The following is a 72,089-nucleotide window of genomic DNA, read 5'->3' on the forward strand; positions in this document are numbered from 1 at the left end:
CAATTAGGATTTGTCACAACCCGGTGCAACATTCTAAGACCAAGCATATAGCACTAAGGTATCACTTCATTAAGGATCATGTGGAGGATGGTAATGTCGAAATTCATGTTGTTCGCACCACCGATCAACTGGCAGATATCTTCACCAAAGCTCTACCTGAAGCCAGTTTCAATAAAATCCTTCATGGTCTAGGAATGATGGAATCTGAATCAGTACCAAAGACTTCATCCCAAAGTTAAAAAGTAAGGAGAGAAATGAACCGAAATGAACCGAACGTTCGGTCCATTTCGGGTTCGGTTCACATGGGAACAGAAATGAACCGAACGTTCGGTCTATTTTAGGTTCGGTCCCATAACACATATTTTCGCTCAAATCTCAAAAAGGTGTTGTCTATGGTCGTACACTTTTTGTAAAGCTGTTTTTTTTTCTAAAAATCAAAAAAAAAAATTAGGAACCGAAATGAACCGAGCGTTCGGTCTATTTCGGGTTCGGTTAAATTTTTTTTTATTATTTATTATGCATCATTCTTTCTTATTCTGTATTAGTTTTTCTCTTTTGTAAAACTGTTTTCCAAAAATCCAAAAAAAAAAAAATTTCTTTCGAACCGAAATGAACCGAACGTTCGGTCCATTTCGGGTTCGGTTTAATTTTTTTTATTCTGTTTGGTTTTTCTCTTTTCACAATCTTAAAATCTCCAAAAATATTTTTTTTGTCTAAATTTTTGTCTCTTTCTTTATTTTACCTAGTTAAGCGTCCCTAGAAGCATGTTGTTGCATGTTGTCCAAAAGCCTCAACTGATTTTGAATAAAAGCCTTAATGACTAGGTATATACAAACCTTGTCTTCCCAATAAGGCTGCTTCATTTATTCTAATCCTGAGCTACCTTACTCTTTTCTCATATGAGTTGAGAGTTTTCTGCTTGGTCACTATTTTCAGCAGAGGTACTATCGCTTTTCTTCACCACCTTCTCTTCTCCATCATATTTCGGTCCCATATCGTAACCCTTGAGACTCTCAGAATTAACCACTGAGGTTTATGGTTGCAAAATATTTGTGTTTATGATCTAAGCCACGTGTCACTACGTGCTTAGTGAAACCCAACATTCAATACCTATCATGAATTGACGGTTAACATGAAATCTCTCTTTGTTTGTGCGATTCTTATGAATTTGTTATTTACCATAACATTTCTTCCCCTAGAATCCAGTTTAATTTTTTTTTTTGAGATTTCACCATCATATATTTTTACAAGTCACTATATTTGTTATCCAGCCTACTTGTTCAACAGACCACATCGGTCTCACAAGTACTTCATTTAGTCTCGGTCTTATGTCAAGGTTTGGGTTTCTAAATTGAAGCGAAAGCCACCCTATTATGCCAAACAAAAAGATGCCTTTCAACACCTCTTAGAAAGTGCTTGATCGTAATTCAACGGGAATCCATACAAACACTTTAAGGTCTCTCTTAACCTTGAAGAGTGTGATTCGTGCTCGGGATCATTAGTTTTGTGTCTAATTTGACATCACTCTTCCCCTATATATCTCGCTTTATTTCCTTATCTTTTACACTCTATGCACGAAAATCTTTGATTTTCCAAAATTCTCGTTCAGTCACTATATAATCTTATGTTTGGATGACAGCTATTAAACAGATAAGATGCTGACTCAGCCGACAGAGTAACGGCCTCAATAGTGAGGTGACGGGCACGCGTGCAAAACGGAACAGTTCTTCTCTCTCCTGCGTAATCATCGGGGGTGCCAACCATCGCGCTTCCGTCAAATCCGAAACCGTTTTATTGTATCAAGAAGATTTGGGGATGATCTTTCTCTCTCCTCTCGCCACGGTATAAAAGGAATTCATCTGCTTCATTCCCAATCTACAACATTCAAAACTCAAAAGAGCAAAATCGGACGATTTCTCATCTACTTTTCATCATCTTCTTCCTTCAACCATGGCGGATTCTTCATCAGTACAGGAAACCTCTTCCCGCACAAACAGTCTTCCAATCTGTGCCTAACAAAGTCTGGTGATTGATCTCAACCCTAAGGCGTACGAAAATTACATGTATCCCATGGTGGAGTGCCTTAAATACTCTCTGTTGGTGCTCGCTCTTTCCAAAGTCGAGCTTGTACCAATGGAATGCCTCTCCCAGGTCTTCTCAACAGCCCATTATGACAGATCAGTGGATCGCATCTACTTTGATCTTCTTTCTCACAAGACCTCCATCTCTAAGCAACGATTCTATTGGCTCCTAGGCTTTGAAGCCGATGAATCTAGGGTTAATCCCGACACCATTACCGTCGGCCAATTATTTTCGATGTTCTACAATATGCGGTACACGGAGATTCTTACAACAGTTACAAAATTCAAGAAATCGTGTCTCCCTCCCCCATGGAATGGTTTCTTCACCATTCTCTTCAAAGGGCTCTCCGAGCGTAGTTCTGGTTTTGATGGGGCCAGGAAACTGTTTATGACCATTCTCTATGGTCTTTATCATGGCCTTAACCTAGACTATGGATCGGTTCTATGGCAGCAACTTATTCAGAGCCTTGCCTCCTCCTCTCGCCACACTGAGGTATCCTACGCCAGGTTTTGGACGCTCATCACCAAGTGGGCCATGGATAAACTCCATGTTCCTACTGTTGCAGGTTCCCTTCTCTCCAACATCAGTGTCTTCCACACCACCAAAATTATTGTCACCGATCCGACAAAATTTTCCTTCGTCGGATCCATTCCGGACTCTATGTCCGCCGGGGTGTCAAAGGAGAGCATCATCATGAAAGCCTACAAGGACTTTCGTCCTTCGGGCCCAAGGGAGCTTTCTGCTGAAATGGTTCAGTCCATTAATGATGCAGATAAACCTGCTGCTCGCGGAAAGAAACCCGAGCAAGGGAAGATAAAGAAAGCAGCAAAGGGGGCAAAGGGTCCTTCTCCTAAGAAGCGAAAACCCTCAAAACCAGATCTTTCCCCACCAGCAAAGAAGAAGAGAGTCCAACCTAAGAGAAAACTCATTCTCTCCTCTTCTTCCAGCGACTCGGAAGAGAACCACTCTGACTCCGATGAGTCAGCTAGAGGCGAAACCCCACCTCACTCCCCTGAACATGAGGTACATCTTTCATCCAAACCTCCTTCCCCTTCTCCTATACCCACCTCTTCCATTCCCATCATAACCTCCTCCATTTCCATTCCCTCCATATCTGGCCCTATTTCCATTCCCCCCATAACTACTCCTCTTCAAACCACATCAACCACCCTTCCCCCACCACTTTTTAGAGAAGCCACCACCACTACCACCCGTGAGGTTCTAACCAACGTATCTGATACGGGGGTTTCTACTTCACAACCCGAACCTACATCTGTACCTGAACCCACTCTAACTACCGAACCCCCCACTGCACCCTTATCTCCCACTCCATCTGCTGAAACCGAAACCTTTTTGGGAGGGGAGGATACCGTTTTTGACTCCATCTACTACAACCCTTATCAACGTCAGAGTGATGATGATGATGATGCTCCGGTCACCAAAAAGCACATCAAGGAGCTCCACGAGAAGATTGACAATCTTGTGGCTTCTTCCTCCTCCTCAACATCTCACTTTTCAGAGGCTACTATTCAGAGTATGGTGGAGTCACTTACAAAAGCTCATGAAGCCTCTATCAGCACAGCTGCTGCTGCCATTGATAAATCCACGCAGGCCAGTGCGGTAGCGACCGAAAAAGTCGAAAAACTATTTCAGGACGCCCAGATCTGGCTGGAGTCTTTACAGGAGACTTCAGAGTTAAACACTAAGAAGATCTGCACCGTTGTGGAGAAGCTGGTCCACTCCTTCGAGACGGAAAAAGATCAATTTGCCAACTTCCGCCAAACACTCAAAGAAGACAACCAATCATTTTTGTGTTCGGTTGCGGATCGTCTTCTCTCATTCCAAGCCACTCTAGCCGCCGAATCTACCACAAAGGAAGAGCTTGCCCGAAAGTCTTCCGAGCTTACCTTGGTAACTCATCAGCTCTCCCAGGCCGAGAAGGAAATCGATTCTCTTCGATCCGAGAAAGCTGTGGTCAGGAGTTGTGTTTCAGATGTCCACGGAGCTTTGTCCAATATCCTTCAAGCCCATGATCCGATTCTCAACTATTCGGTGAGGCGAAGTCTTGCAGAGAAGCTCGCTCCTGCTCTTTCCCTTCTTAGCCGTATTGAAGGAATTCCTGAGCAGGAGGACCATCCGAAACAAGGGGGAGAAAAGAAGAAGTCCACAGCTCATCAGAAACCCCCTCCAAGTTCTCTACCTCAATCAATTCCACTTTCATCACTTGTCCCTCCAAAAGCACCCAAACCAACATCTGGTCCTTCATCAGGTTTGAGTGCTCAAGCCAAAGCCAAACAAATAGCTGACGACAGTGATGAGAGTGATGATCAGGAGCCAATTGTCAGCTTGGTCAGGAAGCAGACCAGAGAGAGAGAGAGCTGGATGAAAATGCTCGAATAATCAGGGAAGCCGAGGCCAAGGAGAGGAAGATGAAGGAGGCACATGATCTCCTTGAAAGCAAGAAAACTTTGTTTCCTCCTTGGACCCTCAAGGTGCTCATCAAAGAAGCCATTGAGTCTCCTTGCACTCTTTGTCTAGAACCGGTCATCTCACTAGACCGTGTCAACTCAATCGATTCCCAGTTCGACATGCCCCTGACCCGAAAGGCCTTCATCTTCCATGCGTTCGCTCATATAGCTGAAGTTCCCCATCCTCACCCGAAGGTGGATAGGGAGCTTATAAACTATTACCTGAGGACTGCTCAACCTCAGTACCAAACTTGGAGCGCACAGAAGATAACCAATGTTCGGGTACTCAAGCCTGTTCGTGAAGGTAACTTTGTTAATATCAGATTCAAGGTCTTGAGGGGATCTGAAAAATCTGAGCACTCTATCTCTCTGGCTGATCTTCCCAACCTCAACCCTCACGATTGGATCGTTCTGCACAACATTCTGCTTGTCAATGAAGCTGAATATGGTCTGGTCATAGACCATTTCAAGAGAATGTTAGTTTGCTATATTTTGGAGGTGGCTAAGCTTGATCAAGAGATTGCTAATATCCTGAGGAAGAAGCCCATCATCACTCCAGTGGGTTCTGCTAGCGACATAAACCGAATGAATATGGGAAAGATTGACCCGAAATAGAACTCAGTCATGTTCACTAGAGCAGAAGGCCAGAAATGCCTGTTTGCTTTGGCTGACAAACATCTTTACTCGACTACTTGTCTAGAGCATGTTATGGGTATAATCAATCGTTGCAAGCAGAACATGGATAGTGACAAAAAGTACTTCAATGATATGATAAACTGGTACATTCACTTCCGTCAAACACTTCTTTCCATCATCCCCTGCCTGTTCAAGACAGTCAAGAAAGCCAGTGCTGCGGGGGCAAGCAAGCTGGAGTGAAATCTCGCCTCAATTGACGCAAAGGGGGAGATTGTTGGGTTATTGGTGTTGCGTCTTGGGCTCGCTTCCTAGTCCATTCTTTGTGCGGTATGGGCTTGTCCATCCGTATCTCATTTTCTAGGGTTTGTGTATTTATAGATGCTTGCATGCATCTTTTACGTAACCGATTAATTAGGGTTTTACGGTGTAATTATAGAAGTTATCTTTTTGTAACCCCAGAATCCTCCACAGTGGAAGTTCTTCATCGAGCTCTACTGAGGATTGAAAGTTTAATCATTCGACATATTCAAATCCATTCTTGAGTATTGCTTTATATTCTTTATATACCTGTTTCAAAGATCTATTCGATCTTAAAGGTTTTTATCTCTTCACAGAGGATACATGGTACCTTCGGATCTTGACTTGATCAAATAGGTGCTCCTATCAGTTGTGATTACATAACAAAATTTATCATCAAATTCAAATCGATGGCCTGCCTTACATATTTGGCCAACACTGATGAGGTTGTGTTTAAGGCTTTCTACATAAGCGACCTTTGGATTGTGAAGTTCCCCATATTGAGTACACCGTAACCTCGGATAATTCCATTCGCATTGTTGCCGAATGTACCATTTCCACCATTGCAAATTGGCTTGAAATCCCAAAGGTATTCGAACCTTCCGCTCATGTGCAAGGAGCAGGCTCTATTAATTAACCATTCATCTTCTTGTTCCTCCTTTCACAAAGCCTGAGAATTACATTGTCAGTTTAGGCATCCAAACTAGTTTGGAGCCTGGAACAACAGATGAGTTTCTGAGTGATGCATGGACCGAGATTGCAGGGATTGGTTTCATGTCAACTTTTAAACCTAGTCTTGGATGTTTGTGTAGTTTCGGAGTGTTGTGTGTTTTCGCAAGGTTACAAGGTTTCTAATTTTGGCAACTACACTTACATTCACAGGTTGAGATTTTTTTCTTTTTTTCAGACACCACGTTTGGTCAGCGGTCTAAAGGATGAGTTGTTTGTTTTTTGACTAGTCCGAGGTTGAAAAGATCTGACATGAGTGTTGTACTTTTTCTGAAAAGTTAGTTTTGAAAAAGGTTTAGTACGTGTAGATCTTTGTGTCCTTTTTGTTGTATTTGGTAGAATACCCTTCCTTTTGCTACAATTTTGATGTGACTTGAAATGTGTTGGAGTGGGTAAAATACCTTTCCACTTCGGATCATCTAAGGAATAGATTTGAAAAACATTGTTTCGAAAATACTTTCACCTTTTTGAGTTGTGTAAGATGAATTAGGAATGACAATTGAAACTGTACATTCCTTTTTGGGTGTTTTCTTGATGGTAGAGTTTTTTGCAAAATAGTGAGAGAACATAAACTTTTCTGTACTTTTGGATTTTTAGATCTGACATGCTTTTTGTTTTTTGAAAATTTTTTTGTTTGTGCCTTGGGAGCGAATTTCCTCTTTGAAATCCTTTTTAGCTAAGGTTTTCGGGGAACCGCAATCTCTGTTATTCAACTGCGGTTTCCTAGAACTCTTTGAAATTTTTTGAAAACATGAGCTTGAGTCATCAGAACTTGAAAATTCAGGTATTTGAGAACATTGACCCACTTCAAAGTTTTCTATGGGTAATTCAGGATGAATTGTTTGAAGAGTGACAGAACCTTTGTTCGAAGACTACGGTAGGGATGACTTGACTACCGTAAAGTAAGTGTAACATGCCGGAATAGCAAGAGTGGAGTTGAAGGGCTAAAAGTGTAAGTTTTGGAGGGCAACTCGGCGAGTCCATGGATGGACTCGGCGACTCAGGTCGCGACAGTGGTTGCGTGTCAAGTGGCCGACTCGGCGAGTCAATGAGGTGGACTCGGTGAGTAGGCGCTGAGTGGAGAAAACCCTAATTCTCGGGGTTGAGCCCTATATAAAGAACATTATATTTCCTTCTCAGCCCCTTTATCATCCCTTGAGTTCCAGAGGCTGTGATTTCGTGAGGAAACACCATTGTTGAGTGGATTGGGGCTTGGAGAAGTATTTGTTGAAGAAAGTTTGGAAGTTTGAAGGTGTGGAGCAAGAGGCTTTGCTTGGATTCGAGTTGCTTGTAGATTGGGGCGTTCTTTTGAGGTAATATCTCGTTCTTAGGCTGTTGTTATCATGTTTATTCATTTTGGGGTTTGAGGGAAGCTTATTTTGGGTGATATTGGAATCTAGAGGTTAGATCTGAGGTTGCTACCTCAGATCTGGAATGGAGGAGAGTTGGAATGCAGGAAAGTCCATGTGTTGAGTGTTGGATGAAGCTATCTTGTCCCAAACCTTAGCCCTAATGTGAAAAATGCATAGATCTCTTTGGATTCACGTAAAGTTTGCCACTTTACGTAATGGATGAGTTGTAGAAGGCTAGATCTATGTTTTGGATAAATTGCATAGCCTGGGATGCTTCTGTATGGATTCAGATCGGTGGTACTCGGCGAGTCACAAGGGTGGACTCGACGAGTTGCTTGAAGATAAGCTGGAACTCGACGAGTTGGATGAACAACTCGGCGAGTAGGTTGAAGATAGCCTTAGACTCGGCGAGTCTGTTTTTGGACTCGACGAGTCTTGTCGAAGAGTCCAAATATTGTCTGGTTGAGTCGAGAACCGGTGAGTTAAGGGATGACTCGGTGAGTTGTGTGCGAGTGGACTTAGAGGTTTTGGACTCGGCGAGTTAGGTCGCGGATCGAGTGAAGTTTTGAGTATGGGAACTCGGCGAGTCATAGGGTTGACTCGGCGAGTAAGGTCAGTCAGGGGTTGACTTTCACCTAGTCTTTGACTAAGGATTGACCAGTGGTTTCCAGGGGTATTTTGGTAATTGTTGATTATGGTTTTGAGTTCAGTGCATTGGTGGCTGTCCAGTGGTGGAGATCGTATCAGGGATCGGAGCAGCTTGGGTTATCTGTTCAATCGGCAGTTTTGAGGTGAATTATCCTCACTATATCTATAGGGTTTAAGGCACCAAGGCCGACCCTTTTATCGGATGGAAATCTGGGTAATTGCCTGTTGTATGATATTGCGGGAAATGGGCCGGAAGGCATTACATGTTGCGGGCCGGAAGGCGATGCGATGTGGACCGGAAGGTCATGGCCTGGAAAGGCGTATGTGCATAATTATTATGTTGGCTGAGTCGTAGGGTGATGTTATGCTAGTGATCGGCTACGATGGTATCTTGGTTACGGTAATGATATGTTATGTGATCTGTTGATCGATTTGCTAACTGTGAACTGTTATATGATTACATGTTATGTGCATGGTTGTCTGGTCTGGAGTGTAACCCAGTATGCATGGTTGTTCAATGTTCTGTCATGATATGTATGCTTTCTATGTTGCGGGCCGGAAGGTGATATGTTATGGGCCGGAAGGCAATGTGTTACGGGTCGGAAGGCAATACGCTATGGGCCGGAAGGTGATATGTTTTGGACCGGAAGGTTGTGGCCTGGAAGGGCATATATCTGGTTGGTATTTTGGGGGTATCTCACTAAGCTTTCGGGCTTACAGTTGTGGTTTTTATGTTTTCAGGTTCTCAGGAGTCTGTGGCAAGGTAAAGTCGTGATCGTATCGTTCCTCGCGTTGGTTTTTACGAAATGGACCTGGGAAATACTCTGTTAAATAATGTATTGAAAACCTTTTTGTAACAACGTTATTAAAATGGGTTGTTTTTGAAAAGTTTTAATTATTTCGAAATTTCGGTCGTTACAAGTTGGTATCAGAGCCTTGGTTTGAGTGAATTGGAGGAACACTCGTGTGACTCCAGTCTCAAATCGAGGAAGGTTTTAAAAGAGAAATTAAAATGGTTTTAAAATTAAGTAAAAGGAGGACGCGGAGGTACGATCAGCCGGAGCCAGTAAGTAACCCCAAATTACCATTCATGACATTTGTTTTATTGAGCTTTGATAGAACAGCATGCTAGAGTTAGGCTAGGGATCTTCAGGAATTCATGTTAATGTTGCCTGATTGTGATGCCTGTAGCCTAGGGTTCCTTATGAGAGATTCTCAGTGTTCCTCTAGTGGTGAGGGTTGAGCGTTGTTATGCATGTTTCTCTAGGGTGTTGTGGTAGTACTTCATACAAATAAGGGTAGGTGTGGAAGGTAGTATGGGCCCGTACTACTAAAAGCACAGGACCCATACGCGTATCAAGGAAACCATGACCTCTAGGGTTGGGTTGAGAGTTGGTTCCCGGGATAGTGGGAAGAGTCTGAGGCTTTCTAGTATATTTTCAGTATGGAGATTTCGAGGCATGCTGGAAGCGGATCCGGGTCAGGATCGGGTGCAGGAGGAGGAGTTGCGGACGGGTCAGTATCGCCCGAGATTATTGGTCAGATGAGCTCGTGCGAGTTGGATGTGAGGATTCGCGAGATCCTGCATGATGAGGTTGTTGCATTGTTCTGGGCTGAGTTGCCAGAGTTGTTTGGGTCGATCAAAACCGCCATGGTTGAGTATTTTGATGAGCGCTATGCGGCTCTCGCGGAGACGGCTGCTGCGGCGGCTACGGTGGCTGTAGCAGCGGCAGGCGGAGGAGCAGTATCGAGATTTCGATAATACGGAGCCTCCCACCTTCGATGGAGTTCAGAACCCGATTGTTGCTATGAGATGGTTATCGGACGTGGAGGGGTGTTTCTTCATGTGTTCATGCCCTGCTGATCAGAGAGTGAAGTGTGCTCTGAACCTGTTGAGGCTCGGGGCGAAGAATTGGTGGAGATTGACCGCGGGGTCATATTTGGATGAGAAAAGGGCTGCGATTTCATGGGATCAGTTCAGAGAGATGTTCAGTACTCGTTATGTTCCGCAGGTAGAGAGGGAGAGGTTGGCTCGAGAGTTCCTCGAGCTGAAGCAGGATTCTGAGTCGGTGACGGAAATCACCAGGATGTTCACTGAGAGGGCGATGTTTTGCCCTGAGTTCGCTTCGGAGCAGGATCAGATGTCCCGATATCTGAGTATGCTAAAGAGAGACATCAGACAGTTTGTGTCCGCACACAGGTGCGAGACATTGTTGGTGTTGCAGGAGGCCGCCAGGTGGCGTGTGTTAGAGATTGAGTTGCAGTTGCGTGAGCTGAGGCAAGCTCCGGTTCAGTCGGAGCCGGCAACGAAACGGTCTAAGACCGTTGATTCCAGGATGGGAGATCAGGGAAGCCACTGTTGTGGAAAGTCTGGGAGGGGTCATGCCGGAGTTTGTCGGTCCGGTGGAACATGCCGCAAATGCGGAAAGGAGGGACACTATGCGAGAGATTGTCGACGGTCAGCGTCGGTTCGGGATTGGAGGATTTGCTATCATTGTCGTCAGGTTGGACATATGAGGGTCAACTATCCACAGTTTTCTGCAGGACCGGTGCAGGCTCCAGCACCGGCCACTTTGAGAATTTCAGGAGAAGGTCAGGGTGGAGCGGAGCCCCCAAGGGCTCAGGATCGTGCTTATCAGCTTGCGGCAGAGGAGGTCAGAGCAGTGTTGGATGCAGCTGCGGGTATGCTTCTTTCTTGAGGTCATGTTATCTTGCGATTATTATGGTGTATTGTTTGTACTGGTATCTTTGTGTGGTTTTCGATGCGGTATTCGTCGTTTCGCGGGTTGAGGTTTTGGTTATGGATTTGTGTTTCGGGTTTTCGTCTTGGTATCCGTTGTTCCTTGAGGGTTTGGCATGGTTATGGATTCGTGTTTTGGGTTTTCGTCTTGGTATCCGTTGTTCCCCGAGGGTTTGGTAAGGTTATAGTTTGGCGTTTTGTGCTTTCGTTGGTTATCATTTGTGAGGGTTATTAGTGGAGATGCGACATTGGGTTGAAGGTCAGGTAGCATCGGTTTTCCGAGGAGTGGTTAGATGCAGTTTGAGTTTCTTTCGAGCGGGTTAATCAGTGTTGATATGAGATCTCGTTAAGGTTGTTTATGCTTGTGGGAAGCAGTCCGCGTGTAAGTGTTTTCTTTGTGCAGGGTTGTTCTGGAAGGTCGGTGATGGCGACCGGTGGTTGTTAATCAGTGCTATAAGTAGGGGAGAATTGGAGAATTCTCCGGGTGGTTGATGAGTACTTGAGGGTGCTTAGCTGTTAGGATTCAGCAGTGTTCTGTCAACCCAGAGTATAGGCTGATAGGAGCGAGTGTCGGGCATACGGGGCGGGATTCAGACCTAGGGCATTTGGTTGTGGAGGCCTGGGAGCAGGCCGGGATCGAGTATGTTTGATGGAGCTAGAGTTCGGAACCCCTAGAGGGCTAGAACGGTATGCATGGGAGGATTTCCGGGGGTGATAACTCGGAATGTCAAATGCTGGTGAGGCGGTCCAGTCATGCTGAAGACTCTGCAGGTATTGTTGGATCAGTTTAAGGATATGGATTGGGTATGTCGTAGTGTGTTTGCATTAGAAGGTCTGGCCCCGGGTAGTGATCTTGATGAGTTGAGATAGTGCATGGGCTTGAGAGTCCCTACGATGAGAGTCAGCGTATGTGTGCTGGATGGATAGCGGATACGCTATGAAAGGGTGGTGTAGCGTTGGGCGAGCACCGTGGCACTTGTCGGAGTGACAATGTGGTCGAATGGATTCCTTGGTGAAGGAAGAGAGAGTGAGGTGTAACTCCGAGAGGGAGTGCAAGTTCACGGAAGTGAAAGCGGCAGAGCAGAGTTATGATTAGAGTGATTCGAGTATGGTTGTTGAGCAGCATGTTTGCGGTGGTGGAATAGAAGCTCATCCGGTTTGGGATGTCTGCTGAGGCTGCGGAGGGAATTCCGCAAGTGTTGAGTCAAGAGGCTCGGAAGGGATGCAAGGAGAGAGTCTTGGACTCTCAATGTGATTCTGATCAGGGTATGGGGTATGTATTAGTGGTTTATCCTGGGGGATGTTTGAGGATATTATCAACGTGTCAAGTTTACCCAACCTGAGGGTGTTAGAGCTAGTTCAGCATGTGTATGCGGTTGCAAGGGGAGAACTCTTGAGAGTTGCTCTGAGATTGAGAATGGGTCCCTCAGTCGTCCCGGAATGTAGAGAGTGGGATTCGGATCGGGGATCCTATGGTTCATGGTTTTCTAGCTCATATGGGTCGAGTAATGGTTGCGATTTGGAGCAGTAATTGATTAGGGGTAATTCTCGGTTGTTGAGTGCGGTTATCGGAGGGTACAGATGGTGCCCGGTTTAAGATGGTGGTCAGGACACCGTATGGAAAGAGAAAGTGAGTTTGAGATTCGTTGGGTATGCCTTGAGGGACCTGTTTCGGTTAAGGTCAGGTGGCGCGTCGTGGGAAGTATTTTGAAGTTGAGTTGACGTAGGCTTCGAGGACAAAGCCTAATTTAAGTGGGGAGAATTGTAACATCCCGGAATAGCAAGAGTGGAGTTGAAGGGCTAAAAGTGTAAGTTTTGGAGGGCAACTCGGCGAGTCCATGGATGGACTCGGCGAGTCAGGTCGCGACTTTGGTCGCGTGTCAAGTGGCCGACTCGGCAAGTCAATGAGGTGGACTCGGCGAGTAGGCACTGAGTGGAGAAAACCTTAATTCTCAGGGTTGAACCCTATATAAAGAACATTATGTTTCCTTCTCAGGCCCTTTATCATCCCTTGAGTTCCAGAGGCCGTGATTTCGTGAGGAAACACCATTGTTGAGTGGATTGGGGCTTGGAGAAGTATTTGTTGAAGAAAGTTTGGAAATTTGAAGGTGTGGAGCAAGGGGCTTTGCTTGGATTCGAGTTCCTTGCAGATTGGGGTGTTCTTTTGAGGTAATATCTCGTTCTTAGGCTGTTGTTATCTTGTTTATTCATTTTGGGGTTTGAGGAAGGCTTATTTTGGGTGATATTGGAATCTAGAGGTTAGATCTGAGGTTGCTACCTCAGATCTAGAATGGAGGAGAGTTGGAATGTAGGAAAGTCCCTGTGTTGAGTGTTGGATGAAGCTATCTTGTCCCAAACCTTAGCCCTAATGTGCAAAATGCATAGATCTCTTTGGATTCACGTAAAGTTTGCCACTTTACATAATGGATGAGTTGTAGAAGGCTATATCTATGTTTTGGATAAATTGCATGGCCTGGGATGCTTCTGTATGGATTCAGACCGGTGGTACTCGGCGAGTCACAAGGGTGGACTCGACAAGTTTCTTGAAGATGAGCTGGAACTCGACGAGTAGGTTGAAGATAGCCTTAGACTCAGCGAGTCTTGTCGAAGAGTCCAAATATTTTATGGTTGAGTCGAGAACCGGCGAGTCAAGGGATGACTCGGTGAGTTGTGTGCGAGTGGACTCAGAGTTGTTGGACTCGGCGAGTCTCGGGGTGACTCGGCGAGTTAGGTCGCGGATCGAGTGAAGTTTTGAGTATGGGAACTCGGCGAGTCATAGGGTTGACTCTGCGAGTAGGGTCAGTCAGGGGTTGACTTTGACCTAGTCTTTGACAAAGGATTGACCAGTGGTTTCCAGGGGTATTTTGGTAATTGTTGATTATGGTTTTGAGTTCAGTGCATTGATGGCTGTCCAGTGGTGGAGATCGTATCAGGGATCGGAGCAGCTTGGGTTATCTATTCAGTTGGCAGTTTCGAGGTGAGTTATCCTCACTATATCTATAGGGTTTAAGGCACCAAGTCCGACCCTTTTATCGGATGGAAATCTGGGTAATTGCCTGTTGTATGATATTGCGGGAAATGGGCCAGAAGACGTTACGTTATGGGCCGGAAGGCATTACATGTTGCGGGCCAGAAGGCGATGCGATGTGGACCGGAAGGTCATGGCCTGGAAAGGCATATGTGCATAATTATTATGTTGGCTGAGTCGTAGGGTGATGTTATGCTAGTGATCGGCTAGGATGGTATCTTGGTTAGGGTAATGATATGTTATGTGATCTGTTGATCGATTTGTTAACTATGAACTGTTATATGATTACATGTTATGTGCATGGTTGTCTGGTCTAGAGTGTAACCCGGTATGCATGGTTGTTCTATGTTCTGTCATGATATGTATGCTTTCTATGTTGCGGCCGGAAGGCGCTATGTTATGGGCCGGAAGGCAATGTGTTACGGGCCGGAAGGCAATACGCTATGGGCCGGAAGGCGATATGTTTTGGACCGGAAGGTTGTGGCCTGTAAGGGCATATATGTGGTTGGTATTTTGGGGGTATCTCACTAAGCTTTCGGGCTTACAGTTGTGGTTTTTATGTTTTCAGGTTCTCAGGAGTCTGTGGCCAGGCAAAGTCGTGATCGTACCGTTCCTCGCGTTGGTTTTTACGAAATGGACCTGGGAAATACCCTGTTAAATAATGTATTGAAAACCTTTTTGTAACAACGTTATTAAAATGGGTTGTTTTTGAAAATTTTTAATTGTTTCGAAATTTCGGTCGTTACAAGTTGGTATCAGAGCCTTGGTTTGAGTGAATTGGAGGAACACTCGTGTGACTCCAGTCTCAAATCGAGGAAGGTTTTAAAAGAGAAATTAAAATGGTTTTAAAATTAAGTAAAAGGAGGACGCGGAGGTACGATCAGCCGGAGCCAGTAAGTAACCCCAAATTACCATTCATGACATTTGTTTTATTGAGCTTTGATAGAACAGCATGCTAGAGTTAGGCTAGGGATCTTCAGGAATTCATGTTAATGTTGCCTGATTGTGATGCCTGTAGCCTAGGGTTCCTTATGAGAGATTCTCAGTGTTCCTCTAGTGGTGAGGGTTGAGCGTTGTTATGCATGTTTCTCTAGGGTGTTATGGTAGTACTTCATACAAATATGGGTAGGTGTGGAAGGTAGTATGGGCCCGTACTACTGAAAGCACAGGACCCATACGCGTATCAGGGAAACCATGACCTCCAGGGTTGGGTTGAGAGTTGGTTCCCGGGATAGTGGGAAGAGTCTGAGGTTTTCTAGTATATTTTCAGTATGGAGATTTTGAGGCATGCTGGAAGCGGATCCGGGTCAGGATCGGGTGCAGGAGGAGGAGTTGCGGATGGGTCAGTACCGCCCAAGATTATTGGTCAGATGAGCTCGTGCGAGTTGGATGCGAGGATTCGCGAGATCCTGCATGATGAGGTTTCTGCATTGTTCCGGGCTGAGTTGCCAGAGTTGTTTGGGTCGATCAAGATCGCCATGGTTGAGTATTTTGATGAGCGCTATGCGCCTCTCGTGGAGACAGCTGTCGCGGCGGCTACGGTGGCTGTAGCAGTGGCAGGCGGAGGAGCTGATAGGGATTTTCAGTATCGGGATTTCGATAATACGGAGCCTCCCACCTTCGATGGAGTTCAGAACCTGATTGTTGCTATGAGATGGTTATCGGACGTGGAGGGGTGTTTCTGAACCTGTTGAGGCTCGGGGTGAAGAATTGGTGGAGATTGACCGCGGGTTCATATTTGGATGAGCAAAGGGCTGCGATTTCATGGGATCAGTTCAGAGAGATGTTCAGTACTCGTTATGTTCCGCAGGTACAGAGGGAAATCACCACGATGTTCACTGAGAGGGCGATGTTTTGCCCTGAGTTCGCTTCGGAGCAGGCTCAGATGTCCCGATATCTGAGTATGCTAAAGAGAGACATCAGACAGTTCGTGTCCGCACAGAGGTGCGGGACATTGATGGAGTTGCAGGAGGCCGCCAGGCGGCGTGAGTTAGAGATTGAGTTGCAGTTGCGTGAGCTGAGGCAAGCTCCGTTTCAGTCGGAGCCGGCAACGAAACGGTCTAAGACCGTTGATTCCAGGATGGGAGATCAGGGCAGCCACGGTTGTGGAAAGTTTTGGAGGGGTCATGCCGGAGTTTTTCGGTCCGGTGGAACATGTCGCAAATGCGGAAAGTAGGGACACTATGTGAGGGATTGTCGACGGTCAGCGTCGGTTCGGGATTAGAGGATTTGCTATCATTGTCGTCAGTTTGGACATATGAGGGTCAACTGTCCACAGTTTTCCGCAGGACCGGTGCAGGCTCCAGCACCGGCCACTTTGAGGATTTCAGGAGAAGGTCAGGGTGGAGCGGACCCCCCAAGGGCTCAGGATCGTGCTTATCAGCTTGCGGCAGAGGAGGTCAGAGCAGTGCCGGATGCAGCTGCGGGTATGCTTCTTTCTTGATGTCATGTTATCTTGCGATTATTATGGTGTATTGTTTGTACTGGTATCTTTGTGTGGTTTTCGATGCGGTATTCGTCGTTTCGCGGGTTGAGGTTTTGGTTATGGATTTGTGTTTCGGGTTTTCGTCTTGGTATCCGTTGTTCCTTGAGGGTTTGGCAAGGTTATGGATTCGTGTTTTGGGTTTTCGTCTTGGTATCCGTTGTTCCCTGAGGGTTTGGTAAGGTTATAGTTTGGCGTTTTGTGCTTTCGTTGGTTATCATTCGTGAGGGTTATTAGTGGAGATGCGACATTGGGTTGAAGGTCAGGTTTCATCGGTTTTCCGAGGAGTGGTTAGATGCAGTTTGAGTTTCTTTCGAGCGGGTTAATCAGTGTTGATATGAGATCTCGTTAAGGTTGTTTATGCTTGTGGGAAGCAGTCTGCGTGTAAGTGTTTTCTTTGTGCAGGGTTGTTCTGGAAGGTCGGTGATGGCGACTGGTGGTTGTTAATCAGTGCTATAAGTGGGGGAGAATTGGAGAATTCTCCGGGAGATCGATGAGTACTTGAGGGTGCTTAGCTGTTGGGATTCAGCAGTGTTCTGTCAGCCCAGAGTATAGGCTGATAGGAGCGAGTGTCGGGCATACGGGGCGGGATTCAGACCTAGGGCATTTGGTTGTGGAGGCCTGGGAGCAGGCCGGGATCGAGTATGTTTGATGGAGCTAGAGTTCGGAACCCCTAGAGGGCTAGAACGGTATGCATGGGAGGATTTCCGGGGGTGATAACTCGGAATGTCGAATGATGGTGAGGCGGTCCAGTCATGCTGAAGACTCTGCAGGTATTTTTGGATCAGTTTAAGGATATGGATTGGGTATGTCGCAGTGTGTTTGCATTAGAAGGTCTGGCCCCGGGTAGTGATCTTGATGAGTTGAGATAGTGCATGGGCTTGAGAGTCCCTACGATGAGAGTCAGAGTATGTGTGTTGGATGGATAGCGGATACGCTATGAGAGTCAGAGTTAGAGTATGTGTGTCCCGGTACTGGAAAGTACTCAACCATCATGGTCTTAATCGACCCAAACATGTTTGGCAGCTGCTCTCGGAACGCAGCAGCAGTCTCGTCGTGCATAATCTCCCGGATCCTGGAATCCAACTCTTCGATCGCTATCTGTAATACGGGCTTAGGTGCTACCGGCACCTCCAACCTGTCTCCTGACCCCGATCCTAATCCTAATCCTGATCCAGATCTAAAGCAACACGTCTCGTCACCACCATACTGAAATATATATACAAGTCATCAGATATATAGCATAATTTCGGGAGACCAAAACCCACAAACCCGAGGGGTTATGTTTTCCTTGCTACACCTATGGGTCTTATGCTTTCAGTAGCACGGGCCCATACGACCTTCCACACCTACCCATATTTGTCTCAAGTATGACTACAACGCCCTAACAATATCATCAACATAGAAATGCGTTCAACCCTCACTTCTAGAGGAATATCAACTATCTCGCATCTAGTCTCACCACTTCTCATGACCCACACATCCATGAAACTTCCATCATCCCCTGCAGCGCTAGTGCATGCTAGTTGCACATAACACTAGACCCAATAGACTTTCGAATATCCAATCCTACCTGAAGGCTGAATTAACACTCTCAGGCCATAAGGTCTTTATTATGCACAACCGTGATGCATACACTAAATATCTACAATTATGATGTCAGTTCCACATACAAGAAACCCTAGGCTAATAGGCATCATATAATATGGAAAATCGATTCCCGAAGATCCTTAGCCTAGCACTAGCATGCTATTCTAACATATCATAATATCAAACAACTATATGGTATTTTAGGGTTTACTTACTAACTCCGATTGATCGTACCCTCTGCTCCCTTCATCCTTTATTTTGAAACCATTTTACAAACTCACTTTCCAAAAATCTCCTTGATTTGAGACTGGATTCACACGAGTCCAATTCACTCAAACCAAGGCTCTGATACCAACTTGTAACATCCATAAATTTAACGCCAAATTTAAACTTTTTCAATCATAAATAAAACCAAACAACGTCTGTTTACAAAAATGTTTTCAAATCAATATCCATCAGAGTGGCCTAAAATCATAAAATAAGGATGAGGAGTGGTAAGGTCACGCCTTCGCCTTGTCATGATCTCCTGAAGTACCTTAAACAATAAACTGAAAACTCTAAGCCTGAGGGCTTAGTGAGGTACCCCTAAAATACCAATACCACACCGAAAATACCATATCAGTCATAATCAATCAATCAACATGCAAACTGGGCCATCGTTCTGACTGGACCGCCCTACCAGGCCTAAAGTCTGTCTAGATCTATCCTGAGCCTTCGGTATGACTGGTCCGCCATGTGGGCCTACAATTTATCCGGACCGCTCATAGGGTATGTTGGCCTTCAGCACAAAGCAGGACCGCCTCAACCCAACCAACAAGAAAATAACCATGCGCGCATAACTATCACATACTGGCTTATACAACATGAAACATATCTATCTCACTTATCATCAATCATAGAATTCTCTTGTAACTACAGTATCGACCTAGCAGGTCACTATTATACCAATCCATACGGATCATAAGAGCATAACATACTTTCTACCCTGATTCCGATCTAACAGATCATAACCACATGTAGCATACCATAACAATAACAACTAAAGGTCCGGCCTTGGGGCTATAGACCCTATCGATATAGTGAGGATAACTCACCTTGCAAATGTCGACTAGGAAGATAAACTCCAACTCTTCGGTTACTTGACATAGGCTCCACCACCTATTACCATAGTACAATATACTCGTAAGTCCTTAACCTTATAAGGTACTCCATAACCTATAAGTAAACCCCTGGTCAAAGTCAAAGTCCTTAGTCAAGGTCAACAGTCCATGTTGACCTTAACTTTCCAAGTACCCTCAGCTACTCATCGAGTTCCTTGAAGCACTTTCCAACTCGTCGAGTCATCGGGGTGACTCGTCGAGTTCCTTCGATTCTTGATCAAATTTTAAGACCACCCATCGAGTTTCCTTCTTGCAACTCGACGGATACACACGCATACATATCCTCGAGAAAAATCATCCGACTCGCCGAGTTTCTCTTCAACTCATCGAGTTTATGGCAATAATCATCGGACTTGCCGAGTTGTTCATCCAACTCGTCGAGTTCACGGCCATCTTCATGTGACTCGCTGAGTCAACCTTGCGACTCACCGAGTCCATTCAGTCCTTTTTCCATATAGACCTACTTTGAGCCATGCAGCAGCTCCAACTCACATATCCAAGCTTCTAAGGCATGCTTATCACACAAAGTTGCAAACTTTACGTGCATGCATGGCTTTAGAGGCTCCAAATGCCAAATCTAAGCTCTTAATGGGGCTTCATGCTCAAGAGGGACCTCAATCATGATCAAAATTGTAACTTTATGCTTCTAGAATTTGAAGAGGGTCCAGATCTGAAGTTACAACTTCAAATCTAGCCCATAGCTATTTATACCAACTTTATATTCCAAGAAAACGCTAAAACTCAACCAATGGAAGAGATCTACAAGAAAGATGGCGATTTGGGTACCTCTGGAAGAGGATTTCTGAGATGAGTTTTGATTCCCACACTCTAATGCTCCAATCTCCTTCTCCTCTAAGTCTTCTCCTTCCAAAGATCATCTTTTCAAGCTTCAAACACACACACACAAGGCATACACACACACGAATAAGAGCTCTCACGGACTCTTTTAGACCTGTAAAGAGGTCCAAGGGAGGCTAAGGTCCCTTTAAATAGGGGTACAAACTCCGGGATTTAGGGTTTCATCTACCAACTCCTACTCGCCGAGTCCCAACATAGACTCATCGAGTAGGTTACTTAACACACGATCCCACCCCGCTGCTACTCGACGAGTAGGGAAACCAACTCGTCAAGTAGGGATTAACCCAAGAAATCTTATTTAAAACAATACCTGAGAATCGGAGCGTTACACACTGGTTGACTTGCCGAGTTTCCAGCCAACTCATTGAGTCCATGCATGTCCAAATGTTAGGAAAACCCTAACTGACTCATCGAGTCTCCTTATTGACTTGATGAGTCCATGCAGAAACCAACAACGGTTAATATTCATCAGACTCACCGAGTTGACCATGCAACTCATCAAGTCCCTTCAGTCTATTTCCCATTTAGACATTTTTAGGCTACTACAAAGCTCCAAATTATAGATTCGGCTCCCTAAGGCATAGATTCCACGTAAAGTTGCAAACTTTATGTGCATGCAAGGTCTTAAAGGCTTAGAACACTAAAAACCAAGTCTAGAATGAGGTTTAGGGCATGGGTAGAGATCAATAAAGTTAATAGCTTTATGAATTTGGGACATGGAAGGGTCCAGATCTGAAGTTACAACTTCAGATCATGGCCAATACCTGAAATGGCTCTAATATATGTTAATAAAATGACCCTAAACTTAAGCATGGATAGATCTAGCTAGAAAAAGGTCAAGGTAACGACTTGATACCTTCAAAATGATGCCTAGATGAAGTAGAGTCAGATTCACGAGCTCTCATTTTCCCCAAGCTCGTTTAGTTGCAAACCTCATTTATAAAATGCACTAAAACACTCTTAAAACCTCATAAACACTCATGAACAAGCTATAGGCAAATCAGGGTACTTCTAGCTGCCATGTGGGTGGTAAGGGACTATGGGTAAGGACTTAAGGTCCTTTAAATAGGGTGCAAATTCTAAAAATTAGGGTTTCATCCTCCAACTCCTACTCATCGAGTTCGGGTCCTCCGACTCGTCGGGTAGGTCGAATAATTTACACGGGCCAACCTGCTTTTACACGACGAGTTGGGGAAACCAACTCGTCGAGTAGGTCCATAAACATGTATATAATGCTTTAAAACTTATACATGAGAGTCGGGGTGTTACATACAAAGGTTCAAGTCTGCAGGTATTAAATTTTTCTCTTCATTTGTATTGAAAATAATTTCTTTTTATTATTCAACACCCATTAAATAAATATTAAAAATATTATTAAATATTGTATTTTATATTTTGTAATTAATTTAAAATTTCTAGTGCAGACTTATCACTTAGTGAAAGTGAACTTAAGAACTTAACTTTGCTCGAAATAGAACAAATTTTACTTTGAAACAACTCCATTCTCAAAAACTTCACAAAGATGCCTTACCCAAATGTTGAATCAGTTTCTTTTTCAAAAAATCGACTTATCACCCAGGAGCTAGATTACGACATTCTTGTTATAAAGAATGACTTTAATCATATGTTTCTTGCATTAACAAACGAGCAACATAACATTTTCCTTAACATCATGAGTGTTGTTAAAGAAAATAAAGGAGGTGTCTTCTTCGTTTATAGTTATGGTGGAACGGGTAAAACTTTTTTATGAAAGACAATATCTGCAGCAATTAGATCTGATGGTCGTATTGTTTTAAATGTTGCTTCAAGCGGTATTCCTTCATTATTATTGCCCGGTGGTAGAATAGCACACTCTTGATTTATACTTCCATTTGAAATTACAGAGGATTTTGTTTGTAAAATAAATCCAGATGGTGAGTTGGCTAGCTTATTAAGAAAAACCTCATTGATAATTTGGGATAAAGCACCTATGGTACATAAGCATGCATTTGAAGCTTTAGATCGAACTTTGAAAGATATATTAAGGTGTAAAAATTCTAACATATCAAATATTCCGTTTGGAGGGAAAATTATTGTCTTTGGAGGAGATTTCAGACATATTCTACCTACTGTTCCGGGTGGTAGTAGACAAAACATTGTTAATGCTTCTTTGAGTTCTTCATATTTATGGCAACATTGCAAAGTCCATAGATTAATAAAAAAAAACATGAGGCTAATTGTTGGAAGGGGTCAATCTGATATAGAAAAAATAAGAGATTTTACAAATTGGCTATTGGATATAGGAGAATGCAAACTCGGTGGTCCAAACGACGGTGAAACGTTTATCGATATTTCGGATGATATTCTCATTAATGATCCAGATGATCCTATAGGTTTATTAATTGAGTTTGTACATCCTTCAATTTTGGATAAGTATAGTAGTACGAAATATTTCCAAGAAAGAGCAATACTTGCTCCAAAGAATGAAGTTGTTCAGGAAATAAATGATCATTTGCTTAAGAAGTTTCTAGGAGATGAGGTTGAATATTTAAGTTCAGATAGCATATTTGAGTCTGAATTTGTCCATGATCAGTTTGATGCAAATTTATACTCACCTGATGTATCAAATGGTCTCAAAGTATTCGATCTACCAAATCATAAGTTAGTTTAAAAATTGGTATTCCAGTAATGTTATTGAGAAATATTGATCAGAAAAACAGCTTATGTAAAGGCACAAGACTACATGTGATATCTTTGGCCAAACATGTTATTGAGGCACATATAATATTTGGAACTAATATTGGAAACCAAACTTTTATTCCAAGAATATCTTTAAGTCCATTAGAAAAAAAAAAATCTCTTCAAATTCACAAAAAGACAGTTCGTTGTATGTTTTGCAATGACTATGAATAAGAGTCAATGATGATTGTTATCAAATGTTGGTTTGTTTCTCAAAGATCCAGCTTTTTCACATGGGCAATTGTATGTTGTCTTATCTAGAGTTCAAAGCAGAGAGATATTAAAATTATTAATTTTAGATAAAGATGGTAGACTTATAAATAAAACTTTCAATGTTGTTTATAAGGAAGTTTTTCGCAATTTATAAACAACTTTTTTGTAGTATCTTTTAGTCATTTTTAGCAAATCACACTTCATCTATCATATTAACTAATTTATTTATAATTGTGTATAGTATTTTTTTTTATGTTAATTTCATTACAGACATGTTTTGTTTGTTATCAAATCAATTTTGATGTTTTTCTGGGTTTTTTTTTATCATTACTCAAACGTATATTGTATTATATAAAGTCATGACTTTTATTGGGATGGTAATTATAATGAAAAAGAGGCGTTTTAGCCAACAAACGTTTTTTTTCCACTCACTCCCTTGTGGTTGCATCATTATCTTTGTATGCTGAACAAAAATCATATACCAAAAGTAAGGGTTTTAAAAATCTTCATTTTTAATTAAATACTTACCATTTACTGTGTAATTAAATATTTACATATCACAAAGTTATTAAAAAATACAATATTACAATTCATAAGTTTTCTAAATTAATGAAATATTATTTTGTTACATAATTAAATTTTAAATTCTTTTTAAAATTAAGATTTATAGGTTCCACGGGTTTTAAACTAGTACAAAATATCAAGAAAAAATGAATTTAAAGTGTAATCGATTCCAACAACAATAATAATAATAATAATAATAATAATAATAATAAATCAACACATAAGTTTGTATGAAATAAAAAGATGAGCTTAAACATAAAAAACATAATGTTACATTTATCATCTTATATTCTTGTTTTTATTATCAGTTTGTATGAAACAAAAAGATGAGCTTAAACATAAAAAAACATAATGTTAGATTTATCATCTTATATTCTTGTTTTTATTATCATTAATCCGTATATGTTAAAAAGGTACATTAATAATTCTAAAGTATTAAGATGGTTTGTAATCTAGTGCTAGTGTGCTACACAAGTGAGATGGATTCGTGGTTTTGAACCACGTCACAAACCCACACTCCATATCCACAATATGCCTGGATGTGACAAGACAGTGTCATTGATTTACATTAAACGATCTGATTTATTATCAACTTTCATAGCCCTGTTACAAACCAATATTTTGTTAGAAACCAACAAAATTTGATGCGTAAAAAGTTTAACCCGAAATTCTCAATCTTCTAGATATGATGATCGTTTAAAATTTTTTAATTAGATTAAAAAAAGAAAGATGATGGCACGTAACAACAGCAAAATGGGGATGGTCAGAACTTAGAGAGCTCTTCACCACTAATTAAACAAACTAACTCAAATCAATCGCCACCATTATTACAAAAGCCTACCCCACTCCACAAATAATGAATTAGGCTGAATTTTTTATCTTTTAACATGGCTCGGTTTAGTTAATTGTGGAGATCGTTTAAGCATGAACTTTCTTTCAATCTACAGATATTGTAATTTATTGTCAACAGACCCATCAATACAATTATAGTATTAGTTATACTAAAAACAGGTTCCATAATTTACTACATCTATAAATATTATATATACGTACATATACGAACCACACAGCTATCTTGCTTCTAATCTCCCTCCCCACTTCTCCCACACAATTGGGCTGAATAATTAGCGATGGCTGTAAGAATTTCCTCTATGCAGTTAGTCTCGATACATCATAAGCCAAATCGAACACCATCAACTTCTAAAAGGGTATTCATTTCTGCAAAGTCAGACTCAGAAAAGCCATCTTCACCTCCACTTCAGATCAGATCCAATATCAAGCTACAAAAGGTCTGAATCTTCTCAAAAAGATGTCAAGATCAAGTAAGTTGTATGTTATGATCTAAACTGACCTATATTTCAATGGTAAGTTACAGGTGTTTGAAGATAAATCTAGTGGTATAGTATGTTACAGAGATGATAAAGGAGAAGTAATTTGTGAAGGATACGATGAAGGACCTAGGCTTCCCCAACCCTTGTTTTCAAGATTTTCTTCTCATCAAAGGTATATATAATATATAGTTATATACGTAATACGTATATATTATATTGATTTCTTGGCATGCATTAATTAGATACATACTATGAAGCTCTGAGTATTGATAGATTGATTTTTTTTTTTTTTCTTTTGAAATCTCAGAGATGGAGAAGCCATGATACGTCTCCTTAAAAGAAGTCTTCTTTTAGTCATAGGAGGTGCTGGTAAAGTCAACTAATCATGGAGTACTGCTGACCATTTCTAACATGTATAATCGTTGTTCTTTTCTTATGGTGTTCTTAGTCTATAGAATTCGAATCAAACAAAAGATGTAACTATCAGGCCATTGATGAATCGACTTTGGCTATATATGTACGTAGTTTGTTTATAAAAAGTTTGAATTACTTGTATGGAACTCATGAGTTTATTTCTCTTTTTTTTAAGGCAAGACTTTTGTCAGTTTGCGTGCCAATGAAAGCTAGTTTTGACTTTTGAAGGAAAAAAATAATGAATTAATTTAGAATGGATCTGTTTGGCACTGATTGAGTTAAATAGTGAAGGAAGGAGGAAGCTACAAAAATTATAAATTAAATTTTAATATTCTAATCATCAGGCTATGTGAAATATATCTAAAATAATCCATGTTATTAAAATTAAAGTAATTTATGTTAATGATGTAATATAATCAAAATAAAATAAAAAATTCTTAATAATGCTACATTAGTACAAGCTTGTATAAACATGCAAAAGTATTAAGAAGGGTTAATCATCTAAGAAGGTATCGAACTTTAGTTTTTGTTTATATTTCGGTAACTATGTTTTTTTTTTCATGTAGGTTTGACCATTAAACTTATTTGATCTTTTTAAAATAGGGTAATATAGCTGCTAATTACCGATGATAATACCATATTATGAACAGTCTTGTGAACTAGTCAAATCTATACGGAAAAAAAAAACATGGTTATCTAAATGTGGACAAAACCGAAGTTCTTTACCCATTTTGGTAATATTATGTTTTTTTATGCAAAATGCAAGTAGTCATAAGAGACACCGATGTGCAATGGAATCAGGTTATCTAGTCTTGGTGTCAGATCTGGATTGGGTGTTGTTAGTAAGTTCCCAACTTGATTCTTAACTGTCATTCGAGAACAAAACCATTAGACCACCTCAGGGATTGTAACTCGGGAGCAGGATCTGACGCTCAAGTTAAATCGATGTCTATGTGGACTTGTGGAGATGGTTAAGTCTTGGGCCTACCTAGTTTAGGCCAAGCTAGTCAAGGGCTAGGTTGTGTGCGCTTTAGAGGCATGGCAACACAACCTAGCCCACGACTAGTTATGCCTGAACCAGAATGACCCAAGCCTAACCTAACTGTCTGTTGACCTAGATCTATAACTGAAACACCTCATCCTCCATATGGAAGATCTCTCATTCTCAAACATGAGCCTTCATGTATACATATACTCTTCCTAACAAGATGGTTCTCCATCTAGGAGAAACCATCTCCTTATACACATTGATCTAACTTGATTGTCACAACCTACTCCTAGGGCACAATCCTTGTCACGGTTCTAATTGTTTTGTTCTCTGATGGCAGTTATGAATCAAGTCAAGAACCCGCTAACGATACCTACTTTAGATCCGACGAAAATACATGATGGCTCAATTTCACGTCGCATCAGTAGGTCTTATGACTACATGCACTTAGCATATAAAAAGAACCCGATATTACCAAAACGGGTAAGGAACTTTGGTTTTTGTCCATATTTCGGTAACCATGTTTTTTCATACACATTTGACAAGTAAACTTGTTTGTCTTGATCAATCAAATGAGAGTTAGGGTTCGAAAACCTAACTAGTGATTAGTGAATTCATACATTAGATGTAGATTAAAATGAACTAGTTGTGAGACCCATATATTACATAGTTAATTAAACAAAAAAATAAATATAAAAGTCAATATATTTGAGAACTTTGAATTTATAAGAAAATAAGAAAAATAATGAATTATTCTAATGAAAATGTTTTTTATCTTTTAGATTTAAACAAATAATATAAAGAAAGAAAAGAAACTAATGAATTGTAATTTTAGTAATTTTGATATTAAAAGGTAAGTTTATTAATGAAATTCATATCCATTTATTACTACATTTATTGCAATTATTACATTAAAATATTATGTGGAATTTAATAAAATAGAAAAACTCATAAATGACATGTGGAAAAAAAATTATTCAAAATAACCACAAAATTATATTTGTCAAATTGAATGAGAGTATGACAATTGGCAAAAACACATTTATTTATTAGAGAGGATTATATGTAGTATGGGTTGCTTAATACATCAGTGGAAAAGATTAAGAGGTAGAAAATGAGAAGTTAGAAATATGATCCATTAAGTGGTCATTTTAACCATAAAAGTCAATAAGTTCTTAATAGGTTAAGACAAGTATTGAGAACTTGTATATGTGTATGAATACGCCTAAGAGAAAAGAAGATTGATGAAAAATGCATCAATAGAAGAAGTGTTCACTAACTAGTAAGGTAAGTTAAAACTCTCACACTCTCTTTATGATGTTATATATATATATATATATATATATATATATATATATATATATATATATATATATATATATATATTTGTTTGTTTGTATGTGAGAGTCATGTATCTGAGCATGACCAAGAGAAATAAAGAAGAAGATTATATGTACTATAATCTTATGTAAGATTATATATTTTTGGCTATACACTTAAGATCATATGAATGAGCATGTGTGTATAACTAAACTATGTAGAGATTTATAGAGAAAGAGCAAGGGTACTATAAGTAATACCTTTAAGATTAGAGAAAGAAAAAATGGGATTTTATGTATTATAATCCTATGTATGAATGGATAATGAGAAAAGGTATATATGGATACCTAAGAGATTGTAGATAGAGATAGAGAATGATTATATGTAGTATAATCATAAGTGTATGTATGTATGTGTAGATGAATGTCATTGTATAGAATACCTATATGTTATTAAGCATAGATAAAGAATAAGTAGTTAATGAGTTAAGTACTATATGTGTAGTATAATATCTCTTGATGAGATAAAGAGATAGAATTGAGTCACATAATAGAGACATAAATGTTTAGAAATATGAAGAGAAGAGTAGAGAAGAGATACAGGTTTCTTTGGGAATAAAGATTGTATGTAAAGATGGAGAAAAGGTTCCATGATTGGAACAAGGTCATGGAGTTCTTTTAAGAACTTTGGGATAATTCGTAAGGTAATAAGAGTATGGAATCTATGAGAGATTCAAAATAAGAAAGTTAATGGCAAGGGGTCTATAAGGGATCAATATGAGAAATATGGGATGAAGCAAGATGATTATGAGAAGGCATACTAGGAATTAAAGATATGAGAATAACAAAGAGATAGAGAAGAGCATGCATAGAGAATAGCAGAGAAAGATGAGATGAGATAGAGTGTGGAGAGAGATAGAAATATAAAGAGAATAGTAGAGAAGATATAGAGGTAGAGGCAGAAATAGAGTATGTATATATTATGAGATGAGCCTGGGAAGAGGCTAAGAAAGATAAAAGAGATAAATGAACGAGAAGAATAACAGTGTATGCTATAAGAGAAGAATATTAAAGGATATAATATGAGAATTAAATAACATAATGCTAAGGCATTATAGATGAGAGGAAAATAGTAGAAAAGAAGAGTAGAAGATAGAGTATGCGATAAATAAGATGTAAGAGAATAGTAGTGTATGCCATGAAAGAAAGATATTAGATTGTGGAGAAAAAGAAATAAGATAAAATAAAATAAGAGTAGATTAACATGAAAACATAATAGATTATAACTCACCAAAAATTGTTACATGATGTAGTAGAGATGTTTCATGTTTTGTAGGTTTAAGTAGTAGTCGGTATTCATGAAGAAGATAGGAGTACAAGGACTTAGATTTCGTTCTTATTTTTGTTGTATTTCCTTGTTGCTCTTTTATGGTGAAATTTTATTGTAAGCCCATGATTGTTTCATGGGATATAAAATGTTTATGTTTTTATGAGTTAACAGAATTCTGAAATTTTTTAGAAATAACTCTGATAATCCCTAGTTAATCAAATGTAGAAAATTTGGATCATTACAATTTGTATCAGAGCCATAGTTTAAGTGAATTAGGATGGGTAGACCATGAATAGACTTAAACTTTAGAACAAGAAGAGAAGCAAAGGGTCCAGGACCATTATTTGTGTTGAGCACTAAGGGTGTATGTAGTAGTAGTGTCTTGTACACGACTAATAGATAAAGTATGAAATCGTATTGAGATAAACCATGTTATAAGATGTAAGGTACATGGATATAGATATGTATATATAAAGAACCTAAAAAGTTTAAGATTAATAGGTAAATTAACTAGGTGGATTTGGATCAAGAATGTTAGAGAAGAAAGAAAGAATGGTCATTTTTTGAAATTACATGAGAATAGTGTCATACCCCGAAAACCGAAGGCGGAAACATTTCCGGGGCGGACTCCACGTTGAGTATCAAATGCAATGTACATAGTAACACAGTAAACACAAAACATTACATTACATAGAATTGTTTACATCTGTTTGAAAGAAAAGTTATACAAGTGTTATATACATATATCATATCAACAAAAACAAAGACGAGTCTTCTAACGCTCCATCTTCTCCAAAAGGTGGCGGTGTACCTGTCTAATGCTGGCCTGAGAATACAAGCATTTTGAAAATCAGCATAAAGTTGGTGAGTTCATAAGTGTTTTTGTTTTGAAAAGAATGAGATCCCTTTTTGTTTTCTGAAAAAGTTGTTATCCAAGAAAATCCCATATTTTCCTATGTAAATACAATTTATTTATAATTTCATTACTTAATTCGTTTATGAGTTGTTACGTTATTCTAGGAAAATCCCATATTTTCCTAAGTGTTTTGCTGTCCATTTGATACTTAATTAGTAGTTTAGATTTTGATGTACTAGTAACTACCTTACTTATGGTATTAGTTAAGTACTTTAATATCCTAATTATCCTACATTCGATTGTTGATTATCTACTATACTTAGTGGTATTTTTCGAATGTTTGGATTCACTCAGAAATGTACATTAATAGTATTTTCGATGTTCTGGTGATTTCCAAAAGAGTACCTTAGACGTATTTTCGAATCTCTGTCGACATCCTAAGGTGTATGCATTTGAAACTCAGTCGATGTCTAGAGGCGTACTTTCGAATTAATTTTGAAGCTCTGGTGACACTCAAGGCGTACACTAGTTGTATATTCGAAGTCTTGGCGTCATCCAAAGGCGTGCATTCGTATTCGTATTCATATACCTATTCCTATTCGTATTCGTATTCGTATTCGTATTCGTATACCTATTCCTATTCGTATTCATATTCTTATTCGTATTCGTATTCGTATTCGTATTCGTATATATATTCTATTCCTATTCGTATTCGTATTCATATTCGTATTCGTATTCGTATTTTTTCTATCCTATTAGTTATATTCGTATTCGTATTCGTATTCGTTCTATCCTATTAGTTATATTTGTATTCGTATTCGTATTCATATATCTATTCTATTCCTATTCGTATTTGTTCTCTCCTATTAGTTATATTCGTATTCGTATTCGTTCTATCCTATTAGTATTAATCTTAGTTTATGATTAGTATGATTCCTTATACAAAACATAATATGAAACTTAGATTATAACATCTATTAAAGGAATCTACATTTAGTTTGACAATTCACTCTGCAATTCGAACAAATGGTTAGTATGATTTTTGGTATTAAAAGTATACAAAATATGAAACATTTAAATAGAAAATAATAAGTTTAAGTACGATATTTCCTTGTACTTTTGCTTGTATCCCCCCCCCCCCTCAAAACATATAAAAAACATTTGAAAAAGGGTAGGGGTATGAACTCACTGGTTGAGGAACGCGTCGGTTTGGATCCTAAGCGTCAGTTCTAGGTTTGCAAACGCACAAGATTCCTATGTATTATGAAAAGATACAAATTTGTATCTAATTAGGACTTGAATTATTTATTAGTTAACGACTAACACTTCTAATCGCAAAAACACCCCATTACAAGCGTTTGGAGGGACCCGGGTGGCATTTAAGGATACATATGGCTTGGATAATGTGTTTACTCTTCGAGAACAAACCCCCTTATGGAGTTTTCGGCCCTAAGACCAACTCCACATGAGTTCACGGCCGTGAACTCATGGGTGTGGGTTTTATGGTGCTAAATGGCCTTATATGACTTGGGAAAATTAGCTAGGATCAAATCTAGGGCATAGGAATGGATTTACATCACTTATGGACCATTTAATGGAGTTTACGGCAGTAAACTAGGATTTTATGGTCGTAAACTCCCCCATACCCTTTCCTTATGTGTTTTGGTGGTGTTAGGACAATCACATGTGATTTAATCTCATTTTACAAGCCTTGGATGGAATTTAGTGCATCATTTGTCCATGTGATAGGATTTTACGGCCCAGGAACCCCTTTTGGGAGGGTTCATGGCCGTGAACTCCTTAGGGAGTTGTTTTCATTGAGTTTAAGGCTTCCAATTTGTTTGTGGTTGATTCTAGAATTTATTCCAAGGCTATTGGTGTGTTTAAATGGCAATTTAACACTTGAAAATGACTTTACTCCCCATGATATGGAGTTTACGGCTCAAGCATGTTCTTGGGCAGTAAACTCATGTTTACTCCTTAAAATTGATGTTCAAGGTGCTCTAAGTCCAATCCCATAATTCTATAAGCCATACCTAAGCTTCAATGGTATTTTGGAAGGATTTTAAGGCATAAAAATCCATTTTATATGTGTTCACGGCCAAGGGTGTTCCATGGACGTAAACACATGATTATGGTCCTATTCCATGATTTGAACTCGAATTTGAAGGTCTAATATGCTATACTAGGAGTTAGGGTGGTTACCTTGAAGATTTGGGGCTTGAATTTGATGTTTTTGGACCTTAATCTTGAGTTAGAGGGGAGAGGTTAGAGAGAGAGAGAGAGTAGTGAGAGAGAGGAAAGGCTTCAAATGAAGTCTTTTGAGCTTTAAATAGGTCCTAAGTTCGGGACACGATGGATTTCTACCCGATACCGATGTTAAACGGGGCTTTTGGTCGCACCCGATTAAGTTATCGTAATCCGACAGGATAGAATTTTGAAATTTTCAATTTAATGATTTTGGGCCATTTTCATGAGTTTCTAAGGGATTTGAGCACTCATAAAAATAAATCAAACTTATAAGTTTAAATAACTTAGCCCAAAAATGGAATTGGAACGCACCGTTATAGACAGGTTTTACGGACGAAATGGGTTTCAGCGATGGACAACTTCAGGTTGTTACATTTTCCCCCCGTTAGAGGGAATTTCATCCCGAAATTCAAAGATTAAGATACAGATCATGAAATGAAAAGAGATGTGGATGAATCTACTACTTCGGGTCTTCATGCTTCCAAGTGGAATCGGGTCTCCGCTTGACATTACAGCGAACCCTCACTATCGGGATGCGGTTTTGTTTCGTACATTTGAGCTCTCCATCCATGATCTCAATTTGTTATTCCATGGAGGCTCAAAATTTTGTTGGCTTTGGTCTCATCAAAGGAATTACTAAGGCATCATTGGGTAGGCGTTTCTAAGGATTCGAGACGTGGACGACAGAGTGGATACTGCTATGCCCTTGAGATAGTCGAAGTCTATAGTTCATGGTTCCGATGTTGGCGGGGATTTCGAAAAGGTCGGTGTATTATAGGAGAAGTATTTCGCGCTTCCCAAGGCATATCATGCTCTTCTGGGATAAGGCCTTCAACAGGACACAAGCTCCAACATGAACATCTTCATGTAGCGGAGTAGCTAAGGGTCTGATGGTTCTAGAAGAAATTTCTGGGCGGGTTTGCGATAATAGTCAACGGGACCCAAGAATTGACGGGTTTCTATGGGTATCTTTGGTGCCGACTAATTCCTTATCGTCCGGATTGAGGATACGATATATATGATGTTAGTGTTCTCTTCTCACTTGCTAACCAACTCGACGGTACACGTTTTCGATTTTTAGCGAAGGACTAAGTTTAGAAAGGTGTTTGAATGGATAGTTAGCAAATTTCTTTCAGCATTAGAATCGAAAAGGATCACAAGCATAAAATTCACCGAGGGGAAATATACCTATGGCAACGGTGGGGTAAATGGTTGTCCTTTCTTGTCCCATAGTTAAGGCTCTCCCAGTGTTGCTAGATGTTACTGCCTTAGGGCAGCTTCATTTGTAATGTCCAACTTCTCCACAACTATAATAGGTCTGACCGATACCAGCTCTAGAAGCTTAACTAGTTGATTGGGTTGGTGCTCTGCAGCTTCGCGCGAGGTTACCTTCCTAGCCACAGCTTTTACAAAACTTTGCGCGACAAGGACCAGGGATACGATGGTTGTAACTGCATCGGTTACACCACGGAAGGATACCGGCATATCCGGTGATAGGCGCTTGGGCTGAGGAATCGACAACAGAAACAGTAACAGGGGTAGTGGCAGCGTGGACTGCCACAATCTGTTGTTTCTTCGAGGGCTCTGGGGAAGACTGAATCTTATTCTTCTTCTTCAAAAACTTTCTTTTCTCGCCACTCTTCTCTGTTGGCTCAGGAGTGGTGGCAGCTTCTTCTTGTTCATCATTGTGGTCGATCAGGGTTTGCGCTAGGCATTTGGCACTGTCGTAGGTATCCGGCATCGCAACTAAAACGTTCCCTTTGGTTCGCTGGGTCAACCCCCAGATGAACCTCTCAATCTTTTTTACTCTCCGGGGTAACCAATCCATGACAGAGAAGCGCTAAGTCGTCAAACGTTGAGGTGTAAGCGGCAATATCGGAACCTTTCATCTTCAGCTTCTGAATTTCACCCTGAGGGCAATACTCTGCGTGAAGAAGTTCCTTCATAACTTCCCAACCCATAGCATTGGCTACAGGTAGAGTTAGGGATTTGAATCCTCCGTTCCACCAAGTCAGAGCTTTATTCGTGAGAGTGCAGGCGGCAAATTTCACCTTGTCGGATTCTGCACAAGCACAGATCTCGAAGACAAATTCGATCTTCTCTAACCACCGAGTTAGAGCAATGACACCTCCTGTGCCATCGAAGAATGTGGGTTTTGCGTTCATAAAGTCTTTATAGGAACACTCCTTTCGGTGTCCCTGGCTTCCTTCCTGATTTTGAGGCTGAGGACCACCTCCTGAACTACTGGGGTTCGTTTGCAACATGGATGTTGTCACTGTGGCAGTAAAAATTGTCTGAAGGGTTACCAGATCGATTTGAGGAGAAGGTGGTGGCGGAGGAGGATTGTTGGTCTTTGAGCTGGGTCTCTTTCTTGGAGGCATCTTAATCTAATAAGATCAGGAAAGAGAGGGTGGTAAGTCCTCCGAATTGAATCAAGAGATATGAAACAAGGGATATCTCTTTATAATAAACATAAAATTCTATTAAGCGATAAAGCAGGAATGAATTATCAAAACAGATAAAATATCGCTAAAGGAATGATTAAGGAGCAACGCTGGGATGAAGCTTTTTTTATAACGGATTTGGCTCGAGAAATACTCCCATATTATTTCATGTCTCGCTGCAACGACAGGTCATTTTTTGGGTTTTAGGTAAGTTTTAGGCATGCCGCACACCACAGTCACTCCCAAGCACATGTTGACCGTGTCTCGAATGAATATAGTTGGCCAGGCTATATTGATCCGAGACACGACTACATAACTACCCAGGTTTAACCGTAGCGTACAACACCCATTTACTAATGTTTTGTTCTACTTGTAGTTACGGATTTCGATGCTTGGGTAAACTTGTATACTTTTGAAAATATTTATACTTCGAAGTATACTTTTAGTTCAGAGCACTTAGGCCCCTTAATGTTTATAGTCTTATATCATGCAAGCTTTGGTATACTAGTTCACTATAAACAAGGGATTTGATAACAATCTGTCACACCCAGAAAACCGAAGGCAGAAACATTTCCGGGGCGGACTCCACGTTGAGTATCAAATCCAATGTACATAGTAACACAGTAAACACAAAACATTACATTACATAGAATTGTTTACATATGTTTGAAAGAAAAGTTATACAAGTGTCATATACATATATCATATGAACAAAAACAAAGATGATTCTTCTAACGCTCTGTCTTCTTCAAAAGGTGGCGGTGTACCTGTCTAATGCTGACCTGAGAATACAAGCATTTTGAAAATCAACATAAAGCTGGTGACTTCATACCCCTACCCTTTTTCAAATGTTTTTCAAATGTTTTCAGGAGGGAATACAAGAAAAAGTACAAGGAAATCTTGTACTTAAACTTATTATTTTTTGTTCAAATGTTTCATATTTTGTATACTTATCATACCAAAAATCGTACTAACCATTTGTTCGAATTGCAGAGTGAATTGTCAAACTAAATGTAGATTCCTTTAATAGATGTTATAATCTAAGTTTCATATTATGTTTTGTATAAGGAATCATACTAATCATAAACTAAGATTAATACTAATAGGATAGAACGAATACGAATACGAATACGAATATAACTAATAGGATAGAACGAATATGAATACGAATACGAATACAAATACAAATACGAATACGAATAGAATAGATATACGAATACGAATACGAATACAAATACAAATAGGAATAGAATAGATTATGAATACGAATACCAATACAAATACGAATACGAATACAAATACGATACGAATATGAATACGAATACGTATACAAATACGAAGACGAATGCATGCCTTTGGATAATGCCAAGACTTCGAATATACAACTAGTGTACGCCTTGAGTGTCACTAGAGCTTCAAAATTAATTCGAAAGTACGCCTCTGGACATCGACTGAGTTTCAAATGCATACGCCTTAGGATGTCGACAGAGATTCGAAAATACGTATAAACTTTTGGAAATCACCATAAAATCGAAAATACTATTAATGTATGTTTCTGAGTGAATCCAAATATTCGAAAATACCACTAAGTATAGTAGATAATCAACAATCGAATGTAGGATAACTAGGATATCAAAGTACTTAACTAATACCATAAGTAAGGTAGTTACTAGTACATTTAAATCTAAACTACTAATTAAGTATCAAATGGATAGCAAAACACTTAGGAATATATGGGATTTTCCTGGAATAACGTAACAACTCATAAACGAATTAAGTAACGAAATGATAACTAAAATGTTTTTACATAAGAAAATATGGGATTTTCTTGGATAACAACTTTTTCAGAAAACAAAAAGGGATCTCATTCTTTTCAAAACAAAACCGCTTATGAACTCACCAGCTTTATGCTGATTTTCAAAATGCTTGTATTCTCATGTCAGCATTAGATATGTACACCGCCACCTTTTGGAGAAGACAGAGCGTTAGAAGACTCGTCTTTGTTTTTGTCCATATGATATATGTATATAACACTTGTATAACTTTTCTTTCAAACAGATGTAAACAATTCTATGTAATGTAATGTTTTGTGTTTACTGTGTTACTATGTACATTGGATTTGATACTCAACGTGGAGTCCGCCCCGAAAATGTTTCCGCCTTCGATTTTCGGGGTGTGACAAATAGGATATCTAGTTAAAGAGATACCAAATATATGTAGAAAGAATGATATTATGGTATCATGATAGAAAGAGCCATTCTAAATGATGTGTCCTAGTAGATGTACAATATATAGAGTATGTTTCCTAAAGAATATGATATAGTTAAGACTTAGAGAGAATGTGGACAAAAAGAGGGATGGAAAGAGAAATATATAGAAATGTAGAAAAGGTAGCAAAAAAGGGGAAAATAAGTAGAAAATCGTAAGAAGGTTGGTGTGCCTAGAGAAAGAAAGTAAAGATAGAGAGAGTTCATATCTTAAAAACACCCTCATGTCAAGGAGTCAAAGAATCAAAGAGACAAAGGGTCAAAGAAATGTACTGATGAGTAAAAGAGTTTATTGGCATTGCTTGCGAGCAAGTGGCCACACAAAGAAGAAAGTCCATTGTTATATGGAAAGTGTATAAGTTAAGATGAGTAGAGCTTGAGCCATTTCATTAATGCTATAGTGATAGCACTGACTAGAGATAAACTGGAATAAAAATGAGACATATGTGTAGATAGAGAGAAAGAGGTGCAATAAAGGGTTGCGATTGACATGTAGTAAGAATGTTCCAGTGTAGACAATGAGAACCAAGAAACATGATAAAACGGGTCAAGACTTCTAAGGAAGTAAGAGATGTAGAGTAAGGGGAGTAAGGAGACACTTTAGTAGTGTGTACACAAGGGAAGAAATAGGAGGTGTAACTCCTAAAGTGAGAAGAGATAGACCTATGAGATTATGTAGATGTGTATGTTTTAAATAAAATTATACTAGTGAGTAACTGTTAAAGGAAAAAGAAAGATGAAACCTTATGTCTAAGAAGGGGAAAATAGAAAGAGGGTTAGAAGTGACACAGAGAAGCGGGAAGATAATGGAATCATGAGAAGAGTCTAAGGATAGGTGCAAAGTCCCAGTAGAGGATGAAATGACCAAGTCTCATATAGAAGTGAGCAGTTAAAAACATTGGGAGTGTGTGACTTCCCAACGTAAGAGATGAGTAGGTATGCATAAATACATCTTTTATATGTATCAAGTATAGAGTTAGTAAGAAGAAATGTGGAATTAATAACAGTTGGCTTATAAGTAGTTGAGGACTAAGGAAAATGAATACCCAAAAAAATTTCATGTTGAAAATTTGGGTTATGAGAAAAGAGATAGAGTTGTTGAGAATCAGGTAATGAAGTGGTAATATTGAAAGTAGATAAGTAATATGTACATGTAGTGTATGGGCACTGTAGAAACTTGATACTTATTGTGATTCAATGGAGCCATTAAATTACCTGATGATCAAGTGGGTTGAGAAGAGAAGTGATAGCATGGTAAGTTGAGAAGAATTTACCAAGTAAGAGATATAATACTTGTAAACCATGGAATGGAATGGTAATATTGAAACCAGATAAGTCTATTATACATGCATTGTATGGACGTTGCAGACACATTACACTTGTTATGGTTGAATAGGACCATTAAGCTAAGTACGGATCGAGTGGTGGGATAACAAGATTAGCATGGTACTTGGAAGAATATGCCATGTCTAGATTTAGACTTGGGTTCTTGGGAGTAGAAGAGAGATGGATATGAAAATTTAGTGCACGAGCATAAACAAATTGTAAAGAAAAAGAGTTGTAATTAGATACAACAGTTTATGCTATTAGAAAGGAAGAGTAGAAGATATTATATGAGAATGAAAGAATAGCATGATAAGGCTTTAGAGATGAGAGGAAAAGAGTAGATAAAAAAGTATGAAATAGATGAGATGAGAGAGAATAGCAGTGTACACATGAAAAAAAGATATTAAAGTAAAAAGGTAGAGAAAGAAGAGAAAAGAAAGCAAAAGCAGATTAACGTGAAAACATAATAGATTATAACTCACTAACATTGTTGTCTAATATAGTAAAGATGCTTCAAGTTTTACAGGTTCAAGTATCAGCCGATGTACGTGAATAAGATAAGATCACAAGGACTTAGACTAGGTTGTTATTTTTATTTTATTTCCTTGTTTCTTTTTTATGATGAGATTTTATTATAAACCCATGATTGTTGCCTGGGATATAAAATATTTTATTTTTATGAGTTAATATATTTCCGCAAATTTTTAGAAATAACTCTGATAATTCCTAGTTAATTAGATGTATAAAATCTGAGTGTTACGGAGAGGATAGGGGGAAAAATTAAAGGTGTTGTTTTAAGAGTCAAGGAGTTGATTCCAATACCGGAAGGCTGATGCGGAACAGGAATCTGAAGGATCCGTGTAACAGCCATTTTCCAGAATAGAGCACCTAAATACTTAATAGGTTCAAAGATATGGTTTTGAGGAAAACCATACGCCACAACGTGGTAAATGGATGCCCATGACGTGGCATGACACATATTAGGTGTGTGTCCTAATGGACACCACGATGTGGCAAGGAGGATTCCACAACATGGTGGTTGTTGCATCCTAAGCCCATAATATTTAGGGTTTACCCTACATAAGCACCTCAATTTTTGGATTAGATGATCTCTGTCAGCCTCCATCTCTTCATTCAAAACTCTAGCCTCCTATCTTAGTGGCTTGATTTAGAAGTTATTTTCGTGAATTGGTGAAGCTTATGAATGAATGAACTTCTTCTTGGTACAAGGAAGCAAAGAGCAAGTCTAGATCCATTATCTTCAAGTTTTTAAGTATTTGGAGGTATAAAGATTGCACCTTGACCTTGTTCTTTGAGATTCATGTTTATGATCCTTGTTGGTTGGTTGTGGTTCCATTCTTGGATTCTCTTGGAGTTTGAGGAACTCCAAAGCTTGATATGGCATTCTTATGGTCAAGGACTTCTGATTAAGTTAGAAAAAGGTCTTGGTTTGAATGTTATTGTGTCCATGAGCAAATTTTGGACATAATAAGGACTTAATGGACTTAGGGTTTTAGATCTTTTGTTAAGGTGAGGTCCTAATGGATAAAGTTAAAAACTTTATCCATTAATTCATTAATAAGGGCTAGATTTGAAGTTTAGGGCTTTAATCTGTAAGGATTAAGCTCTTAATGAAGAAATAGGAAATCTACCTATAACCATGATGTGGCCAAGGAATGAGAACAATGTGGTGGAGTCTAGTTTCCCAATTTTCTTGTCTTGACATGCCCACGACATGGCCAAGAAATGACCATGTCATGATGATATCCTGCATGTTGATTGTTTTGTCTGGACATGCCCACGACGTGGCCAATACGTCACCATGTCATGTGATGGTTAGCTTGGTTCACTGTTGACTTTTGTTGACCAGTGGCTGTTGAATTTTACCCAGTTTGACTTTGGATCAAATGTAGAGGATTTGGGTTGTTAATTGAGGATTCATCTCTTTTGGTGTTAGTCAGTTCGCAAGATTGACCAATACAAGGGGTGAGAATGTTGATGTGTTTCTCCAGTTCTTCGGTTTAGGTGGGTTTCTCATTATTTTTCGTATGCCACTATATATTATTTGCATGGTAGGATAAAGGTAATGTCAAAGTACAAGTATGCTAGTTGACTAGGATAACTCCTTATTATGCACGTGCAGTTAGGAAACTTGGTGTATTGGTATGGTAGACGAGTAAGGTCTTGCATGTTGATTGTATGATACCTTTAAGAGTTATATTTGGTTAGGGTAACTAGGGAAGGCCAATTATCAAGATTATTTATGATTGACGGGCGAAGGACTTAATTGAGAAGTAGTCAATGGCATGTAACTTGGGAATGCTAGTTGCCAAGGATATGTAATATGCTAGTGTATATTTTGTGTTTTTGTTACATGGTTATATGGTAATGATAGCATTGATTATATGTAGTTTAATTTTGATAGCCTGAGAACTCTTGGTCTAATGCCTTATTGCGACGTTCTTGTCTGATTGTTCGCTTTCGGGCGGACCATCGGTTAAAATGTTTATCTGATCTGTGACTACATATGACTTTCTGGATTGTAGGTAAGACGAGGATTTGGCCACTAGAAATTACATGAAAGACCATGGGAGGACCATGGTATTTGTATGAAAGACCATGGGAGGACCATGACACTTTTATGAAATACAATGGGAGGACCATGAAACTTGTATGAAAGACCATGGGAGAATCATGGAAACTTTACGTAAGACTGTAGGAGGACCATAGCAATTAAGTTTGCCAGAGGACTGTAACAATAAGTGAGTGTAAGATTGTGGGAGCACCATAGCATTCACACGTTCGGTATTGATATGTATGTTGATAAATCAACGCTATAGCCAAGGACTTTGTGTAGATGCATTGTATGTATGGTGGAATGTGTGGTATATTTGGGAACTCACTAAGATTTATGCTTAAAGTTGTGGATTAAATGTATAACAGGTTGTTCGTGAGAAGAGCTCAACGAGACTATTCATACGCATCAAAGATATCTATTTCCACAATTTGGAAAATTCAACTCTGATAATGTATGGTTTCAATCAATCAAATGTCACTCGTGTGGTTTTAAAGATAAAGGTTTTAATCATGTAATCTATTTTATAAATAAAAAATCTCTCTAGAATTTTTGGGATGTTACAATTTGGACTTCACTCATGAGGGATGTTATTTGGTTTTTCTTTAATGACCATATTTAACGTTTTTATGTTTTTTTTTCTACTTCTGATTTTGGGCTAACATTTTTCTTTGTGCTTAGATGTAGATGAACCTACTGGTGTAAACGAGAGATCTGAGCTTGAGTGTGGGTAGGCTCGATTTTGGGTTGTTTAAAATTTATAGGGCTTGAGATCGAGTATGGCTCATTTCGAGCTTATTGTTAAATGTGACTTGATCATTTTGAGAGTTCTCATGGAGCATTTGAGTTCAATGGAGCACTTGGAACTCAATTGATCACTTGGGATTCATGGAGACCAGATCAAGTTCCAAAGGAACGGATCATCTAAAATGGGGTATGGAGCACCTGGAAGAGGTTTAGAGAACGTGGGAGTGGAATGGAGCAACTTGGTACATAATTGCGGCAGTTGATTAGGTTTTAGGCCAACTAGCAAGCATGTTGCGCCACTTTGGACCATGTTGCACCACTCTAGTAGATGTTGCGCTGGCGTGGATGAAACTATGGCAACCTAGAAGATCTTATGCCACCTTGGAAGGATGTTGCACCACTTAGAAGAAAGTTGTGCCAAGCCTAAAGGATGTTGCGCCATCCCGTCACACCCCCAGCCGAGGCGGTGGAACACGTTGTGCTGTGCGACTAAGTTCATGGATCACACATAAACTGAATATATAGCACAAGTACAACAATAAACAAAATAGTATTCATGTTCCAACTTGACATTTGAATACAAGGTTTTTACAAATAATAATAGTACATGAATTGCCTTGACAGGTAGGCATATATTACAACAACAAGTAAACTAGGTCACCTGTAATCCAATTTGTCTTGAATGTCTATTTAGTGATTTCCTAAGAATACATATAGTTTTGAGGGTCAACACAAGGTTGATGGAGTTACAGGTTTTCTACTAATAGCAGTAATACTTTTAAAATTCTCAAAATATTTTTCTTTGTAAGTATAAAAATAGTTAAAACAGTGTTTGCAATGAGTCTTTAAAAGCCAAAATGTATTTTTTTTATAAGTAAAATCATACTTTAAATTGTGTTTGTAACGAATCTTTGAATATACTTGAAAACGAAACTTTACTATTACATGAGTAATTCCATACTTGAAATAGTTTTCAAAGCAACCAAGCCCATGTTTTGTAGTTAGTTAGAGAGAGAGAGAGAGAGAGAGAGAAAGACTTCAGTTAATGTTTATAGTGAGTCCTATAACCCGAGATATGTAACTGAATGTACTCCCCCTACAACGCTTCATTATACGTTATAGTAACAATTAGAGACACTTATCACCCACTTTGATTGATTGGTCGAGGTTGTAACTACCAACCGCGTGTGGGGATATCAACCCCGTATAGATCTATACATATGTATCTCGCACTGAACATTAACAATTATAGAAGTGTAGGTATGCTAAGTGTTTAGACTCAACTAATGAATATAGTCTCACTAAAAATCCTTAACTAAAATATGTGATTAGCTCTCAACCCTAACTTAATTGCGATTAAGTCACCATGCATAATGAATTTCATTGTACAAAGTTTATAAAAGTCGAGTATGCTTGGTATGTATATAAAAGTGTAATGTACTCGCTTTTATAAAGATGTATGTTTCAAAGTAATTAACATATGTACATGTATAAACATTGTATAATTAAACATATAAATATACATGCATAGTAATAGCTTGAATCCTTGAATTACTACAAAGTTTTATGACGTGCTTTTGATGATATACAATGTGACATAAAAAATCATATATTTTTGTATCATGTAGCATTTGATGTGTGGACTAGTTATTTCACGATAAAACAACCATAAAACGTATACGAAAAGTTTATACTAGTTTATTTGTAACAATATGTTAAATAACATTTTTATAAACTACATTTATTGTATTTTTGCATAAAGGATAATATATTTGTATAAACAAAGTATATATAGTCACATGTATTTCCCCACGAAATAATTAAAAAATTAATAAGTTGTCGTAATCACTCACCCTTAAAGCGTAAGTTCGAGTTATTTAGAGTTCGTTTATTTTTGGGAAGCTTGACGTGAGAAACGGCAAAGTCACATTTCTTGAACTTTGAAATAATTATGGGACTGATTTGTGTAACATACACGTTTTAAAATCGTGTTTTGTAATGAATAAAATTGTGAAATATTATGTAAAATTGAGTGTTGAGTTCTAACAGATGGTTTTTACTAGAAATGAAGTAAAACTATGTTTAGAATCACTCAGAAAATATTGGAAGTCTTATGAGATTCCAATTAAAAGCCAAATAGTGAAATTCAGCGAAAATATGAAATTTTAAATAAGTAAAATTTTATTATTTGATGTTTTAGAGAATCTCGTTATAAAATTGTAGGAGAAAACCTCGTCAAAATCCGAGTTATAACGAAGAAGTTATGACCAACCGAAGATCCGCGACAAAACCGGCACGACGCCGAATGACGTAAAAATTGAGTTTTTGATAAACTACTTTTTAGCCTTAGTAACCTAAATGAAAGTCGTAGTATTCGTAAAACCTAGAAATTCGATAAAAAGAACGCCAAAATCTGACTTCGTATGAGGAAGTTATGATTTTTCGAAGTTTCAACTTAGCAGTAGACAACTAAAAACTTGATTTTTAGATCGAGCGATATTTTATTGATACATCCTAAACGAGAATCGAAGGTATCGTCATATGTAGTACAACGGTAAAAAGTCTGACGAAAACGGATGTCGGATGAAGAAGTTATGAATTTTTAACGGATTTTCCTGTCCCGGTCTGTTAAAAATAATAATATTAAAATTAAATTCAAAATTAGCCGACGAAGTCTAAACGAAAGTTGTAGATCATGATTTTAGCTACGCGTGCATATAAAGAACGTCAAAAACGGAACTCGTATGCGAAAGTTATGGATTTTAGAAGTTCGGAGCACGAAAATCGGAAATTTTCGCATGAATAGTAACCGGCCACGTCACCTCGCACGAAGCAGGTACGTCACCGGAGACGTGGCCCGGACCGAACTACTTCGTTGCCTGCTTCCGGAAGTCCGACGCGTGCCGCTCATCCATTCGACCAAAGTGCGAGCCAATAGGCTTCCGACGCGCCTCGCCCTCGTGTCCGAGTCTCGCACCTACCAGCTTCGCAGCCGAGCCTCCTTCTCGCGCCACCTGCTTCGCTATGCTGCTACCACCGAGCTTCGCTTCTTAAGCCGACATCCGAACCTCGACCCTATATAAAGGGGCCTGCGAACCTTTCCGACTAACTTTGAAAATTTGACACTTTTAGCCCCTCTTTCCATATTTTCTTCATATTAACTTTTCCCGAAACCCCGAAATCAATTTTAGCACTCGAAACACGTCCCGAGACCCCCGAGAAGCCCAGAAATTTTATCTTTTCGGTTTTGAAGCCCTACCTTCGCAGAGCCCGGTTTTCAAACAAACTCCCGGTTTTCTACATAGAAAGGCATATTTAAAGCCGAAATGCTGTCCAAATTACTATTTTAACCCCCGGTTAACTTACGGTGAGTTCAATATATAGGAACAATTGTATGTTATGTGTTATATGTGCTATGTGCTTTTCAGTATTATCATTCTGAGTTATTTTCTCGTCTTATTCGCTATGTTTATAGCAATTGTAATACCATTAACCATGTGATGAGTGAAAGGACTTAGATTCACATTGGTACTGGTACGTAGCCTCTGGCCATGTAGAGTATGTCTCCGTAAGAGAATGACTTCTATTTTATGGCATTGGCAAATGGTTAGACAGGATTATAAGCCTGAAATCTAACAAGATGTTAATCAGAAATTGCATGTCTTCTATGCCAATTGGGCCAAAGCTTTATTGATGTATATCAAGAATTGAAAAGAATATCTTTGAATAATGTCTTTGATTGATATGAACGTTTGTTACATGATCTCACATACATCTTGTTGTTCCTCTTTACCTTGTCACATTGAAGTGTATATATATATATATATATATATATATATATATATATATATATATATATATATATATATATATATGGCATAACATTATATTGTATCTATTTTTGAACTCACTAAGCGTCACCGCTTACCCTATCAATGTTTAACAATTGCAGGTGATAAATAAATAGTATGTTTACATACTAATGAAAGATGTAGAATAGTTTGTAATAGTACTTTTGTACTACTTTTTATGTTTGTATAAATTACAATATCCTGGGTAGTTATGTAATATATATATAACACTTTGTAATAGAATGTTTGTATCCAATAGTTTGTAAATCATTTATATCAATGTAAGATATTGCTTTTATGAATATGCAAATAGCATGTTTTGGAGTAATGATAATGTGAAATATGAAAGTTTGGGTCTTTCAAAAATACGAAAGTTGGGGTCTTTCAATTTGGTTTAAATAAATAAAAGGAGGAATTGAAATGGTTTAAACTAAATTAATGTTTGATTCTTGGACTGAAATTGTTAAGAAATATCCATGGAATGGGCTGTTTTGTTTAAAATACACCAAAGTTTTGGGGGAAAGGACTGGTTTGGAATAAAAGGGTTCGGAAGAGCGGTCTTATGTGTTCATTTTTTAAAGTCAAGATGATTTAGTGCTTTTTGTAAAAAAAAAAAAAGAAATGTCATGGAGGGACCGTGTTTGTTTAATGGCCCATACTTCAAAGACATTAGGGCTTTTTTTGTGCCCCTTCGTCATTTGTTTGATCAGCCATAGGAATGAAGAAACGAATGGATCACGAAGGAACATAGTTGATGAACGACGGCTCGCAGCGATGAAGAAGGAGCACGAAGGCGCATAGGCCGCTACTCCATACGACTTGGTCGATCGCGAAGAGGGAGGCGTCTCCGGGTCGACGAGGCCGAAGGAAAATAAGTCTCCAATGGGGTGTCGCGAGCAGCAGCAGCGACGAAGTCGAGGTCTTCGGTGGGGTTTGCTCGATGGAAGAAGAAGAGAAGGGTGCGAGGGTTGGTTCGATTGAAGTGATAGCAACTCCGGTGAGGGAAAGGTGCGAAGGGGTGGGGGTGTTTAGCTGTTGAGATTCACAAAAGAGAAGAAGGGGCTGTGAATGTTGACAGCAGGAGGTGATAGGCAGTGGGTGAATCGGGGAAACATCACCGGTGATTCTAGTTGTTCAAAAAAGGGGGAGGGAACGAAGGCAACAACGAGTGGTGAGAAGGGTTGCCCCTGTGGTGATCGACCGGAACAGGTGATTGGGAAAAATCACGAGGCTGCTGCCTCCTTGTTCATTGGGAGAAAACAACACCTCCGTTGAGGAGTTTCTAGCAGCAATTGATGAAGGAACAAGGCAGCAGCAACAACGATCCTCAGGGGGTTTTTGGGTGATTCGATTGACAGGAAGGAGAGCCGTGGCTTCTCTATTTGGCCGGAAGATGACATCTCCGGTGGGAGGTGTCTTCACCGAGGGAAATATGGGTGAGGGAAGCTCTTTCATTGTGCATTTAACTTGGAATTGGATATAAAAGTTGATCTCCTTAGAGTCGATTTGATTTTAACATGATTTTTGGTGTGCAATTTAGGATTTGATTTGATTTTAACTTCTATCTTTGGCTGTACAAATTTGATGGTAATAGAAAATATATCCATAATGTAAGTTGGTGAATCATTTTAAATGCTTGTGTAGGAAGTGATGATGGAGTATGGTACTAGAAAGAATGGTAACTTGTCATTTAGACTTTTAATAGAATTCTAGTCAAGTAGTGATTGTTTGGGGCTTTAAGAAATCACTGTACCCATTATTTCCATATACTTTTAATATTAATTAATTATATTTGTGTGAGTATTATATAGAAAACTCGAGAATTTCATGTAAGGGGAAATCACATTTATTGTACATGATTAATTTTGATCCTTTAAAGTCACATAAGACACCAAAAATGTATATGCATATATAATAGCCTTATCATTACACAACTTATTAAGATTTTGTTATTTAATGACCATTTGTCAAATAATGTGTTTTTTATAGAAATTATAATCATTACATATAATTGTTTATAAACTACTAGGTGTGAGATCCATGTATTACATGAGTTTAATTAAAAAAATATATATAAAATTTTAATAATTTGAAAAGTTTGAATTTATAAGAAAAATGAGAAAAATTTAAATTATTAAAATTAATGAGACTTTAATGTATTGAATACATTACATATATAAACTTTTTCTAATAAATATTTTACATATATATTACCTTACACATTAAATGTGGAATTTTAATTTAATAAAATGAAAAATACAATAAAATGACAAGTGGAAAATAAAAAATTTTAAAATGCTAGAAAATATCATATATCCAAATGAATGAGAAGAGAACATGTGGCAAAAAAAGCCTTCATTTATTATAGTAGATGTCACTCACCCCTATATTAGTAAGTGAACACGATTTTTGAAATATTATTTTGTTTCCAAAGTTAAAATTCACATCCATCACATTAGACGTTTACATCCTGGAATACCTTACCAATAATAGAAATCATGTCGAACTCAATAGTTTAGGGTCTCGAGATTAACTGATTCAAAAACATCTAATTTTTTTTTTATTTTTTTATAAATATTTTTACTAAAAATATTTCAAGTATGAAATTTAATACTAGATTATGACTTGAGTCCAAAAATTCTCGGAATTTTCATCTGAGGTAAGTTCCTCAACGGATAGAAAACCTTTAAGTAATTTTAAGAAAATCTTCTCTAATATGTGAAGGTTTTTTTTTGCCACTTATCATTTCCTCAAGATTTTGCCACATGTCATTATTTGAGATTTTTGAATTACTTAAATTCCACATGTCATTATGTGGTATTTTCATTTTTTGTTAATAAAAAATTAATTAATTCCACTAATTAACACATCTATTATTATATATGTAAAATATTTATTATATTAATTTTGTAGATAACACTATAATTAATGAAGCATTTATTATTTCAGGTAAATATATATTTCCCATGAAATGAATATAATAATAAATAGTTTGTTTTTTACCATTAAAAACATTTATTATGATTTTTTTGTCACATAATTAAAATAATGAAATATTGTAAAACACTATTGTCAAAATTGAGACATAATAAAAGATATTTTGTTAAACTTTGAAATGAAGTAGGCATTAAAAATATTTAATATTTACAAGTTGATATAAAAAATTTATTTTTAATAAACATGTGTAGTAAACGGGTCTCACGCCTAGTTATTATTCTACTCGTTTGGATTCTTAAAACGGTCGTATCTTTTGCATCCGAATTCCGTTTTGGACGTTCTTTATATTTTGGAAACAAGGAAGCATGTACCACAAGACTAGAATGTTTTCTTTACTCACAACTACTTACTACGAATTTTCAGTTTTTCAGATACATTCTTAGGGTTGTTGTTTGAGCTGTTTGATATGATTGTCAGATTACATATTTGGAAGTAAGATACCATCTGTTATCTTATAATAGTTGTAATGAACTCATTTAATTTACAAAAGATGCACTAAAACTCAACAAGTCAAATTATCAAGAGATTTATTGTGAACTTGACCATTTACAGTCTTCGACCTAAATTCTGGGATGTTACATTACCTCCCCGTTAAGGGAATTTCGTCCTGAAATTATTAAGTTCTAGGATACTTTGTTATACTATTATTTCATTCTAGTAGTAGAGGGAGCACTGCTAAAAATTTATGGATACTTTTGTTTCATTTGATTCTCACGTTTCCAAGTAAACTCTGGTCCTCTACGAGAGTTCCATCAGGCATTTACTATAGGTATGTAGATTTTCTAGAGGCTTTTGATTTCTCGATCCATGATCTCCACTGGTTCCTTCACGAAGTGAAGTTTAGTGTTGACTTGGATCTCATTAAGAGGAAAGACAAGGTTCTTATTAGAGATACATTTCTTAAGATTAAACATGTGGAAGTTATCATGAATTTTATTGAGTTCTTGAGGTAACTTAAGTTTGTAAGCCACCTGACCAAACTTTGCTAGGATTTCAAAAGGTCCTATGTAACGAAGGTTTAGTTTACCTCGTTTTCCTTATCTAATGACACATTTCCATACTGTAACCTCTAGTAGGGCACAATTACTTACTTTGAATTCTAAGGATCTACATTTTGTGTCAGCGTAGCTTTTATGACTACTACATGTGATATTTTATCGTTCCTTTATCTGAGCGATCTTCTTTGTTGTTTCATAAATGATCTATGGGCCAGTGACAAGAGTATCTATAACATGATTTTTAGCTTGTTGGGTATCTCCAACTTCTACCCAACATATCAGAGAACATGTCTGTGTAAGGCCTTGAATAGAGTGGCCTTTATGCTAGTGTGATAAATATTGTTATAGGAAAACTCAACTAGCGGTATGTGAGTATCCCATACATTACTAAAATCTATTACACAAGTGTAGAGCATGTCTTCCAGAGTCTGCATTGTCCTTTCACTCTGGCCATCATTTTGAGGATGATAAGCGATACTCATGTCTAGTTTGGTTCCTAGGAACCTTTACAGTGACTTCCCAAAAATTTGGAAGTGAATCTGATATCTTGTTGCGAGATATTTGATGTTAGCACACCGTGCAGTCTGATTATTTCCTCAAGGTAGGTCATGGTCAGTTTCTCCATCTTGTCAGGTTTCTTGAGGGAAAGGAAATGGACAGACTTGGTTAAACAGTCAACCACTACCCAAATGGCGTCACAATCATTTGATATTTATGCCAACCTTGTTATGAAGTCCATAATTATTTGTTTTTACTTCTATTTTGGGATTGACGGTTATTGGAGTAGACCAAATGACTTCTGGTACTCCACCTTGACTATGGAACAAGTCAAGCATCTGCTAACATAAGTGGCAATTTATTCCTTCATGTTGGGCCACCAATAAAGCTTTTGAGATCGAGATACATTTTATCTAATCTAGGTTGTATTGAATATCTCGAATTATGCGCTTCATTTAAAAATAGACTCCTGACTTCACCAAACTTTGGAGTCCAAATTCGGTTCATGTAATATCATGTTCCGTCTTCCTTGAGGTCGAACTGTTTATCCATACCTCATGGGTTTTCTTCTATGATATTCTCGGGTTTGAGTTCTTCTAGCCGAGCATCTCAAATTTGGGTGGTGAGATTGGAGTAGGTGGTTAGGGTTAAGACTTTTTCACGAAGTGGATTTGCTTGCTCTTTCCTGGTTAAATCATCTACTACGACATTTGCTTTACCAGGATGATAACAAATTTTGCATTCGTAATCATTTAGCAATTTAACACACCTTCGTTGTCTCATGTTGAGCACATTCAGGTCAAAGATGTGATGGAGGCTTTTGTGGTCGGTGAAAACGACACACTTCGTTCTATAGAGGTAGTGTCTATAAATCTTTAAGCCAACTATTATAGCTCCCAACTCTAACTCATGTGTAGTGTAGTTGATCTTGTTTGGCTTGATTCATTTGTATACATATGCAATTACTTTATTCCTTTGCATCAGTATACATCCAAACCCTTGGTGTGAGGCGTCACAGAATACTACAAAGTCTTCTGTTCTTTCTGGGAAAGACAAAATTGGTGTACTGCACAACAACTATTTCAATTTCTAGAAGGTAGACTCTTGGTTAACTCCCCAATCGAACTTTTTGTCTTTTTGGGTTAGTGCAATGATGTAACACCCGCAGATTCGGGCTAGTCAATTTAGAGATAATAAGAATTAAAAATGACTTTTTGATAAAAGATTATTTACAGTAAATAATCTTAATCAAAGTTATAGTATATGTCACAAGGGTTCCGTACATATAAAGAACGTTGAAATCTGATTTATAACGAAGAAGTCATGATTAGTTGAAGTTTTACAATTAAACTAGCATGGCTCCGCGTAACATAAAAAGTAAAATTTTGATAAAATACTTTTTAGCCTTATCAATCTAAACAAATGTCATAGTAGATTTTAAACCGAGAGCATGCATATAGAGAACGTCTAAACCTGACTTTGTTAGAGGAAGTTATGATTTTTCTAACATTTAGCACGGTAGTGCACAACCTGTAAATCGAATTTTAGATTGATCGATTATTAGCTGACACAACCTAAATGAGAATTGAGTATCTCGTTAATAGGAGCTCAACGATATAAAGACAATCTAAATCGAACGTCGTATGATAAAGTTATGAATTTTTAACGAACTTTAACTGTCTAAGCCTATTAAAATATAACTTTAAAAATAAACTCAAAATTAGCCGACGGAATCTAAACGAAAGTTGTGGATCCTATCGATACTACACGTGGATATAAAGAACGTCAAAATCGGAGCTCATATGTGAAAGTTACGTATTTTAGAAGATAATTAGTTTTTGGAGTAACCAACGAGTGACACGTGGCGCGATCTGGGTCGCACCTTCTTTCCCACGACTTGGAATGAGATGGCGACACATGTCAACAAACTCCCAACGTTGAGCTCTTGAACGCCCCACGTTCGTAAGATTTCCAACCTATAAATAAGTGGCGTTTTCCCTCATTTCTCCACACCTCTTCACCCATTTCTCTCTCAAAAATCCCCCAAACCCTCTAAGCCTTTCCCTAGCACCTCCTAGGTGTTAGTAGCGAGTCCTGGAGCATCGTAAAGCCTCAAGAAGAAGAGCTTTCAGCTTAGAAGTTCTGGCCACGCAGAGCCAAGCTCCTCACTAAACCCCTTGTAAGTGAGTTATGCTTACCATACTTTAAGTGTAACTTATTTTTAAGTTGATTATCGTTATTATGAACCTATAAACAAGATCTATTAGTGATTCCAAGTCATTATATTGATTGATCTACTTATGGGGATGATGTCTAAGCTATGATTTAGTGAGGTCTTTAAAGTGGGATTTCCAAACAGTATACTTATACCAAATGGACCCTACCTTCGATATGATCATGTTGGGTTTTGAGCATACTAACACTCCGAAGTGTACATGCAACCCTAAATACCTTGGATCTATGTTTTCTCTATTATACATGCAAATAAGAACATCCAAGGTATTATCCTAATCTAGCATACAAAACAATGAGTGTAACAAGATAGAATACATACCTCTTTGATGTAGAAAGTCTTCATGAAGCTTCAGTGCCTAGCCCCAATAGTGTGGAAGCCTCAAATGGAATCACAATCATCAAAACACTTAGAATAACTTGAGATAGTTCTACACTTCATGAAATCGGCTAGCCCTCTCTAGAATAATACTAGTGGCCGATTTTTGTCAAGAATAAGATCTTTATATAGTGTTACAATTAGGGTAAATCCTTAATTGTCATGGCTTTCCATTTCCTTGGATCCATGGGTTCAAATACACCATGGAGCATCCATGGACCATCCTATGGGTTTTAGCCCAACTTGATTATCCATGGAGCATTAGCCCACTATATAAGTATGGATGATTTACACAATCAACCCATATATTTAATTAGTCTTCTTTTGATCACTTAATTAATCCTAGATTAATTCTTGATCAATACTAATTAAATAATCGTATTATTCTTATTATTAATATACTAGAACTTATAATATATTAATAACCATAAGTGTCTTATTTCTCTCATTATAGTCTATCTAAGTGCATGATGGTATGCAACCCAAATGGACCATGCTGGGTCGGTTCAAGTCTTACCAATTATAGTTATGGACTTAGACATTAATCCAACAGTCTCCCACTTGGATAAGTCTAAAACTATTATTGCGTATGACTTCAGGAACCAACTGGCAATCGTAGCTCTCAAAAGCTTCTGTCGAACTCTGACCTTGTAGATGAACTCTGACCTTGTCAATGACTTGTCCATTAGATAAGGGATCATATAATCCTCTGTTCTCATGATATCAGCCGGACAAATACATGGAACAACGTCGTACTTATTGTCCAGTAGTTTGTTTCCCGATTTTCGATTTGTTTGACAAAGAACTTAATCGAACACATCAATTCAGTTCTAACCGGCCGGTACATAGGTCACAACAAAATCATCGAGGGGCCCAGATATCGCTTCTATTTCTAGAAGGAACAGATAAACTTCGACTCATATGCTTGTTCTACTACTTGTTGAATTGTACACAAAGGCGCGTTTTATAACATCAAGTTACTGATGCGTTTACGTGCAATCAATGCACAACCAACTCATAAGTAACAACTCATATCTGTAGGTTTGAAGATTTATATGATATTACTGTCTCACGATCACTCGAGATAAATTCCATGAAGTGATACAAGTGAGCGTGGGTTTATTCCAATACTCATAACTTATGAGCACTCATGAATGTTGTAGCAACCATTGCCATGACTAAACCCATTTAGCCATCTACAAACCCGATTCATGACAGTCTTGATTCATACCTACTTCCAACATATGAACGACTGTGGAGTGTTTAAATAACTTAGTCATTCAGAAAGAATAACCTAGCTATTTTGGAAGTCAAAACATGCAAAGTGAAACACAATAATAATCGAATCTAATATGGTCTCAGAACCCTTTTGAATATAAATAAAACCACCTTTTATTTATCACCATATTGATTACACATTATTCAATGTTTCAAATAATCAACTTAAGAATTGAATAAAAACAACAGTCGTCCCATGCTCCTAGCATGTACACTTTGTTTTTCTAAACAATAGTTATGCCATACCCAAAGTATGCACACTATGTTTGTCTATGATCCTTACATTGTGATGTAGATCAATTGAACATGATTCCAATGATGCTCATTTCACAATCCCAAATCCTTATTGTAAATGTGAGAATCCCCGATTCCTATCATTTACCAAAAAAAAATTGTTAGAATTTAAACTTTTATGCAATGTTCCTCTTGTAATGATTATTCACAAAGTCACCAAAACCTTGTCACTAGTCATTACAGAGTATTCCAAAGAAGGTCAACTTCTATGGAACGGAAGTCTCATATTCAAAGTACATTGCTTTGAACATCCTTCTTGCATTAAGGTTTTCTAATCTTACATAGATTGAATAACTTCCACCTATGGAGACATTTCCATAGTCCCATTTTGACTATCACTTCCGAACAAGAGTTACTACTTTTCAGAACATGTCAATACGGTCCTTTTCGACAACTTACATCATACTTCCAACTTTCCCTGAGCAACCAATATTTGGCGAACCTCAGATTTGTCCTCGATAATTGCTTAATCACTTTAGTCATATCCAGTTATAGACTTTTCCCTTCTCAATGCCTTAAGCATTTGGAAAATTTAGAAAGGATGAATATTATAGCACTTGAAATCGATCCTATATCCGAAGCATATGGGACACGATTCATGATGTTTGACATAAAGACATGATACTAGACAAGTCTTTTGCTACAATATTTTTTATTTGCCATGTTTTCAAAATTTAACTATGAAGAGGGATGCCGTAATCATAATCGAATTTTGAAAATGCAATATATATAGAATTTCTTCAAGTTGAACCATTCCAACACAAAATTCATATATATATATATATATATATATATATATATATATATATATATATATATATATATTCTTGACTAAAGATGATTAAAATCTCAATCTAAGCTTTAGAATTGAAATGAAGTATAATTTCCTCTCCCTTAATTATAGAAAAACAACTTTTCAACCCCTGTAACTTCACGGATTGAAACTTTGTTTTCTATAATTAACATTGCTAGCTTGCAATACTAATCATAATAAGCATGCTCCCACTAACATGATGATTATCAGCATAACACTTATGCTCCCACTAGCTCTGACATATTTTCAGAAATCTGTTGGACTTCTGAAATTTAGATTCATACATCCTTTCTTAGATAGCTCACATGTGTGTCTAAACAATTTTCAGAACTATGAAAAGGGATGCCGTAATCATAATCTCAATTGCTTAGGCATTTGCCATTTCTCACAAGTCCATGTTAGTGTGCCGGTTAACCACACGCACTCCACTAACGACTTTTGAAAATGCAAATAACACAATTGCTATCTACGTAAAATCTACTTAGTGAAAGCGTTTCCTCACCATCATTTTCATGAATCGGAGAGAAACCTTATGACACTTAGATTTTATAGTGTATGAGTTCCTATCCATGTTAATTTGTCAAAACCATAATCACAAGATAAGGTTAGTGATAAATTCAGCCTTACATGGATTAAACTTGTTCAATCTTAGTTTCTTGTCACCTTGGTAGCACAAGGCCCACCAATACTTCCAAGTTGAACTCTGATAACTCACATGCAAATTCAACTTATTTGAAGTAGGTACAGAAATAAGAATTATGTCAACACGATAGGTTGCAAACCTTAAGTCGTGTGCTAGTGATAAATTACAGGTTTTACTCTTGATTAAATCTTGAAACTCTTTCAGGATCTTTAAGGCTCCCACTGTCCCCTTGACATATAAGTTTTCCTAGTCAAGAACCATTCCTTGACAAAACAAATATTCAAGGGATAGTACGGATTCTTATCAAGACTAACACTTCACACAATTGGTCTTAGTTGGTCTTTGTCTCATCCAAGACATCATAACTTACCAATCTCAAATGTACAAGAGTAGAAACATTTCACACTACATTTGATAAGTGTTTTAAACCATACTTTATGTCACTCAATGTTACAATCTTGGAGTAAGACTCTAAGAATTTTTTTGGAACGAAGTATGACTCATCTTCTTGATCTTAACCAATCCAACAATTCATGACCTCTCTTCTTAGCCATAACAATGCACTAAGACGTCCTTAGAGTATGAATTTGTGATATGGTTTCTATATCATTAAGATGATCATAAAACTGATACTAAAGTACTCTCCCATCTTTTCAGATTTGAGAAACTTTTATCCTTCTGCCTAATTTGATTCTTCTTATTCGCTCTGCCATACATTGGAACCTTTTCAATGTTACAGAATTATACTTAACCTTATAAGTGTAATCATATTTTCTAATCTTTAGTAAATCATGACAAATCAATATTTGTGGTGGACCTTGACCAGTGCACACCCAGTGTACCTAATTCCTTAGTCCTTCAATTGACCCACATATACATGTGATCAAAGAATTAGTCTTAATTTTTCAAAGATGAAAATTCTCATTCATCATACAATACAACTTGTATGATTCCAATTTTCTGTCGAATTGAAACTTGGGTGATGAAAAACTTTCTTCATTTGGTAAATTCAGACACTACCACAAATGAAAGAATCAAATCCACTTTCCAATATTGCTATTACTGGAAACATATAAGCAACAATTTTCCATAGATGTCATTGTAAGGATATTTTTTAAAATAAATAAAATTAAAACCCTTTTTTTCTTTTATTTTAAAACTTTGCGGAAAAACTTATCCTTACAATCCACATGAAAACCTTGTTGTTATCTATTCACAAGCAATATATTATAACTCCTAAGAAGTAGCTCAAGAATCCGATCTTCAAACTACGCGATAGAAATCCATCTACGCGATCTGATTCAGCATATTCTTTCTTTAAGTTTTTTTTTTTTTTTTTGATTCTTAAAACATCACCATGTGACCCAGTCACATCATGTATCAAGAATCTCAAAATAGAAACTTAGCAGAGTTAGATAGTGGACTTTACCTGAAGTTGAGCCAAACTTATCGACTTTAACATCCTTAGGTAAATTATGGCAGCTTTGCAACCAATGCCCCTTTCTTTGGCAATATAAACATATGGACCCTTTGATAATGGTACACGGGACTATCACAGACTTAGCTTTTCTCTTTACCATTTGGTCAACCGAGTTGACTATGGCCGGTCCCTTTCAATTGGGAAGAGAATGCTTTTCTGGATTTCTTGTGTCACTATTGTCAATGTCCATCAAGTTTTGAGGAAGTTGATCTTAACAAATAGATAAAATCATTAAGGGTCTTGTCATAGTCTTTTTCATAGGTGTTCCAAAAGAACTCACTATGTGACTTAGAAAGTGATTGAACCACCAACTTTCTCAAGACTTTGATACCAACTCTTCCGGCTTGTCAATATGTGACTACATCTCCAAGATGTGACCACACCAAGACCTTTACTTGCCAATAGGGCTCGAGTGACCTTAAACTTTTCAAGAACTTGTGGGGTAGGGAGAATAATTGGAGGAGGTGAAAGAAGTATGATTTCCATTGGAACATCATCTTCATTTAGGAAAGCTAGTTTCAAGAGATTTGGGAAGATCATAAATGTCTAAACCAGACATGTTTTGGGAGATGTTCAAGATAGTTTATTTAAAGTCCTTAATATGACACCCAATATGAAATATTAAGGCTAGGACCCAACACAATATTTTATAATTTGGAAGAGGGATGCCGTAATCCAAGCTATAAAATATTTGAAGGTAGGCGAATGACGATTCACCAATTTCCACCATGAAAAACGAAATGATTTATTAGGTTTTAATTGGATTTGAAATTCCTAGATCTTTTGAGATTCATTGAACTTTTCAATGGCATGTTTCAATCTCGAGTGTGCCCTCTCAAATTTTGTGACTGGGATGCCGATGATCACAAAACAAGGTGTGAATAACCATACCAATTCACTTGGTATCCTTAATATTGTCACCTAATCAATGTGCCGGTTAACCACACACGCTCCATTGATCTATGAAAAACATTAAGTCACCCTTCGTGGTCCTTACTAGTCCAAGTTAGTGTGTCGGTTAACCACACACGCTCCACCAACGACTTGGTAAGGTACAAAGTGTGAATTCCATGGGCTAGCACCAAATTCACATTTTTTCTAAAGTAACTAAGATTGGGAATTATTAAGATTTTAGTTACTTAGTATTTATCATTAATACTTTTAATGAAGGGAGAATTTAAAATCATTGTCCTACCCGTTCGGCTAACGACCCTCCACCGATCAAGCAAGCGGTGGATGAGAGTGGACACCCATTAAGTCATCATTTTATAGGCAACAACCTTATACCCACCTTATAGACCGGCTTCGTAAATGAGGTGTACTAGCAGTAAAACGACTTGTTCTTATACATATATATATAATAATTAACCATTAATGTTATAAATAGTATAAGTGTTGAATTTTAACTCTTTTAAAATTCAAAGGGCTAACGTGGAATTAAATATTCATAAGAGAAAACTTTTCAAATTCCAAAACTTGAGGGAAAGTTTTGAAACTATTCAAAACTAATTAATTCGATAACTTATGTGTTTAAAGTAGCTTTAATCCAAAAAACTCTTCAAGTTCCATAACTTATGGAAGACTTTAAAGTAATAAAAGAATTAACTTTTCTTTATTTTTTTTATAACTTATGGAATTAATTAAGGTTACACTTTATTTATTTATTTATTTATTAATAAAGTGACTCTTGAACTTCCATAACTTGAGGACAAGTTATGGAGTCATAAAAAAAAATTCAATGACACAAGACTCTTCATTTTGTAACCATTACCAACTTTTATGAGTTTTATGAGTCTTTAATGTGACTCTTCATGTAACTTGAGGACAAGTTACACAAACACATTTTATACTCAACTCTTAGATTAAATTGGATTGAAAGAAACTATTTCAATTAACTTTTCTATTAATCTAAGCAACTCATAAGAACAAGATAATTCATATCAAACTTCTTCATGTAATTAGTCTAAACCTTAAACTAATACAAAACATGAATCTATTGCCAATTATCTTTGAAAATGGATTACCATGAACATTACCACATTAAAAAACAAGTTTATAAGTTCAAAAACAACTTAGGGTAATGTTCCTACTCCATTTCTAGCCAAAAAACCTTGAAAATATGTTGTCTGGGGTCCAACTCGTCGAGTGCATGAACCAACTCGGCGAGTTGGATCGTTTTGATCAATTTTTAGGCATGGACTCGCCGAGTCCCTTAATGGACTCGCCGAGTCTGATGATCAAACAACAACACTTTCGATTTTTTAAGCAGTTTTGCAGGTATAACAAGAAAACAAGCCTTGGCTCTGATACCACTGTTGGGTTTTGAGCATACTAACACTCCTAAGTGTACATGCAACCCTAAATACCTTGGATCTATGTTTTCTCTATTATACATGCAAATAAGAACATCCAAGGTATTATCCTAATCTAGGATACAAAACAATGAGTGTAACAAGATAGAATACATACCTCTTTGATGTAGAAAGTCTTCATGAAGCTTGAGTGCCTAGCCCCAATAGTGTGGAAGCCTCAAATGGAATCACAATCATCAAAACACTTAGAATAACTTGAGAGAGTTCTACACTTCATGAAATCGGCTAGCCCTCTTCTTCACTTTCTCTAGTGGCCGATTTTTGTCAAGAATAAGATCTTTATATAGTGTTACAATTAGGGTAAATCCTTAATTGTCATGGCTTTCCATTTCCTTGGATCCATGGGTTCAAATACACCATGGAGGATCCATGGACCATCCTATGGGTTTTAGCCCAACTTGATTATCCATGGAGCATTAGCCCACTATACAAGTATGGATGATTTACACAATCAACCCATATATTTAATTAGTCTTCTTTTGATCACTTAATTAATCCTAGATTAATTCTTGATCAATACTAATTAAATAATCTTATTATTCTTATTATTAATATACTAGAACTTATAATATATTAATAACCATAAGTGTCTTATTTCTCTCATTATAGTCTATCCAAGTGCATGATGGTATGCAACCCAAATGGACCATGTTGGGTCGGGTCAAGTCTTACCAATTATAGTTATGGACTTAGACATTAATACAACAGATCCTACCTGGTTGTTCCTTACTTGATAGATCTTGAATTGTACTTTGAGTTAATGATGAATCTAGAATAATAATTTGTCGCAATAAATATTAGACTAAAACTTAGTGATAATAATACTAGATTATGTCAAAGGAAAAGACAATTGTTAGAAGTGAAGCATTGTCCGAATTTCGAGTTGTCACTTTAACAAGTGAGTGCATGGTTACTTTCATCTTACACATAGATATGAATTATTTAATGTTAATACATGCCATATGTGTTTATCATTTGTGTTCCTGATATCTATGCTAGATGAACAATTTATACACGTTTTACGTGATTTAAATTGTATATATGTATTTTTATACCTATAAATATAGGTAGATGAATGATGGAAGATGAAATGAAATATAGATGACGGGAGGTGAAATATGATGAGAAGCGTTGATTTTAACGATGATCCAGTCATCTAGCATAGTATAGATGACGGCCACAAACTATTCTTGATAGTCCAATGGAACGCTAGCAGGCTCACAACTTGTAGGCGTTTTTAAACTATGTGTTCACCAAACCCTGTCAGCTATGTACTTAGTGTCTTATAGATGAACATTGGTATCTATGGACTTAGTTCCTAGTAGATAATATTGGCAACTAGCCTAATAGATAACATCGAAATCTATGGACTTAGTGCATGTTAGCTAAAACCTGGCAGTGACTGACTTCGTGCTTAGTCCTTAGGAAAATCCTTAGGAATTAATAAATAAAGAATTGATGATTCATAGGGATGATCCTTAAGAATAAAGAAGATAATGGGGATGGGAAATTGGGTTAATTGTTTGATGATTAAACATAATAATTATATTATTGTGGTTGAAAAGCCTATGTACTCACCAGGTTTCCCAACTCGACCCACTCAGTTTATTGTATCACAAGTGGCAATATGAAAGATACATTCTGCTGAGAGATTCAAGGAGTATTAGGCCACTAGTTTAATTACTATAAAGCTTTCAATATTTTTTTATTCTTATGTTTCTATATTGACGATGACATCCCGATATTTTAATATAAATAAAAATACATTTCTTCTGAAATGATTTGATAACAACTTTATCATTTTTTCTGGGAACAAATTACGCAATATGATTTTTCAAAAAGGATACTTTGATTATTAAATAAGCATAAACAAATCGATCTTTTCTGGCTTTGAAAATGGGGATGTCACAGTTGGTATCAGAGCATTAGTTTAAGAGAACTAGGAGTAAGGATTTATTTCTAGACTTAAACTTAGAATGCTAAACGCTGATTTTGAGATGAGTGACTACTATAATTAGGATGTATGTCTGAATAGACACGAGCACTAGCTTGCTTAAGGGAGATGCCTAAATTTCTTTTATGTGCTAAATAATTTATGCTATAATATGTCATATATGCTTTATGATGCTATCAGATCTGTGGTCTGTTGCCAACTAGATCTGTAATTATTATGTGATCAGATTTTTAAATGTTTAATTACATTATTAGAACTAGCATATAACTTTTCAGAGTAATAAGGATATTTGTACGCCTGTCAAGTGTTCCCTATCTTACTTCTCGTCGTTGTACACTAAAAATCATCTAGAGTGCATAGATTAAAATGCACAACAGATTAGGAAATGCTAATGGAAACCAACAGACCAAACCACAAGTGATTGAGCGCGCACCAGAGGTAGCAGTTGCACCGGAGCCAAAGACTTAGTGCATGTTATCTAAACCTTGGCAGCGATAGACTTCGTGCCTATTCTTTAGGACAATCCTTAGGAATGAATAGATGAAGAATAAATTATTCGTAGGGAAGATCCTTACAAATAAAGAAGATAATGGGTATTGGAAATTATGCTAATTGTTTGGTGATTAAACATAATAATTATATTATTGTGGGTTGAAAACCCTATGTACTCACCAGGTTTCCCAACCTGACCCACTCAGTTTATTGTATCACAAGTGGCTTTATAAAAAATACATTATGTTGAGAGATTCAAAGAGTATTAGACCACTAGTCTAATTATAGTAAGGCTTGCAATATTTCGTTATGATTATATTTTTGTATTGATGATGACATCCCAATGTTTTAATATAAATAAAAGTACATTTCTTTGGAATGATTTGACAACATCTTTATCATGTTTTATTGGAACAAATTCCGCAATACGATTTTTCAAAAAGGATACTCTGATTTTAAATAAGCATAAACAAATTGGTCTTTTCTGTCCGTGAAAATGGGGATGTCATAGGTGAGAGGCTTGGCTATTTTAGAAAAGTTTTCGATGAATCTATTATAATAGCCTATAAGCCCTTGGAATTGGCATGCTTCGGTTGGCATCATTGGTGTTTTCCAATCCTCAGCCGCTTTGATCTATGCGAGATTAACATGAATCCCTTTTACTCCTGACCACATGGCCGAGGAAATGCATTTCGTTAATCCATAACTCACACTTAGAAAACATTGTATAAAGTTTCTCCTTTCTTAAAAGTCCCAGAATTAAACGCAAGTATTGGCCATGTTCTTCCTTGGTTCGTGAATATATCAATATGTCATCGATGAAAACGATCACGAATTTATCCAAGTAGGGTTTTCACACCCAATTAATAAGGTCCATGAATATGGTTGTTGTGTTGGTCAATCCAAATGGCATAACTAGAAACTTGTAGTGACCATATTGAATCTGGAACACTGCTTCGAAATATTTTCTTCTTGAACTCTAAGTTGATGGTAGCCAGATCTTAGATCGATCTTTGAGTACTACTAAGATCCTTGTAGCTGATCGAATAGGTCATCGATCCATGGAGTGGATATTGGTTTTTGATGGCGAGTTTGTTCAACTCTCGATAGTCAATGCACGTCCAGAACGATCCATCCTTCTTTTTGACAAACGATACTGGAGCTCCCCATGGAGAGAAGCTTGGTCGGATCAAGCCTTTGTTAAGAAGTTCTTGGAGTTGATTGGATAGTTCTTTCATTTCCAATGGATCCAGGCAATAAGGAGATCGTGTCACTGGTGTTGCACCCCGGATTAGGTCGATTTGGAATTCCACCTGTCTGAATAGAGGTACACCAGGTCAATCCTATGGAAATATGCTCAACTAGTCACACACTTGCAATATTTCTTTGATTTCCTTACCCTTTCCTTGCATATCCATCACGTAGGCTAAGAAAGCGAAGCATCTCTTCTGCAAACACTTTATTGCCTTCATGCAAGAGATGGTTCTTAGATTAATTCATGATTTATCTCTGTAAATAATGAGAGCTTTGTTGTTGGGTAAAGACAGTCAAATGACTTTTGTTTTAACATAAAATTTCTGCTCGGTGAAGTAATAACCAATCCATTTCGATGATCACACCGAAACTTCCAATGATCATATGTATTAGATTATCATGAAAGATGTGGTTATTCAGGGTGAGAAGGCAGTTAATGGGTATTTCTAAGATGTTTTCTAACTGGCTGTTTGCTACATCTACTTGTAAACTTTGTTAAGTTTGCATGATTTACGGTTAATCTTGCTTATGAACTTATGAGAAATAAAGCTTTTATCGGCACCAGTATCAAATAATACGAAATAATATATATTGCTGATAGGAAACATACTAGTAATAACATTTGGTTCTTGGCGAGCATCTGTAGCAACTATCACAAATGCTCTTCCTTTTCCACCTTGGTTCTTCAGTATTAGGGAGTCCTTGAAATGTGAAAACCGTCAACTTTGGGTCAAACAAAGTGAAAAAGTCAACTCACTAGTACTAGTATGTTAAGGTTTACACTATTTTTCCTAATGTACAACTTACTATTAAAATAAAAAAGTATCGCTCGGGATTTTCGCAAATTGTCAAATATAAATCCTAGATAGGGTGAGTAACATAACAATGCGATAAAATTCAACTATGTATCCTTGGGAGATAAATAACACTCATAAAATGGCGTAGTGGAGTTCATGATTCTAACACTACGGGGCAAAACCATAACAAATACTACAAACACAAACTCTCTTTCTTTCTCTCTCTCTCTCTCTCTCTCTCTCTCTCTCTCTTTCTCTCTCTTTTTCTCTCTCTCTCTCTCTCTCAATCTATCTCTCTCCCAAATCTCTCTCAAATCTCTCCCAAATATCTCTTGGTAACAAGAATCATACTTCAAACCTTTTTCCATAAACACCCATACCATACCATACCATCCCTTCCTTTATTGAAAACAACTCAAAAATTGAAGGAGAAAATCAAAATCTCCAAGCTTTTTCAAGTGCTCTCAACTTGAAACTCTTCATCCTCAACCTTCCAATCATCAAGAAAACACATAAAGTGAGTTCATAACCCTACATTTTCTAGTTTTTCCAAGTTTTTAGGTGGGGGGGGGGGGGATACAAGTTATATCACTAAAACAAAATCTAAACTTAAAAACCAGATTTCCCAGAAAAGTTGGGGTCTGTTCACGGACTGTTTTACCCATCTTAAACTTAATATTTTTTAAAACTGTACCATATGAAAATATTTCAGTTCTATACCTTTTTAAGACTACTCGCACACATTCATACGATTTTTCTACGATTTATGGTGATTTTTACAAAACTATCTGTCATTTCAGAACAATTTCGGACCAGTCTATGAAAATGAACATTTTCACTCTGGTTAGGAACCACTTAAGGTCAAGATAAAAATCATGCACAAAGTAGACTCATTTTCTAAGTTTTGAGACATTATGGATCCAGTTTTCGACTTATGATGATTTTTCTACAATTTTTCAAAAAATGTGAACAGAAAAGTTAAAAACTAGAAAAATGAACATTTCGTAATAATGATTCGCGTATTTATGTTTGATGTAAAAATAGTTGTTGGATGAGTATAAATACATACATATGGGTGCGAAAACCAAATACTATAACAAACTATTCAAGTGTCACTTATGAATCATCAACACTTTGTAGCATGTTCAGCAAAGTGTGTAATATTAAGGAAATGAATATTGATTAATTTCTTGTTATTTTATTTCAATGAAAAGGTGATAATCATACATCTAAAGGTTTTTCATCACTACACAGCAATTATGATAAACTATAATCGGTATAGTTTATGGGTCTTTTACACTATGAAATTTACTATGGAAGGTTATTATTCCACTTATAAACGGATTTTCATTACATTATACGTAAACTCGTTGAATCAAATTTTGTGAGCCAAAATCTTCACGTACAAATCAATGTACCTACAAAACTCATGTATCATAACTAGTGTCTCCAATAAGCGAGCGTGATAGTTGCGTATAGATCTATACAAGACTGACAATCCCACACCTAAGCTTCTTGCAATAGCTAGACTGCCAGGTCTGTGGTGACAAATATCATAACATTCCGACACCTGATGAACATCGTAACAGGCCATCTATTTCGTTAGCATGGTTATAATAACTCACATGGGGAAACAACAATACATATAGTTTATGGGGATACATTCACTCAAACTGTTTTATATATTTTAAAACTGCACATATTGTGATAAGTATGGAAAATACTTGTACATTTCGGTCTTTAGGCTTTAAGACTACAACTCATTTCAAAAAGGAAAATATTGGATTTTTTGGAATGAACACTATCTTTTCAAAAAGGCCTTCAACTCTACATACAAACGCTTATGAACTCACCAACTTAATTGTTGACACTCTTTCAATCTACTTGTATTCTCAGGTAATCACTAAAATAGGTAACTACCAGCTTTTGAGGATGGGACGCTAACACGTCATAAAAATCATTTTTATCATTGTAATTGATTTTGAAACATGTAACTCATGAAACAATGTAACCTTTTCAATTATATATATGATGGTTGTGTTTTCTTTGGTCACTATTATTCTCTATGTTATAATACAATACAAGAAATTCATCCACCCCCGAACGTTTCCGCCATCCTGATTTGGAGGTGTGACATGAAATGCCCTGGTTGATTGAATTCAAAGAAACTTCGACTTCCTCTTGTAGCAGTGGTTGAGGTTGTATCATTTGGGGCCTTTCTGCAAATTTTAAAGGTATGACCTCTTGATATGCAGATGCTACAGACCTTACCATTTCCGACATGGTGGAAATTTCACTACGTATAGTGAGGTAAAGTCTTAGAGTAGGATTTGATTGAGCGGGAGTTTTTATGATTGCAGCATACACAACCATAGGTTCTAGATCGGGTTTATGGTGCTTGAAGATTCCCTTTGACTTTTCGTGGAACTTCCTTTTTGTACTCCCAACCTGTTTCTTTTCAGTTTGTATGGTCATAGTACCCTAACGGATGCATTGTTCCGTCAATTGATCAGCCAATTGCTTAGCACTATCAAAGGTAGTGGGTCTAGATAAAGCAACCAAACCTCGAACTAGTGAGGTGAATCCCCAGATGTACCTTTCAGCTCTTTGTATTATGGGTTCACCATTTTTGAGCAATGGTTTGTGAGGTCGTTAAATCGGGAGGTGTATGCAGTCACCTTCGATCCTTTCATGGTAAGGTTACAAATTATAGAGAGCGATTGATTCCAGAAATCCTATAGATTTCCCAATTATAGAGAGAGATAATTGAAATACTACCAATTTTAAATGATAGATAGAGAAGTTTGGAGACTACCAAATGATTGATTCTGAACAATGGGTTTTTATGCTATGATATCAAATAAATATTGATAATAAGGGTTAATTAATATTATGACCATTGAGTTACTATTCCTTGGAGTAATTAGGATTTGTGAACCGATCATGGGATAAATTAGCTTAGGATTGGAGCTAATATCAATAAATGAGAGAGGGCTTAAACAAGGATGAGACACATGTGTGATCAACACAAGTTAATTATAAACTACTTGCAAAGAAAAGATTTGTTCGTAGAACGTGACGTGTCCCAACTAGTACGCGCCGTCATGTAGATTGATATCTTCGTGATCGAAATCCCATATATTCATAAAACACAATGCGTGCATCACTCATACACGCATCGTAGATCGCCCATTTCAAAAAAATTGTGCTTCAAAGATTTAAAAAAAATGTCCACCCGGTTCATACATATACACACTATGTTTCCAAAATACTCATACATGTTATCTAATATAATTTGACGTGTGAATCTGTGAATCACATGCTTGTTAAGGCTAAAGATTTTTTCGGTTTTTGCATGATAGAATGCTAGGAGAGATGCATTTATATACCTATTGTATGAGCCGGTAGACTTGCATGCTAGTGCTGATTAGTCAATGATAGATTGGCCTAATATGTGATGCCTTGTAGCATTGAGAGCATTGGATGCTATGCTGGAATGGGAATCTCTATTGGTATCAGTAATTGTTACTTGTATGCATTAAAAATTGTATACTGTTAGAATCTTATAGTCCTATAATAATTTATTTGACCTTATTTCCTGTTCCTCGTTTGGTTGTGGTCCTAGGGTAGAGTCTTTTATTGGACACTCTATTTGATCATGTTCTATGTATAATTTGCATGCATAAGGGAACCGGGAGTGGGGGTGGAAATCTGTAGCATGAGTTGTGCTGTGTGAGTTTGAATGTTCTTTGGTCATTCTATGGATTAGAGTGCTACTGCTCAAATGCTACTTACTTTGTGCTTTGTGCGACTCTTAAGTGATGTGAGTTAGCTGTTAAGTGAACATGTTAAGTCACATGTAATAAAGATTGAATAATCTCAGAGTGATGTATTTGACCTTTTTGCGTAGCTCTTGTTTGATTCTAACTGTTGTAGGGATGGGTCTTTTACTCGAAGGATTATATAGGCTTTGTTGCATGTGATTGTGTTCACGAGGTAACTAATGGACATTATGAGGATTTTTTCAGTAGCCGGTGGCAGGGTGACATCGGGAACCTGGGAAAGCCTAAGGATTGCTTCAGTGGGTTTTGTTCCGCTTGTTAGTGAGTGCAGGGTGTATGGATTTGAGAACGTGACTTAAAGGATTCATGATAATTCTTGAGGAAAGTATGGATAGGTGTAGAAGGTAGTATTGGCCCTATACTACTGAAAGCATAGGATCCTTACTCGAATCAGGGAGAGTCTTGAGAATCTAGGAAGCTTGTGGGATGAGGATTCGTGGGTATGTTATGCTCTTTTGCTTATTGTTTTCAGAGTTAATCCCAAAATTAATTCCAATTAATTTTTGATTAATTATATACAAATATTAAATCCTAACACGTCTATCAACAGTAAAATTCTCAAGTTTTAGAATTCCACCACATGACTTTGTACAAAAATACAATTTCGTCCTTATACAATTTCGTCCTTGTGATCGTCTCATCCAAATAAAGGAATGTTTGCTTCTCCCATCGAATCTCATCCGAAAATTAAGGATTACGATCTCATCCAACAAGAAAGGAAATTGATTCCTCAGTGACAACCTCCTACCGCTCTATTGCCGCCACGAAACGCCTGCAACCCTATAGTGTGAGGAATTTTGGTATGTCATTGGTTCTTTCAATTACCGTATGATTTTTGTTCAATTGCAAATTTTTCCAATCTTTCTGTGTTATTTACTGGCGTCTCTAACTGTTTCGGTATGAAAATCGACAATTCCCAATGAATCAGGCTTCGATTTCTAAGGATTCAAGACGTACTGGTGAAATTCTCTTTCCGAATCGCATAATCACTTTGATTTCAATTCCGATTTCTTTGTTTTTGTTTGATTTCATTGCTATAATCGAATGATTTGAATCGGTATATTGTATCTTCATCGAAGGAAGTTAACGAGGGGATACGAACTAGGGTTAAGCTTTCGATATAGAATGTTTCAGTTGGTTTGGTATACAGCGATAGGATTCAGGAGACTCTAATTGTTTGCTTCTCCCATCGAATCTCATCCGAAAACAGAGGATTACGATCTCATCCAACAAGGAAGGAAATTGATTCCTTAATAACAACCTCCTGCCGCTACAAAACGCTTGCAACCCTGTAGTGTGAGGAATTTCGGTATGTCATTGGTTCTTTCAATTACCGTATGATTTTTGTTCAATTGCAACTGTTTCCAATCTTTCTGTGTTATTGACTGACATCTCTAACTGTTTCGATATGACAATCGACGATTCCCAACGAATCAGGCTTGGATTTCTGTCACCAACAAGTCTGCTGTCAATTACCGCCACCAGACATGTGAGCAATTTCGGTGAGTGGTTGATTCTTTCAATTTCCTAATAATTTTGGTCCAATTGCTCCTCTTTCTAATCCTTCTGTGGTTTTGAGCGATGTTTTCGACTTTTTGGGTTTGAGTATCAACATCCCATCCAAGAATCAAGATCCGGTTTCTGTCACCAACAACGCCTGCCATCAATTACCGCCACCAAACATCAACCACCAAACGCTTTTCTACGTTATTGTTCACAATTCGATATGTCTAATTGATTTTAAACTTCTGTATAATTGATGTTCGTTCTGTTTTTCTTAAATAAATCCTCCCAGGATATTCTTTTGTTGTAGAGCATGAATTCTGCTAAAACAATTGTTGGGGTTACTGCAATCTAAGTCATTCGATAGAATCCCACACTAATAATGAAAACATTCTTAATTAGAAAAAGCCAAATAAATTAAAGAAGGCTCTAAGGCCCTATTTCACATGACTTGATACAACAGTTTCCACTTAATACAGTGTTGTATAGATAAAGTCTTTTTTTACTAAATGAACTGTCTAAATCTGAATAAATGACCATTTTACCGTTCCTTATAGAAAAGATGCTATATAACAAATGATTTAGAACCATTATAAATATAAAATACATATGTAATCATATTTAACCATAATATCATTTAGTAACTTAAACTAAACTTGATATATGTATATAATAGCAAATAACAATTTAAAGTAAACATAACTGTTAAGAATTATTTTAATTGTGGCTTAATTACAGCTTTATCAAAGTTGTTGATTCGTTTTCTTTAAAACCAAGTTTTTAATGTTTACTTACTTGGATTGTTAAAAATAAAATATAACATAAATGTTCAATTATAAGTAATAATTAATTATAGTTATATTAATTCTATTATAGTATAGAAAGTTAATCAAAATAGTCCGAATTCTGAAACCCAGGAAAGAACATGAAAGGAGTTGGAAGAAAAAAGTAAGGGTAAAATGGTAAATACGTATTAAGCCAAAAAGAAACAACCATTACATTATAAATATACAATACAAATGCAATCATATTTAACCATAATATCATTTAGTAACTTCAACTAAACTTGATATACATAGATAATAGCAAATAACAATCTAAACCAAACATTACTGTTAAGAATTATTTTTATAGTGGCTTAATTACAGCTTTATCAAAGTTATTGATTCGTTTTCTTTAAAACCAAGTTTTTAATGTTTACTTATTTGGATTGTTAAAAATAAAATATAACCTAAATGTTTAATTAAAAGTAATTATTAATTATAGTTATATTAATTCTATTATAGTATAGAAAGTTAATCAAAATAGTCGGAATTCTGAAATCCAGGAAAGAACATAAAAGGAGTTGGAAGAAAAAAGGAAGGGTAAAATGGTAAATACGTATTAAGTTAAAAAGACAACCATTACATATAGCTTTCAAGAATTTCAAAATTATGTAGGTCACCAACTCTTAAACTTTTAATAAGTTTTTTATTGTTTACATATGTGTGAGGGTGTGCTACTTAGTAATAATAAATTGATAATTGCTACATTATGAAAATTAGACTATAATTTAGACTTTTGATAGTCAAGCGTACTAAAGTAATTATGAATTGAAGGTTAAATAAGTTTACAAGCAGTTTATTTTGAAAAAAAAAATTATATTACATTTTCACCGAAGGACAATAATACCCTTAACCGTATTTAGTAATGTTAGACGGAAAATTTACGTAATAACTTCTCTATCACAAAGTTTTCAATACCTTTTAAAACTATTTAGCTAAAACATAAAGCACACACAATAGTAAATTTATGAATAAAGAAATTTAGCAAAAGAAAAGTTTCTCATTACTTCTATATTAGCCATAACCATTACTCAATAAAAAAAGTATGTAGTTGTAATATTGAAAGATATAAAGTATATTGCTATTTTGTGGATCATATCCTTCCAAGTTCATTCAGTCTGCTAATAATTTCTAAAATCATACAACATCCCTCTAACAATCAAGTTATATTAATGTATTTTTAAATTTTAGACCAATTTTAGCATGCATTTTCTGCAGTGACAAAATTCCACTAACTTTTATTATTTCTTTTTTATTTGATTTTATACCTAATTAAAGCTAAGAAAAAACCCTAATCATATTCTATGATTTTATATTGCATTTTCACATAACGACATAATGCACTAGACCATATTTTGTAATGCTAAATGGTTATCTAAGTAGTGTATCTAAAAAAATAAGTCGTGTTGAACCCATGATCAACCACAGTCCTATAATTGTGGATTTTTTACAATCGTTTATAAACGGTAAATGCATTAAATTATCATTATTATTAAATATATGATAACTGCTTCCACTAAACTAAACGGTTATACAATTATAGTAATCTAAAAAAACTTTGTTTACAATTTTAGATTAACACTTGAGGAGTTCTAATGTTAATTTTCTTATCTCATCTCAATTGTGTTAAAAATACTCCAATAATTAGTTATTAATCAAAATAGTTAGTTTCAAAAATACTTTTTGAGTCTAATTTTGCATTTCAATTACATATAAAGTATGTTAAAGGTCGATAACTTTTAGATTTCCATTTCAGTAAATGCTTTCTTCACATGCCTCCAAAACGAAGACATATGGCTTCTACTTCCAATACAATAGTACCTTGTCGTTCACGTCGATTACGTAGGAGTTCACTTTTAGAGGAGATACCAGCATTGCCTTTTTATTATGACTGTGGGAATTGTGCCTGCGTATGTGAGTATTGTGGGACTTTTTTTAGTATCATGAGAGAGTATTTTATTTATCTCGAGCCAATCATCCACGATATACCAAATGTTGTAAGTCGGGTAAGGTAGTTCTTCCCTACCCGTTTCGTCCGCTTGATGTGCTTATGCAATTCTATGAATATGATCACTTCATGAATAACATAAGAGCATATAATTCCATGTTCTCTATGATGTCTTTTGGTGCAAACGAAGATGACTCAATCAACAAAGGTCGTGCACCATATGTGTT

General features: G+C 37.2%; 2 protein-coding genes across 3 annotated transcripts; both read left to right on the forward strand.

Annotated features, from left to right (window-relative positions):
* Positions 1 to 21,592: 21,592 nt before the first annotated feature.
* LOC145040129 (uncharacterized) lies at positions 21,593 to 22,720 on the forward strand. The gene is made up of 2 exons (XM_078988106.1): positions 21,593 to 21,803; positions 21,954 to 22,720. Exons 1-2 carry the CDS (start codon positions 21,593 to 21,595, stop codon positions 22,718 to 22,720), a joined length of 978 nt encoding a protein of 325 aa, XP_078844232.1.
* A 1,890-nt stretch (positions 22,721 to 24,610) lies between these two features.
* On the forward strand, positions 24,611 to 25,456 carry LOC145038803 (uncharacterized). 2 transcript variants are annotated; one of them, XM_078987043.1, is made up of 3 exons: positions 24,611 to 24,854; positions 24,935 to 25,068; positions 25,204 to 25,456. In XM_078987043.1, exons 1-3 carry the CDS (start codon positions 24,696 to 24,698, stop codon positions 25,277 to 25,279), a joined length of 369 nt encoding a protein of 122 aa, XP_078843169.1. In that variant the 5' UTR covers positions 24,611 to 24,695; the 3' UTR covers positions 25,280 to 25,456. The 2 variants fall into 2 exon arrangements, with proteins under 2 accessions (XP_078843169.1, XP_078843170.1); XM_078987044.1 differs by having other exon boundaries at positions 24,614 to 24,854; positions 24,941 to 25,068.
* Positions 25,457 to 72,089: the final 46,633 nt, after the last annotated feature.

Source organism: Lactuca saligna, chromosome 4 (assembly GCF_052625555.1).
Source record: "Lactuca saligna cultivar CGN05327 chromosome 4, ASM5262555v1, whole genome shotgun sequence".
Taxonomy (NCBI): Eukaryota; Viridiplantae; Streptophyta; class Magnoliopsida; order Asterales; family Asteraceae; genus Lactuca; species Lactuca saligna.

Coding starts and splice junctions, on each gene's coding strand:
- LOC145040129 (XM_078988106.1), top strand. CDS start 21,593: ATGCCTTACCCAAATGTTGAATCAGTTTCTTTTTCAAAAAATCGACTT. Junction 21,804..21,953: donor TTATAGTTATGGTGGAACGG/GTAAAACTTTTT, acceptor TTGAAATTACAG/AGGATTTTGTTTGTAAAATA.
- LOC145038803 (XM_078987043.1), top strand. CDS start 24,696: ATGGCTGTAAGAATTTCCTCTATGCAGTTAGTCTCGATACATCATAAG. Junction 24,855..24,934: donor CCAATATCAAGCTACAAAAG/GTCTGAATCTTC, acceptor TTCAATGGTAAG/TTACAGGTGTTTGAAGATAA. Junction 25,069..25,203: donor AGATTTTCTTCTCATCAAAG/GTATATATAATA, acceptor TTGAAATCTCAG/AGATGGAGAAGCCATGATAC.